Source organism: Indicator indicator, chromosome 7 (assembly GCF_027791375.1).
Source record: "Indicator indicator isolate 239-I01 chromosome 7, UM_Iind_1.1, whole genome shotgun sequence".
Taxonomy (NCBI): domain Eukaryota; kingdom Metazoa; phylum Chordata; class Aves; order Piciformes; family Indicatoridae; genus Indicator; species Indicator indicator.
The window spans coordinates 7,230,588-7,302,676 of NC_072016.1; the positions used below are offsets into that span (position 1 = coordinate 7,230,588).

General features: G+C 40.9%; 1 protein-coding gene across 1 annotated transcript; it reads left to right on the top strand.

The window, feature by feature from the left end:
* Positions 1-14,754: 14,754 nt before the first annotated feature.
* Positions 14,755-44,955, top strand: GPAM (glycerol-3-phosphate acyltransferase, mitochondrial). Its single transcript, XM_054382742.1, has 21 exons — positions 14,755-14,780; positions 16,260-16,390; positions 18,978-19,100; positions 21,314-21,387; positions 24,253-24,366; positions 25,620-25,769; positions 26,690-26,786; positions 27,735-27,871; positions 29,166-29,265; positions 29,960-30,172; positions 30,557-30,670; positions 32,861-32,946; positions 33,943-34,058; positions 34,762-34,832; positions 35,893-36,157; positions 36,572-36,714; positions 38,399-38,476; positions 41,011-41,151; positions 42,189-42,378; positions 42,476-42,534; positions 43,932-44,955. The coding sequence occupies exons 2-21, from the start codon at positions 16,289-16,291 to the stop codon at positions 44,046-44,048; spliced, it is 2,490 nt and encodes an 829-aa protein (XP_054238717.1). The 5' UTR covers positions 14,755-14,780; positions 16,260-16,288; the 3' UTR covers positions 44,049-44,955.
* Positions 44,956-72,089: the final 27,134 nt, after the last annotated feature.

The following is a 72,089-nucleotide window of genomic DNA, read 5'->3' on the forward strand; positions in this document are numbered from 1 at the left end:
GCAGATGAAGATGTCACTAACCTACTGATGCCTTTAGGTTTTCAAAGTTAGACTATCAGAATAACCTTTAAAGCAGCATTATACTTGAAATCGATTTGGAAGCAAAACATACCTCTGAGCAACCTGATCTAGTGTGAGAGGCTGGAACTGGATGATCCTTGAGATCCCTTCCAGCCCTGACAATTCTATGATTCTAATAGAAATTAACTCAATGTCATAACCACATGGGAAATGGGGGAAATAGTGTCTTACTAGGCACTCTGTGATTAAAATGATTGACCAAAATAAAAATGTATAAGGCTCATTATGAAATATATTATCTGGACAGGCATAGCTGACGAGCATTTGATATGCAAAAGAAGCTGCTATATCAGCTATATCAAACATCAGATCATTTCAGCCACTGGTTCATGTCCCATAAACCCTCCAAGATGAAGCTTCTTGGCTATAAATACTTGAGAAACACTTGGATACTTCGGGAATGGGGATAGATGTTGATTTATATAGAAGTGGTCGGTAAACACCTTCTACTGATCAAGAGCTCCTGAGGCTTGTGCAATGATCTGTTCTGTTTCAATCTCCTGACCTGGGATAACCCATGTAATCTGCCCACCCTATTTGAGTGTTGTAAGAATAGCATGTGCTCCTATATAATTCTGCCATCATAGTAATGGGAGCTGTGTAAATGCCTTAGCAAGGCAGATAAAATAGCAAAGGACAGAGGTCATCCCTGGCATGTCTCCTGGATACCTCTCCTCTATATATGAATCATATTTCATACAGGCAGGTTTTATTTATGTCCTTGTTCATGTTTGGCAGAACTGGCTGCATGTGGTAAGACACTGCTTATTTTGTCTTTATTTTTTTTTTGCATAAAAGGAAAATACATTTAGAAGTGTCCCTACTGTGCTCAGGATACTTGCAGGCAGAGGGAAGGGTGGGAAATAAATGGTTCTTGGGAGTCTTACAGGGGGAAAAGCGTGGATAATTTGGGGCAGAGCAGCTCAATTTCTTTCAAAATCAATTCCTGCTTTACAGTTATCTTTTTATGTGTTCCTTTATTGCTATTTTTTAACAGAGGAGGAGAAATCCACAATTAAAAATAAGTTTGTGGGATGATGTTCCCTATTTATCTGTTAGTTAAGCAATACAATTAGGATGTTGCAGATGACAGACAATTCTGGAATAAGCAGTACAAAGACACATTAAAAAAATTAAGAGATGAGCATATAAATAATTGAGAAGATAGTAAATAAATGCTTCATCACATTTCCCAGGTTCTTCTGTACTCATAGATCCTTAGATGGTAATGCAGAGGTTTGTACCACACATATAGAGATAAAAAGGCAGTTTGCAGGAAAGGAAAGAAAATAGTCTGTGTACTGGTTTCCAAACTATAGGTGGTACAAACCACTTTGGAAACCTATTTCATTAAGAAAAAGAATTTTAAAACATTCCTGACCAACATATATATATACAGAGTTTTCAAGCATGGCTGAACTGGGTATAATTTGTAGCAAAACATCACATTGAGGACAACACCTTAGTCAAGGAGAATATGCTTTGGTGGTTAATCCCATTGACACCTGTGTGCTCTGAAGGGCTTTGACAAATAGAATTTAGATTTCATTAGGGAATGAATACAAATATATTCTAGTAAATTGAATTGTTGGCATACAAGCAAACCTGCTTAATCATTTATTATTATTTTTAAACTCTGAGCTTAAATGGAGGAAAAGGCAAGTTATGAGTATATAAATTATTTTTTCTTTTTCTCACTCTGAGAAAACAAAATTAAGCTTTAACCTGCATCATTGTGTAAAGAATGTATTCTTTAAAGCTGTGATTTGATCTCATTCTTCATGAGGTTTGCTTGCATTCTGGAGCTTGTGTTTATGTTCTCATTCAACAACAGGAAGCAATGCTATTCTTCACAAGCAGTAGGGTATGACCCTTTAAGCACAATTCCACATACATGTCTTTTACTTTGCACAGCTCCTTCTTCTCCCTCAGTTTTTCCTCCCACCCTTCCACTGCCTCTATAATTGGACCAGCAAGATGGTTTTGATGCTGACTTATTTTTCAGTTGTTTCCCTCATCTTGCTCACTGCACACCACCCAGCTGAGGGATGTGTATTGCTACTAGCAAGTTTTAACCAAGAAACCCCAAAAGAATGATGTATTTTCCTTGTGTTGAGAGAGGAGGGAGAAACAATGAAAAAGGTAAGCCAAGAGGGGTCAGGTTTTTCAGGTGGTTCTTAAATTTGGTCTTTGGGCTTTGTTGGGTAGGCTTTTTAGTGACTGAATGAATTTTAAGTATTTCCAAGTGGTTATATTTAGAGAAGTGGAATCCTAAAAACAGGAGAGTAAACAGGGGAAATAAAATGCCTCCTCAGGTTACTGGGTTAGAAGTAAAGCTGGATGGGCAGATCCTTATCAGACCTTGAAAAAAGACATAAACCAAACTTCCCCTTCCTTCAGCATTCTTGTCCCACCTGAATGCAGCCCAGTTCTGTGTGCCCTAGTACTCCAGTGCTGCTATTTTATTGCTGTTTGAATATATATTATTCAAACACATTATTTCTTACACCACTTTTAAAATCTCGGTCAAGGAAGCAGGCAATGCCACAGAGTGGAAAAAAAAAATCTTCTAAATGCCTTCTTCCAGGCCTGATGGTGCTCAAAATTCTTCAGTGTTTTCTAAAAATGTAATGTAGTTAAACTGTGATAAACTACACATCTTTCCAAAAAGTATTTCTGATCACACAGTTATGAGAGTCTTTTATAATGGCTGAGGAAGAAAATTCTGCTTTAATAGCAGAAATCTGGAATCATCCCAATTTCTACAGAACCTGTCTCATAAAATAGTTTGTACAGAATCATAGAATTGTCAGGGTTGGAAGGGACCACAAGGATCATCTAGTGCCAACCCCACTGTCATGGGCAGGGACACCTCACACTAGATCAGGTTGCTCAGAGCCACATCCAGCCTGGCCTTAAACACCTCCAGGAATGAGGATTCCACCACCTCCTTGGGCAACCTGTGCCAGTGTCTCACCACCCTCATGGTGAAAAACTCTTCCTCACATCCAGCCTGAATCTACCCATTTCTATTTTTACTCCATTCCCCCTAGTCCTATCATTACCTGACACCCTAAAACGTCCCTCCCCAGCTTTCTTGTAGCACCCCCTTCAGATACTGGAAGGCCAGTAAGGTCTCCTTGGAGCCTTTTCTTCTCCAGACTGAACAACTCTCTCAGTCTCTCCTCATAGGAGAGGAGCTCCAGCCCTCTGATCAGCCTTGTGGCCCTTCTCTGGACACCTTCTAGCATGTCCAGATCCTTCTTGTAATAGGGGCTCCAGAACTGGATGCAGTACTCCAGGTGGGGTCTGGGAATGCTCCTTCTGTACAAAATGAAATTTATTTACCAAGAAATTACATCAATTAAAAGTTCTAAATGTAGTGCAAAGATACTTGGATAGCCTTTCTTGAATTTAGCAAATATATATCTACAGGCATGGCTGCATGGCTCCCTGTGGCCTCAATTAACACCCAAGATACAAGTGTTGCCTCAATGAACAGTTATAATTAAGGGACACTAATAAACTTTGTGCACAGAGGAATGAAGTATGTTCTTCACCTGTACTAAATTTGAGAAAGCTGCAAGGTCCTGGCACCATGAAGAGTCAGACATCAAACTCTAAGCATGTTAAGAGTGAGTGAGAAATGGGATGGCAGGAGGAGAGAGGCTCAAGCAGCCACAGTGCAAAGAAGTATCTGTTTGCTAATGACCTGTTTGTTTTAGACCAAAAGTTTATTATTGCAGTCAGTAAAGAGATGAGTTGAATTGCACACAGATTTTGTGGCAGTGTTGGTCAAAGTTTGTATTAACAGGTTTTGGAGGACAAAAAGTTTACAATAAAAAGCCACTTTATGGCAGACTCGGTATTAAGGCTGCCAGCAACTAAAATGCAGAGCATCACATGAAATGCATTCAGCATGAAACCCCCACTTTTTCTGCAGGTAGAATTTGCTTTCTGGCACTGCTTTGATGATTACTCAAGGTCCTGCCTGTGCCATGGGTTTTCATCAGTCGGTGGTGTTTGCATTAAGTTGTGTAACTGCTCCTTACCACCTGTTATGTAAGGAGAGTTTGCAGCTCCATGAGGTATCCTGCACAAATCACACCTGATAATGTAAGCATGGCTTCAAAGGTTGCTCTCAGTTGAATTACTTCTTACATTAATTAAAATCCTCCCTGCATAAATAAATCTGTTTGCTTAATACAGAAATGTACAGTCTAAGTTCAAAGAGGTTTCCGAAAGTAGGTAGTTGTTGTTCTGTAATGCAGTATATATGTTTTGTGATATTCCTACCATATAGCAGTGTGATGCAGCTTTCCTCTTCTGATTGGGACTTCTACCACTGGCTTGTACCATGCCATGCTTTTACCCCAAGTGTATCAGGCTACACAAGTTAAAACACAAGAACATGCAGATAGAGAAGACATCAGAAGAAGACACAGTCAACACTCACAAGGTTATTTATTTATTTATTTAATGCTGCATTTACTATGTCAGCCCTTTTTCTTGCATGTAATCTAATTTTAATTAGGCTAAATCAGGATCTGTAGTAAGGAAAGATGGTCTACAGATGTCCTGGATGTTGCACTAAATACAGACTGTATCCCAAAACAGAAGAAATTGAAGAGAATGGAGATGGAGAAAGGAATCTCAATTTAGAAAAAATTAAACAAGTATTTACATCTAAATCAGAAGGAGTACAGACAATTTGAAATGTTCACAGGATCACAGGATGTTAGGGGTTGGAAGGGACCTCCAGATATCATTGAGTCCAACTCCCCTGCCAGAGCAGGACCACAGAATCTAGCACAGGTCACACAGGAATGCATCCAGATGGGTCTTGAAAGTCTCCAGAGAAGGAGACTCCACAACCTCTCTGAGGAGCCTGTTCCAGTGCTCTGTGACCCTCACAGTGAAGAAGTTCCTCCTCATGTTGAGGTGGAACCTCCTGTGCTGTAGTTTATATCCATTACCCCTTGTCCTGTCACAGGGTGCAACTGAGCAGAGCCTGTCCCCTCCCTCTTGACCCCCAGCCCTCAGATATTTATAAACATTTATTAAATTCCCTCTCAGTCTTCTCTTCTCCAGACTAAGAAGCCCCAGGGCTCTCAGCCTCTCTTCATAGGGCATGTTGTTAGCTATAAGAATGCTTACTTCCTTTCCTTCTCTGACATTAATTATACACTTTTCTAAATGATTGATTTGAATTCCCAGAGCAAACCTCACAAGTTAGATTTAAGGTATTTCTTCACTAGAGAGCTCTATCATCACATATTTTCTGGTGTGGTCCTCTGAAAATGCACATCTTGCTTTGTATGGAGCCTTTTTCAACTCCAAGTATCAACTAACCACATAAATATGAAATGTGTAATATCTATGGTCAGGAAACATCTTCTACAGATTCACCAAAGCAACAGGTAGAGTAGCAGAGACAGTGGATCATGCTGCTGACCATGAAATCACAAAATGGCATTCAGACTCTCTGGCTGTGCATTGTTCTGCTTCTAAATTTTGCAGGTGCAGAGATACGGATGACTTTTTCTCCAAATCTGCCTGAGCCCATTTCTATGAGATTTAGCAAGGCCTAGATTAGAAAAATCAATCATGTTTCAAAATACATTGGCTCTCACTTTGAGGACTGATCAGGAACAGATAACATATCCATGCTTGTGCTTGAAGTATTGGTTAAAATATAGTAACTAAGACATTCTTAGCAACAAGTGTTCCTACTGTAAGCTAACAATGAAATTTTGCTCCATGTTTCATCATACTAGGATTGGTGGTGGTACCTCCTGCTCTACATGTACTAATGATCTACCAGAGGAGCTGAATGTGAACAAGGAATGGCTAAAATTGTCAGGATGATCCCATGATAAAGGTTAAACTTGAGGCTGATATTTGCCCCATAATCCTCTTGGAAGGCTATTCCAGAAATTAACTGCACAAGAGCCTTCTCTGGTTTCCAGTCTGGCCAGTGCTTCCCAAGTATTGTTTTTTACATGAATTTATTTTAATAAATTTATTCTTTAACTTAATTAGCACATTCTAAACTTGTGTCATATAAGAAATACTAAATACTAACTATGCACAAAAAACATATCTGAGAAATCTTACAGAGAAAGTTCTTCTATGAAAAAAAAATGGTGGGGAAACACCACTCAGCTTGAGTGGTGGAGCTCAGTTTGATCTTGGAAACAGTGCAGTAGCACAGATGAAAAATGGGAAGAATTTTTTTGTTTGGTTGGTTTTTTTTTGTTTTTTTTTGCAAGGAAGACCCTGAGGCAGATGCATGCCCAGTATATTCTGAACCACTAAAGCAGACTCCTGAATGCATATACAAAATGTGCTGGCCTGCTCATTAGTTGCTGCATTTTATAACATCAGAGTGGTGTAGTCAATCCATAACACTGAAAATTAAGAAGTTCAATCACAAAACACAGAAATGGGATCTACATTTTCTTCCAGTTCCTCACAAGAAAGAAGACACTGTTGTTTCAGGAGGCTCCTCACCTGGCCTTTCAACCTGAATTCTAAGCCAATTTTATTTTTCCTTAAACTGCTGTGTCACTTTTAGTAAACCATGCTTATAGGTGCTCCAATTTGCCTATTCCTTTTTTTTAAATGCTGGATGAAATTTTTATTTTCTAACTTTGTGTGTCTGCAAGGCAGGTGTTTTAAAGGCAAATTCTGATATAACCATCTCCTCTACCTCAGGTTAAGCTGATTAGGTCCTAATGAAAGGCATTGATCACTCCTCTTCCCCAAAAGACCTGGCTCAAAACACCTCTGTCCTCCAGCCCAGAGTACTTTGCAGGGAATATGTAGTCTAACCACTCACTGCAGGCAAAGGTTAAACAAGCAAAAACCCTCCATAAACCACTGCTGCTTTACCTCTCCTAAGGAAAGAAGGAAAGGGGAAAGTGCAGTAAGAATGCACATGACATATATGATCCTGCATTATTCTAAATCTGAAAGAGCTATTGACTGACTCAGTCCTAAGCCCACAAACAGCTTTATGAAACCAGTCTGTCATGCTATGCCCCATCTAATTTTCAAGAAGCAATGGTTGGTCATGTGTGAAATACCAAGCTAGCAACATGCACTCTTCCTGTGTAAAGGGGAAAGGCCTTCATTTTGACCTTGAGCCAGCAATGTGCCCTACTGGCCAAAAAAGCCAGCGGTATCCTGGGGTGTATTAGAAGAGGAGTGTATCTCCAGTAGATCAAGAGAGGTTCTTCTTCCCCTCTGTTCTGCCCTGATGAGCCCACATCTGGAATATTGTGTCCAGTTCTAGACTCCTCAGCTCAGTGACTTCAGAAAACTGCTTGAAAGAGTCTAACACAGAGCCACAAAGATGCTGAGGGCAGTGGAACATCTGCCTTATGAGGAACGGCAGAGGGAACTGGGTCTCTTTAGCTTGGAGAGGAGGAGACTGAGGAGTGACCTCATTAATGGTTATAAATATATGAAGGGTGATTGTCAGGAGTATGGAGCTAGGCTCTTCTCAGAGATGCCCAGTGATAGCAGTGGGGGCAAGCTGGAGCATAGAGGTTTCCATGTGAACATAAGGAAAATCCTTGTCACAGTGAGTGTGACAAAACACTGGAACAGGCTGCCCAGAGAGGTTGTGGACTCTCCTTCTCTGGAGACATTCAAAACCCACCTGGATGCATTCTTGTGTGACCTACTGTAGGTGATCCTGCCCCAGCAGAGGGGTTGGATCTGATGATCTTTTGAGGTCCCTTCCAATCCCTCATGTTCTGTGATTCTGTGATCCTTCTGAAGGCCTCTGCTATTCCAGGTGAATAATCAAGCAATTTAATAGTTTAGGGTATACACTTTAAAACATTTCTGCACTCACAAAGGCATAAGGTGCTTGGGAAAGTATTAGGTTATGCTCCAAATAGTTAAAAAATGCAACAAACTAAGTAAGATTTTATGTTATGAATTGAATATCTGATATTTAGTAACTGAAAGGTATGCTCTTGCCAGGTCTCTTGGTAGCATTTGGCTCAGATGATCACTGATAGTTTGTGAAATCTAGCACAGTGATACAGTCGTTGGCTGGGACTTAGGACTTAAATGAGAATATTTTTCTGCAGTTCCCAGATCCAGGAGACACATAAGTGGTAGTGGGTTAAAAAATGCTTTTGTTTGGGAAACGCACTGTGGGAAAATTGCTCGATGCCTTTTGAATGTCAGAATTGGAATGTAACAACTGGTGTAGGCAGATTAGTGCAAAGAGAAGGCCAAAGGCAAAAATCTGCCCTTTTTTTTGGTTTTGTTTTGTTTTCAGAATTCTCAGTTAATTTTGTCACGCTGAAACAAAAGTTACAGTTTACTGTTTGTTGATTGTGTTCATGGGACAAAATTTCAATTACATCAAGCTAATTATATAGATCTATGATAAACTAGAGCCTGGAGACGTTGTTTGTTTGTGGTTTTTTTTAGTGAGACTGATGGAAAAAAAAAATCAATCTAGACATCTATGAGAAGTTTTAGTTCCTGTTTGTTTTTTGCAAAACACCAGCAAATCCATTTAGTTTCCCTGGATAAGTTAGGGCAGGGTGTGTTGCCCCTTGGAAATAGTTCTCTGTTGATCTGCAGAACAGATAACCAACAGGATTTTCCAGGATACTGGAAAATATTGGGGTTGTAAAGCCTTCATTGGAATATATGGCAGTTCGCATAAGCATCGTTACATTACATCATTACGTTACTCTCCGAACCCTCTCGAGGTGTTTGCAAAAGATGTCCCCAAAATTCTGAGAAAATTCCCAATGCACAGGTCATAGGTCTTCCATACCAAAAGCACTAAGACCCTTCCAGTGGCAACTCCTTGACTAAAGCCCCATATACCTGTAATAGAGGGAAGGGGATAGGACATGGTGTGATTCAACACCTGGGTCATGTCACCTGTTGCAAAGACTCTTGTGCACCAGTGGCTGAAGGAGCTGTATGTGATCCTAACTTCCAACACCTACAGTGCTGTAAATTATAAGATATGATGAGCCCTTCTAAAACCAACAACTGCTCAGTAGAGCAAAGCTGTGCAGTGAAAACTGCCTCATCCTTTTGAGATATTGATGAAAGACTTGCCTAACATCTCATAATAATTAGGGGCTGTGTTACCCTAGAACAATTTCTGTCCCTCAAGGATGAGTCAGAGCGAATTTGGTGAGATTGTGATTTCTTATTTGTAATATGCCATTTTGTCAAAATGGTCCATACTTCTCTCAGCTCTCAGATTTCTTTATATCTATTTCTTGATTCTTTCTATGGAGGGACAGAAAACAGCTCTGCTCTCATGTTTCTACATGAGAAGAAACTCATCTTCTGTCTGTCTTCTGTGGTGTAGTTGACCACAAGTTCATTGAGTGTGACATAAAATAAAGCCATTAATCAATCCTGGAATATCTGCAAGCACAAAACTGGATTTATCCTTTACATAACCAGAGTTAGGGATTTTTAAGGATTTACAGATGGATAATATTTTTGAGGTATCCCATAGTACTGAGGGCTCATATACAGTAAACCAGTTGTTTCACTGGTGGTATTCTTTCAGATAAAATGTCAGTTTTGCAAATACTCTCACCAAACAAAAGCAGAGGACTGAAATAACCACCCTTACAAAATGCACCCCTTATTCAAGGGAAGCTTGCATTGTTATGGTAGATAATTGCTTAAGATCTGACTGAGTAAGGGAGAATCTTGTTCCAAATTCTGGCAGCCTCTCCAGGTTCCTAAATTAAAATGCTGGCAAATTCCTTTGGCCAGCTGAGATTTTCTGATTTGTAAGTAATACAAGTATGTGTGTAATTGCTTGATAAATGGTGCTAAGTTTGCAATTGTACAAGTTAGTTATAGTGGTTTTAAGCCAGTAGTGCCTTACTGTTAGAATAAAAGCCTTTTTTGTACTAATGTAACAAATTAAAGGGAAAGGTTAGAAGCAGCTCAGTCTGCAATGCCCTTATCTTTTCCAAATTACAGTAATAAATATGATATTTGAATGAGAAGAAATTACAGAAACACAATGCACAATGTGCTATATTACATAGGACAGAGTCACTGTACCTTCAGTGAATTTTCCATTTGTTCTCGAGATAAGAAATAGAAGATGAAATAGATTTGTCTTGAAAGGAGATAAAAGGTATAACCGAACCATTTATATGTGCAATCTTACCAGTCCATTTCATGGCCACTTGGCACTCTTAGATGCTCTTAATACATTGTACACTGAAGGCAATACTGCTGACATGGGGTTCTGCAACTGCCAAATTGCATATTCATTATTGCATATTCATTATTGTTCATAGTCATGTGAGGTCATGGTCGGTCACTGCAAACAGAGAACCTTTGTCTGGATCTTTACTCCCTCCTCATGCAGTTTTTGGTTTCCTAACTTTTGCAGCACTCATTGGGATGAAAGTTTCTTTTTAAAGAGGATGCTGTGTACTTTTTTGTAAACATGTCTCCATTACTAAAAGTGACATCATGGGAATCGCTGGAAGAGAGCTGGGAGCGCAGACCCGGGGTAGAGGCGATGTAAAAAGAAGTCCCCCTTGTCCTTTCTCCCTCCTCCTCCCCACAGCATTGTCTAGCAAACAGGTACTTTGTTGAACTCTGTTGGAAGCATCAGGAGGAATTTTAACAGAATAGGGACTAATGATTATTTTTAAACAAAAGAGTCCTCCCAGCTCTTTCTCATCTGCAAGCTGCTATGCATGGTGTGGTCAGTAGCTTATTCACAGAAAGCCAGGGTTCTGCTGAGTTGCCATCATATGCAAATTACCTCCCTGGACTCACTGGCACAGTAACCACCTCAGTTTAAGAAGTTTAAAAAGACGGATTGCAAAACTTAGGCATGCTCCTGCTCCTACTGAGATCAGTGGCAAGCCTCCCGTTGGCTTCAGTGGAAGAGGAATAGAGTCTCTTCTGGAAGTGAGACGCAGCAGTATTTGAGCTTTTTGGAGCACATGCAGATCTGAAAGTCTGTTCCTTTAGTGCATTCCAAAATTTTTCCTATTTGTTTGACTCCATGGCAACACAACACCACCATTAAGCTCTTAACACTGAAATGAGATTATATCACTAAGCCTCAGGATTTCTACAAGTGTATCCTGTGAAAAGGTCTTGCTGAGATGCAGTTGCCATTGGACTAATTCTGCATCCTTTTCAGACGAGTGACAAAATGACTGCTGGATTTATTTTGTAATAAACCAGGAATTTTCTAAGGTTAGAAAAAAGGAGAAAACTGCTTTACAATCATACCAGAAGCAACTTTTTTTTAAAATTACATAAAATCACTGTGTTTGAGTAAAATATTCGACCTATTTTCAAAACAGTCTAGAGAATAACCTAAGGAGTTTTATCACAAACAACACTAAAATTAAGACTCTAGAGACTGTGTAAAGTTATGATAAAGCCACTGAGGCTTTTATTCTGATTTCTTTATTAGTTCTATCACAGAAACACTTTGCAACATGAAAAATATACCAGTGTAACAGTATGCAATGAAAAAAAACATACCAAAAGATCTGTATTAGATTCTGACTATACTACAGTTCATCTTCTATAGAGGGAAGCATAGCAGGCAAGCTTGCTTTACACTCAGGGGCTGAGAGTTTGCTCTGAGTTACATTATAGCACACTGAAAATGAACTGCACCATTTGATTCCCTATTTTTTATGTGCGGAAGGGGAGAAAAAAATCAAAGCAATTCCATACCTAGAGAAGGTAGTTACGTGTAAGCAGTATCTGTGGACCTTTCTAGTACCTGGTAAGACTTCCCAACTAACAATACAAATGCATTGTATTGAAAACAGTGGACAACACTAAAAAGAATTTTAACTGCCTTACATTTCATGCATTTTCTTAGACTCCAGATGTAACCATTCATTGCCATCTTTGCTATATTCAGTTTTCATGTAATCCAGTTGTTGAATCATCTCCTCTGATGTGATTTCTGAGATAATTTCGCCTCTTGAGTCACAGCTCTGACTTCCCCCATTGCACACAGTCTTACATAGACTTGAATCAATGATCAGGATGTGGGTTGCAGCATTATATTGGGACTTTGATTGCTTCTGTGATCTGCCCTTTATACAAACAAATTTGCAAAAATACATAACGAAACACTGCCTTCACTTTTCTGAATGGAGTTGAGAGTTTCCCCTTCTGATGCCTCCGATCCATCTAGGACAAACTGTGCAATCCTGACTGTGGGATGTGGCCTTGTGGACTGCTGAGCCACAGGAGTGGGGGCAGAATTCTCCTTCTCTGGCATCCACAACTCCACCAAGTCAGTAAAATGCTCATTATTGCAAGTGAAGCTGAGATGAGGCTCTAATAACTGAGATCACACAAATCTGTGACTCTGTCAGTGAAACCCCTTATGTTTTTTCTTTCCATATAGATGGCCTCAGGGCTAGGCTCTGATGAGCAAAGCAGCTACAAATCCACTTAGCTGCTCTAGACCCAGATGAAAGCAGAAATCTGTCCTTTTTTTTACAGGCTGACCTTCAGCAAATCAATTCAAGAAAAAAGTTGATAAAAAGTGAAAAGATGTGTTCTAAAGCTGGACAGTTATGGGCTTGTATTGCAGAACTGGGCAGATTCCAGCTATGCTGATTTTTGAGACCAAAACTTGAAAGTGAGTGTTTGGCACTATTTCAACCAACTGTGCTTCACTAGAGCTGACACATAGAACTGCTCATGAAATTTGAAATGAACATAGATTAAGAGAAAACCAACAGAACATTTTAGTGTGTGAACATAAGAAGTACAACTGGAGACTCTCATTTTTCTATACAAAATGTGATGCCCTAGAAAATGTGCTTTGCTATACACAAATGCTGTATTGTATATTAGTAACACAAACTTTGAGTTGTGCATTTTGCTAGATTGACTTTTACTGTGTATTTTTTTTTTTTAAGAGTAGATGTCTTGTATTTCAAAGTCCACCTTGCAGCAAAATATCTGTCGACAAAAGAGGAAAATTCAGATTAAAAATATATTCTGACCCATAAACTGCAGCATTGTTTTTGTAAAATATCAACTCTGATACCCCAGTGGAAGTCCCCAGGATGGCACTCAGTGGTGGGAAGCAGGACAACTCACATATGCATTTATCAGTTTGGATTTAGCCTATCACATGTTAGATAACTTCTTTCACCTGTGAAGAGCACCTGTAATCCGTGCTTAACAATTCTCATCTGTAAGAAATTCAAAACGACATCTGGAAATGAGATCTCTAGAAGGAGAATACCTCCTCGGGCTACTACTGAAAATTGTAAGCAGAATTATTTGCATTAGCATAAAATGATATATTGTATTTTATCACTTTATTCCTGATTTACTCAAAGAAGAAATCTAAGTGCTAGCCTTTCCATAGGTCTGCAACTCAAGCTTCGTAAGAGTGTCTTTAAATAGCCCAAGACTGCCAAAGTCAAAAATCACTCTCAGCCCGCGTTTGTTTATATGCGGCAATCTCAATCAACATTTACTTTTGGACTCAGTAAAAGGCAAACTGTCACTGCGGCAAGGCCAGGCAGGCAGATCGATACCCGTCCCAAATTTTCCGCAGTTCTTCTTTCAGTAGTTACTCAGTCAGTGTAAACTCACATAAACAGGATTTTAAATAACTTTCCCGGTGTTTTTAGCAGCTTTGAGAGCAAAATAATCGTCAGTCACTTCTCTCGAGGGGAGGAGAAGGCGAGGGAAGCAGTTTGGTGCTGGATACGGCAGTTTAACGATGCCCCTACACCTGCGGTGGCTGCAGCCGGTGATACTGGCGCAGAGACTGTGCTGGCCTGCGGTTCAGAGCTGGGCCGGCCGGAGCCGCTCAGGGCAGCGCTGCGCCGGGCACCACGGCTGGTGCGCGGGGCTGTACCAGCGTCGCCGAGGCGCGGGAGAGCAGCGGTGGGGCGCCTGGTATGCAGCCGCCGGATCTCGGCGAGGGGCAGGGGGCCGCGGGGCTGAGCGGGAGGCCGCGGACCCGCGCCATGGCGACGGGCGCTCAGGAAGTCGCGTCAGGCCCGGCGCCGCCGCGCTGCTCGGCGGGCTGACGGGTAGCGGCGCAGCGGCCGCGGCGGGGCAGGCAGGGACCGGCACGGCAGCCGGGGCTGAAGCCGAGGCTGGAGCCGAGGCTGGAGCCGTGGCGGTGCTCGTCGGTGCTGCCCCTGGCGGCGGGGCGGGGCAGGGCAGCGGCTGCCGCGTGGCGGGAGGGGGCTGGCCACCGGCAGCGGAGCCGGGGCGCGTGTGCTGCGCGCCGCGGCGGCGGAGTGACCGGCGTTGTGTCTCCGCGCTTGGGTACGTGTTTCACGGTGCCCAGGGTGCGGATGAAAGCGGCGCCGCTGCCTCCCTGGGGCCGAGGGCAAGTGGGCGCGGGAAGCCCCCGCGTTTGGGGGGTGAAAGGGTTCCGAGGGAGACGGGCCCTGCGGGGACCGGTGCCAGCGGCTGCTTTGCGGTCGCCCCCGCCCCTCGCGGCTGCCTGGGCGCACGGAGGGGGACGGCCCATCCCGGAGGGGCTTTGCACCCGATACCGGCGCTCAGCCGTTTTATTTATAGCAGATCCTGTGAGCGTGAGGGATCCCCGAGCTGTGCCGAGCCCGTGAGGATGCCGGCGTGCTGCAGCCGGTAACAGCGTAAGCGCCGCGGCGGAGAGCGGACGCTCGGCAGGGCAGGTTTTGTCAGAGGTACGTACGGAGTTGCTGGTGCTCAAGCAGGTTTTTCGTTACCTTTATTTTTTTTTTCCAAAAGCTAATCTTTGATATGTGCTGGTGCAGCCAAGGTCACCTTGAGCACAAGGAAGACGCTTTTGTCTTCAACCGTTCATGAGCCTTTTCGTTCTATTTGTTGGGTGGTTTAATTTGCCTGAGCACTAGTAATAATAATAAAGTGATAATAATAAAGGCAAATTAAGCATAAGAGCCAGCGAAGAAGAAAGGATAACTTATCTCCTTGGGCTGCATGAAGATAAGTATGTGCATGGAGGTTGGAGTAGGTGAGCTCTAAGGTCCCTTGCGACCTAAGCCGTTCTATGACATGATTCTATGGATATTCCAGCTCCAACTCCAGTTTGTACTGAGAGCTCTGTACGTGGGGAGCTATTGCAGGACAGAGAGGCTTGTGTCTGATTGTGCAGGACAGTAAGAAAGACAAAACGTTGAACTAAAGTTTTAGGCCTTGCTCTTGCGAATGTTAGCATACAGGGTGGGAAGAGTTGTTGTTCCTGATAGCTTGGCTGGGGTACAAGTTTCTGTGTGGTGACAGATGGAAGAGGCGATATTGCCACTTTACAGTTTCTCCAGACGAATGTGCCGGGATCCCTGTCTCAGTGACTCTCCATAACAAAGCAGTTAATTTGTAGTCATTTGCAGATATCCTATATAAGGCTAAGTTGCTTTGATATTTTTGGCTTCTTTTATATTTTCTTCTTTTTTTTTTTTTTTTTTTTTTGGCCAACTGAGGATTATTAACTGGGCTTATTATATGCATGGGCTATAAAACTAATCTTTTAAAATAATAGTGTAAGTTTATAATTCTTTACTACTCTTTAATCCCAGAAGTCTGTAGTGTCACTTAGTCAGCAGAATGTTCATATTTAGGAGTGTGCTTGTTATGTGGAACACTCCTTTATCCAAGGAGTTTGCAAACTGGTTTGACTACAGCTAGATCAGACATATAAAATAATACTGTGAGATGGGATTGGGACAGGCCATTAATGAAATTGTTTGGAGATAAGAGGTGTCCTTGAGAAGCAAATTATGAAAGAGTGAGGTCATGAAGTGCAAGAAAGTAGTAAACTTTTGAAAGTGGCTGAAATGTGTATCCTTGTGGCTGAATGATTTAAACCATGCAGTGAAGAAAAGTGGAAAGGCATAGAGGGAATACACTGACCTGCAGTGGGAAGAGCAGGGAGAGAAAAACATGCATGTAGCTGATTGGCATGTTGTTTTTTATGGACATCAAATGTGCTAGGGTTTTGATCATATTAAAATCATGCTGATTTCTGAATGCAGTGAAACTTCCTCAGAACCTAACTTTTACTGAAGGATACAAAAATGATGGTTTGCTCATTTTTTTGCTAAATATCTATCCCTGAAATTTTGTGTGTTTATATATGTTTCTGTGTGTGTGTGTGTATATATATGTGTGTGTGTTATTTTTTACAGCTTCTGATCTTCACTTCAAGTCCTGTGTCATGGATGAGACGGCTTTGTCCCTTGGAACAATAGATGTTTCCTATTTGTCCACCTCAGCAGAGTGTAGTATCAGTAGATGCAAGCATTCCAGTGAAGAATGGGTAAGTAAAAATTGTGACTGTTACTGGTCGTATTTGTCTTATTTTTTCCTTCAGATAGAAGGTAGAGTTTTTTTATTATGAGGAATGAAAATAAGGCATCATCTCTCTCATGAATGATACAGATTCATTTTAATAACTTGAACTATAAGAAGGAGCCAGCACTTCAGTGCTGGTCTGAAAACTAACATTGCTATACAAGAAAAATCCTATGCAACCCTATTGATAGTCTTGCAGTCTTCTGGTGTGATGTTACTAATCACTTTTTATAGCAGTAAATGTGCAGAATCCCCTTCTACCATAGACTGAGGTCTAAGAGAAAGGTCATTGGTGTTCTGAAGGAAGTAGTTGGAAATGCACAAGGAAAGAAGTGTGAAGCTAAAGATGCTTGGTGTGATGGTTTGAAACTGTCTTTTTAATTTTTCCTTGCAAAGTTCAGAACAGAGAAAGTGAAAGAATGTAAATAAGTCACTATTGGGTGTAAGAAAGCAAAATACTGATTGTTCTAAACACTTCCATTGGATAGATAGAAATGTTTAAGAACTATTACCCAAAACAAAGTGGGCGCTCTGCACATTCTGCGTTCGGCAGTGGGGGCAGTTGCTGGGCTGTCTGGCTGCTGTTTCTTCTTCTCTTCTGGCTGAAGATAACACGTACTGACCTTAGCAGCTAAGTTAACAACTTTCTGCTCTAACTAAACTCTGCTTCTCTGTCCAGGGGGGTCTGGGGGGAAGCTCCTGAGAGAGAGAGAGGCCCCTTTGGGAGGGTCCCCTTGGGGGGAAGCAAAGGGAGATCGGTTGTGCTTTTTCTGTTGATTGTATATATTTGTGAATGTTGTGAATTTTGTATATTTGTACATATTCATTGCATTTCATTGTAGATTTTAGACTCTGCTTGTAAATACAGTTTTTATTTGCTTCCAGACTGGGCTAGCCTGGTTATTGTCGGTGGGGGGGGAATTTCAGCTCACACTGACACACTTGGCCATGTTGCTGTTGTAGCTGGAGCTTTTCATGCAATATAGGAGGCAGAGAAAAATTGGTGGATATAAGTATGAGCCTATTAAAAGGCTATGTCTTCTGTTGAGTGAGTCCTGGGATTTGGAGGAGATAAAAGGGGCAGTAAGCAGAGAGGGCTGGGTGGAGCAAAGAGCCACACGGGGACTGAACTAGTACTGGTTGGTTTAGAAGCATAGGTCAGGAAGAATTAGACATAGCTCTGGAGAGGAGGAGTTTGAACTTGATACAGAAGAAGAATTGGAGACATGGTCAGAATTGGAGACATGGTCAGAGTTGAGGGAAAGAACAGATGTCCTGGCAGCTGGGTTTTCTATCTAGCTAGATCCAAGTTACTTCAGACGTCAAGCCATGGTAACCAAGAGATCTGTGAGAGAGTAGCATAGAGGCAGGCAAAACAGAAAACATAGGAAGGAGGTTTTGTGAGGACGTGGTGATGAGTTCAGTCAGGGCAGAAGGAAGACAGTTTTGTTAGTGGTTAATTTTGGAGTTAGCATTATGGAAAGTGATAGGTGACTGGGGCAGGCTTAGCAGCCTGATGCTTGTTTATTTCAGGTGGAAGACTTAATCTTGGAATAATTGCCAATTCATACAGCTTGCCAAATATGCTATATGCACATTTTAGTTTTTAGGTATCTTCAGCATGGCTTTTGACTTTCAGGTTGTTTCTGGCTGGGCTGGCTCTCTAGCTGAGTATGTGATTCTCTGTATTGGTGTTTTCCAACTCTTATGCTGATTTGAGCAGTTGGTTCTACCATGCTTCTCCTCTGCTTCAATGTGCTGCTTTAAACAACTTTTTGATTTGGTTTATTTCTGTAATTTCCATTTTTAATAAAAATTTGACTATATATATATAGTTCAGAAAATGACAATGCAGTGCTCATTCAGTAGACTTTAATGGGAAAAATTGGTGTCTTAGTAATAGTTGTTGTTAAGTCTGTTTTCATTGTGTCCTAACATAGAGAACATGTTCTGTGAATGCAGTTACCTTGGAGTTTTTGTTTCTATAATTTCCAGAAGGACAGCATAACATTGGAGAATGCACAGTGCTCCCTTTTTCATGTCACTTTGCATAAAGCTGCTGAAAAAGAGACTACAAAGTAAAGTGCTAATATTTTGCCTACATTCAGGCTTCTTGCAAGTTTGCAGTTAAAGGTTAAAAGACATTCCTCATGTTACAAGCACCCTGACATTATTAAGAGTGTAAATTACTGTGAATTTCTTCCACTTTTCTGCCCTATCAAGTTTCCTGGCTGCTTCTTATTAGAGCTATTATATATTTCAAAATTTTGCATGTCAGCAAATGCCGCAGCACGTCAGATATAAAAGTGCAACTCTGTGATTTTGGTTTTATGTTTTTAAAATCACATCATCCGGAGACAGTATCGTTTGTTTTAGAAAAATCTTGGGGAAAATGATGTTAGTTTCACATAATTGCAGGGGTTGGGCAGTATTTTTTGTGTGTGTCTGACAACTTTTTTGTTTGTGTCTGAAAACTTTTACTCAAACGTTTTCACGTAGCCAGTCAAATGTATTATTTCTGGATATTTAGACAGTGATCTTTTGCTCTGCAGGGAGAGTGTAACTCTAGGCCCACTCTCTTCCGATCCGCCACCTTAAAATGGAAGGAGACTTTGCTGAGCAGAAAAAGGCCATTTGTGGGACGATGTTGCTACGTATGCACTCCCCAGAGCCGGGTAAGGAGATTACAGACTGGATTATGTTTGACAATAACACATAGTTGCAGTGTAATGGAGTTCCAGTAGTTTTCTTACTTTCAGAATTAAGGTCATAGTGTTGTTATTTCATAAAGGAACACAATTTTTCACCTTTGTTTGCAGTTATGGAATTAATGGATGCCGTGGAGCTGTTCTGATGCTTTGTCTCCCACAACTCTCCAGCTCTTCAGAGTTAGGAAATTTTCCACACAGTTAGGAAGTTGTGTGGAAAAATTACCTGCTCTGCTAGATGAAGAAAGGGAATTGGATGCACATTAAAGTGCTAAAGCTTACTTTTAGGATGCCTAATTCTCTATCCATAGAATAAGTACAGTTTTGAAAGTAAGCAGTATGCTTCCCTTCAAACTTGAAGAGATCAATCATTTGCTTGAGCAGAGAAGTTATTTTCCTACAGATGGCTGATTCCTGACTTCTCTTGCCAGCCTGGAAACCAGGAGTGTCAGTTACAGTGGTGAGGATATTTGCCTGCTGGGAACAGTGTCAAGATGGTGGTTCTAGAGAGGTTGCACAAGCTGATTTAAAATGTGAACTTTATTGAACTGCAGTGGGACTTTCCGTAAGCTGAAGATGCTAAATGCTGGTAAATGGCATAATAGAGTTTGCAACCAGTTCATCATGTAATTTGACTGTATGTACACCCCAGGATTCAAACTGCACTTAGTTGCACCTGCACTAAGTTCCATGATTGGCTGGACTAGAGTGAAAATCTGCTCATTTCTTTGACCAAGCTAAGTTCCACTCTGTTCCTATGCCAGAATAGAAATGCAGGACAGAGATCCAAGCATAATGTGAAGGCTGTCTATGATATGTGCAAGACTACTTCTAGCAGACATGTGGTTTGACTTGTAAAAACCTGTCTAGGAATCCTCAACTTAGGGCTTTACAGATTTTCGTTAATCTGTTAGAAGTTAGGCTCTCTGCTCAAATTAGGAATTATGCTTTAAAAATAAAAATCTTGTTCTGTATTTTGTCCACTTAATAAGAAACTAATTAAATATCCAGAGATCCCATTCAAGAAAGGGGTGTGATGTGATTAAGACCTTTATTGCTTTCTCCCACAAGGAGAAAGTGCCATCCGTAGAGCAGACAATAACAAAGCAAATCCTGTCATTACACTCTAGATATTTCACTTTTTTTGAACTGCCTGTTTGGACAGTTCTGTTAAGGGGAAAGGGTGGATGAGTGAGACATTTCCTCAAGTTGGCCAAACTTAAGTTTTGGACAAAGTACCAGCTTGCCAAAGTTGAGAGTGGGAAGACTTACATCTCCCTCCTGTACTTCCCCTGCTGTCTTGGGAGCTGATCAAGTTCACTAACCAAGCAGAAAACTACCTGCTTTATTTATTCATTTAGTGTGGCTGTCTTAGTTTTCTGCCTTGCCTGAATGAGGTTGGCTTATTAGAGGATGTGATGAATGCTGGAGGTGGTACAAGTCAAGAGGTGAAGGACTGGCCTGGTGTCAGTTTTGTAATTAAGTGTTATTTGGGCAGAATGAAATTAGCCTCTTGGTTTTGAAATATGAAAGAATAAAGTTTAGGTTTTCCTGCCAAGAAATAGTTATCTAAAGGTGAGCTGCTCCAAAATGCATCCCAGAAGAGTTAGTGCACTGGCATGTAGACTCTGTACTAGGAAGGTTGAAAGCAGGATTAAGTTTGTTGTTCAGGCAGAGCAGGAATGTGGAGATTTGCCACCTAACCCTGGATGGATACCCTTGACCCTTGGGCTGCTGTTATGTGATGCTTGATCTGCTGGCAAACTGATTGTCACTGACTGAGCACCACAAGGCTTGTAATTATACTAATGATGAATGTAGCTTAGTAAAGTTCTGTCTCAAAGATGAGTTCTGTATTATGACAAATCCTGGTTTATGTGACATCAGAATATAATAAAATAGTCTGACTTGAAGAATACAACCATTCCTGTGTGCAGCAAAGCCTAGAGAATACTTTGAAAGTATTGGAGTTAGGAATAGGGACTTTCTGAATTCCGTTTTCATGTCAGAGCAGTTTGTGTGTACTTTGTGAGTGAGTTCAGCACTTCCAAGCTTTGGCACTTGTTCATAATAGAGGTGAAAAACATTGCATTGTCTTACATGTTCTGGTGAATGTAAAGACACAGTTATTCTTATATGTCAAAGTAGTCCACCAATCCTTTTTTTCCTTGGTTTTACAGGATAACTTCTTCAATTCTAGTATTCCTTCCTTGGGTCTACGTAATGTCATATATATCAATGAAACTCATACAAGGTAAGGTAGCAAGTCTTTCTTTTGCCTTTAAATTAAAATTCTATGTGTTCTGGTCTTAAAACAGGGGAAAATTCCAGGACTGAATGAGTATATACTACTGTCCTAAAATGCAGGAATTGGTGCTGACTGCAGGAAAGTAATGTGCTTGTTAAATCTGGCCAAGTGTCTTTGGGAGCTGGACAAAGTCCTTTGGGGTTATAGCCAAGGAGTTTAAGGGTCCAACCTGTTTCACAGAAAACAGAGCATGTTTAAATCCTTTCTCCTTTAGTGCAAATGACAGCATCTGTAGCATAAAGCTGTGAAGAGCTGTTTTATTCCCATGCTCAAGAATGACTTCAGGCTGCATTTTAATTTACTGAGAAGATCTGGCTCACAATTTAGATGTTGACTATTACCACTAATGACAATTAAATCTGAATATGTCTTATGAGACTGACTTTTCTCTGCCTTGGTGGCAAAGTGCAGCTCGGTAATGATGGTGAATATGACCTAAAAATGATGATGTGTCTTTGCACTATTGGAAATGTATCTTGTGTTCTAGGATAAAGATACTGGAAATATATATAAAAATCTTTATTCTGTTCTTTGAAAAGTTAATAGTGCTTGCTAAGGTTTTCCCAGTAATCATTAGCATAAGCAGGTCTTGCAGTGTTTGCCACAGTCACAGCAAACAAAGAGAGGCCAACAGCCTGAAAGAAATGAGCCAAAGTGTCTGAGTGGAAGAAAGGCAGCATTGTGCTGTGCTTGAGAAGGAGGAAGCTAATGTTAGAGGATGTTCATTCTCTAATTTGAATTAATTATGTTACTTAAGAGGTGAGCTTGTAGTTTAGAAAACAGAAAAATAAGAGTAGTGTTTGATTTTTAACTTTTAAAAAAAATAGTTCCAAAAGTCTCATGCTTGAATAGTTTTGAATGGTCAGAGTTACTTAAATTAGAAATATAAGGGCAACAAAATGTGGGTTAATGAGTTATTCTGAAATAAAAAAGCTTTAGCTCAGAATATCATTATAGTCTGAAAATGTACGATCTTAATGAAGTTCTAAAGTCCTATGGGGTTGCATAGCCACAGTTTCTTGACCTTAGAAAGAAGAGGGATTCTCTTTAGCTGCCAGCATATTGAGACAGCCTTTTCCTGAGGTGCAAATATGTCTTCTTGACTGGCTCTATTCTGTATGGTTTTTGTCTTCTATCGTTGCTACATGATTAGAAAACTGATATGATGCAGTATAATGAGAAAAATCTAAGCTGTAAAATGAGTGTAGAAGCCTTTATACCCTGACAGATCCCTGCAATAGCTGTATGCTGCTGTGATGATATATTCATGGTTACCAAAATTGTTGTCAGAAAGAAGCATGTCCTTCGCTCTGCTTTTTAGAATAATAAGGCTCTCAAACTCTGAGGAGAAGGGGAGAATGGAAGAGCAATTAAGCCAGTCACAACTCTACTTCCCTGACAGCATGAATAGCAAAATTCTGCTCTTTGAAATGATCTGAGTGTTTGTGTAACAGTTATGTGTCAGACTGTGCTGATGGCTTTTGCGTGTGCGCTCGTCTCGGTTTTATTGTGAGTGACCTGAGTGCTCAGGTGGTTTGGCCTTTTGCGGTGTAAAGGTTCCTTCACATCTTTCCTAGCTGGTTTTAACACATGTATAAATTTAGTGAAATATGGTAGGGAAGTTTAACAGCCAAGATCAGTAACTTGTGTGACGACAAATGGAGTGAGACCTTGGCGTCACTCCAGCATGGAAACCAGCGTGAGCGTTGCCACCTACGGTTTGGTTTGGGACACTCTCCAGAGCATTAGTGATGCATTGCACCAGCAGTCCTCTTGCATAATACTGTGTGCTCTGGTTTCAGGAATGGCCAGAATTTAATCTGTCCTTCCAGCTCTTAATTTTGCCCCTTCATGTCAGCTCTGCTGTTCACAAGCCTCAGCTCTGTTTGGTTTGTGGAGTGATTTGCATGAGTGGTGACTTGTCCAGTCCCGGCCTGATGAGGGAGGGTGGCAAGGAGGGAAAATAGTAATGAATATTCATTGCTGAGGGCTGGGATTTAGCCTTTCCCATGTCACATCCATCTTCTGTGATATTAGGAAACAGTTCAACATAACATTTTCTCAGGTGACTGCTTCTTGTATGATCCAGAGATTAGAGGAGGGTTAATTTAAAGGGAAGAGACTGGCTGCGTAAGCTACTTAAATACTCAAATGTGTGGAGAGAATTACTATTTAGTGGTTCTACTCCTGTTAAAACTTTGCAGGGAGAGGGTATGTAGAAGGCACGTCGGGCTTGGTGTTTAAAAACACTAGAAAAGAAGCAAAGGTTTTGAATAAAGTGTTTTTTGTGTTGGTGGCTAAGGCAAACGTATTTGCAGAAGTGTCTGAGAGAGTTTATCCTGCGTGTACAAAGTGAAGAGCTTTCCCAAGAGGACTTGGTGTTTTTTGAAGATGTTGACAAACCTCTTAGCTGGCCATTTATGTTCCTTCATGGAAAGTCACTGACTCAGAAATCTGCCCCTTATTTTACCCTCGCTGAGCTAGGGAGTTCAGCAGACAGACAAAATGTATGTGCTGGTTTCTAGCTACTTTCCTGTGATATTGTGAATGTTTTCAGGCCAGCATCATCCTGAATTGAAGTAATGCAGACTTCAGTTATCTCAGATAATTTGTGCTGTGCATTGGTTGTTTAATCTGTAGCATTAGCATATTGGCAATTTACAGGAAGATGTAGAAGGTTTTGGGCATCCCTTCATAAAACTACTACTTACTTTACTTCTCAATTGTATTTTTATGTGTTTTTAATGTTAGTTTTTTATGGCAGTGAAATATTTTGGAAGTCACACTCAAACACCCTTCATGTTTTTGTAGGTACAGGGGGTGGCTTGCAAGACGCTTTTGTTATGTCCTTTTTGTGCAAGAAAGGGATGTTCATAAGGGTATGTTTGCCAAGAATCTGACAGAAAATGTGCTGAATAACAGCAGGTAAGATCATGCAAAATAAAGGATTTTTATTTTTTTAACGACTGATACATCATGATGTGATACAAGAATTTGGAAATGGCAGGTTTTGAAAATTAGGCTATTTAAAATATTAAAGTATCTTTCAGCACAGCCTTTCAGGACTGTAATTTGCAATTTCTGTTTGAATAGGAAAAGAGGGGAGTTGAAGAATTATAAATCTCCAAAGGAATGATGCATAGTGGGTGGACAGCAGATAGTACAGAGAAAAACAAATTGTTATATGGGAACTCTTCAAACATTTGTTTATCTAATTTTCCAAATCATTATCCATAAAGTCATATTGCAGTCACCAGAAATTGTCAGTGTTTCAGAAATAATAGGAAAGCAGCATTTCAGAGTAGCTTGAGTACTAAGAGTGTGAGGCAACTGGAAAAAGGCTCCAGAATGCACTACCTGCCCTTTACTTTGTGGAGCTTGTTTTCTGATTCATATGCCACGTTTTTAACGATGTGTTGATCCCCTGATTAGCTATTTAGGTATCAGTTTTCCCTGGACAAAGAGAAATTCAGCTGGATGTCCACTCCTTGAGACTACTTTGACTTTTCAGAGGGCACATGCTGCCTACATTAACATTGCTAATTCTCTTGAATGTTTAATGTTCAAGTCCCATCTGAAGATGATAGGATTGCTGTTGAAAAGTAAAGCAGACTGTGTTGTGCCACAGTTACAGGGTGTTAAACTACTTAATCTCTTTTAGAGATATTTTAAATGGGGAAACCAGCCCTTCTAAAATGTAGTCATATTTTGTAAAACTGGGAATTCTAAGGGGAAGGTATCTTAGAAGTGCAAAATGGCAGCTGCATAATTCTGTCTAAGGAGGCAAGTGAAATTGCCATGGCAGGAAAAAGAAAATATTAACAAAGAGGGGATTTCAGCTGTAATTTCAGGAGATTTCTTTCTGCATTTTTAATCTTATTAACTATTTATGAAAGCTGGCAGTCACTTGATGTCAGTACTTGTGAACTGTATACACACTGTTTTGTATGGTCAACTTTGAGTGCATTCATCCATTGTCTACCTCTTTAATCAGACCTTAGAACATTACTGAGTTAAATTTAAAGCATTTGGAGTACACTGCTTTGGTGTGCATCTACTTTTATGCTTCCAAGTTAACTCCTGTAGTAGCACATAGATACTGTTTCCAGTAGTTGTAGTCTATGTCTTGCACTCTTCTGTTGTGGGACTGTCTCCTAAGTTTCACTTTTCAATGTTAGAGTCCAGAAGGCCATTGTAGATGAAGCTTCTGAACCAAATGCTCCAGGTAGTTTTGCTCAAACAGATCCTAAAGCTGTCAACAAAGTGAAGAAAAAAGTTAGGAAAATTCTTCAGGAAATGGTAGCAAATGTGTCACCAGCTTTAATCAGGTAAGCAAAACAGCTCATGAGTAATGTCAATGGGTAGAAGGAGAGCCAAGCTCTCTCCGAGTTATACCAGCAGGGCTTGTAACACATTATTCATAAGTAATGAATATTTATTCATAAAAAATAATACATTATTCATTAAAAGCCTTTCTCTAGTGTTAATGAATGAAATGGTAGTTATTCTTCATTTTCAGATGCAGCAGAAGCCCTCTGCCTTTTCAAGGGATAAAATCATACAATAAGATTAAATACATTATTTTCTATTTGTCTTCTGAAAATAGATTCAGTGCTAATGCTTTGAGCAATATTAGCATCCTTTGTTGTTTTAGGCTGATAGGAGCAAGAGCAGATGGCTGCAGCATCTTAGACTATGACAAACCTGTTTTCTAGTATGCCATCGAATACCATAACCTGTAGTTATAAATATCTATTAATATATATAAATATATAAATATCAGAGGGATGTGATGTCCACTTTTACTACTAAGGATGAATTTGTCTCTGTCATGTTGCTAGTTCCCTTCACCCTGCATTATTTGTAACTATATTAAATTGTCCCACAAGACCAGATACATGCTGTCACTTAACTAATTTAGTTATTATAGTTGAACACAGAGCCTCCATCAGCTTGCCCCATATGGAAAGTGGTCTCTGCCCTTTGCATAGCCTTCACTGAGGCTGATGCTCAGTTTTGTGTCATAACTGCAGGAGGTTGCTATGTGTCATAACTGCAGGAGGGTGAAATGTGGTTGCTACCCATGGCTTAGCTGATAGGAAAAAACATGTTAAGTAATTGGATTTTGCTGTAATTTTATTTTAATATAAAGTAATTAGATTTTGTGGCTTTGCCTTTAGTCATATAGAAGCAATGTAAAATGAAAGCAGAAGATGAATTAAGCTTTTTGAGTTTGTTTGTTCTTCAGGTTGACTGGCTGGGTATTACTAAAGCTGTTCAACAGCTTTTTCTGGAATATTCAGATCCATAGAGGTCAAATAGAAATGGTGAAAGCAGCAACAGAGGTAAGGGAAGGTGGGAAAGAATTTAGTAAGGTAGATTTCTGATGGAGTTTCTATTAATATTTTCAAAGCTTTCTCTTTTTAGGAGAGTTCTAAATCTGTGTGATAATCAGATTGTAGACAGAACTGTCTTCTATCTGTGAAATAGTGCTTTTAAATAAATATAGTGCTCTTTGAGTTGTATAACCTAAAACTCTATGTGAACTCTGGTTTTACCTTTGTTTCAGGGTCAAAGTTTAACTGTCAGGCTGAATGATTGTCTTGGATAAGCTGCATCCAGCATTATTTCTTTTATTGTGCTGTTGCAGCCAGTACTAAATCATAGCTCTGTTTAGGATTCTTCACCCTCACCTTAATTTGGAAGAAATATCTGCTTAAGAAGTAAACTTTTCCTATTACTTCCTAGCAATCTGTTTCCAATCTTTTGATATTTATTCACATTTATCAAAAAAACTCCTAAATTCTACCATTTTCTTTGCACTCAAAGGAACTGATTCTTTTTGCAAGGTTTGCCTTAGAAAGAAGAAGGTTCCTAATACTTTCTGCTATCTTTTGATTCCAGTGTTCAGGAACCTCACTAGTCATGTATTCTTGCTGATACCTAATAGAGCGAAAGAGCAGGACTAGCAGTACTTTGGTGACACTGATGATTTAACCACGTCCCTTTAATTGATTGTTGTCTCAGTACTGTGAGTCTGGAGAAGCTGGGTGTATTAATCATTGGTAATATAAGGCATACAACTGAAAAATGAAAATTAAGGCATACAATTGACTTATATGTTGTCATCACGTTTGAATGAAAACCAGAAGTAAACCAACTGGATGATGGTAACTAGAAAATACCATCAGTTCTGATAATATGATGCTAGCAATCTTAATGGTGGATTTTAGAAAAGAAGTAATATTCTAGATCTTTTATCAACTGCATTCTCTCTTTTTTTTCCCTGTCAGATGAATTTGCCTCTTATCTTCTTACCTGTTCACAAATCCCACATAGATTACCTGCTCCTTACATTCATTCTTTTCTGCCATAACATCAAAGCACCCTACATTGCTGCAGGGAACAATCTCAACATCCCCATCTTCAGGTAATAACCTCTTATTTCAAAAAAATGAGGGGCTGGGGGGAGGGATCTTCAGGCAAGCTATTGTGCAGTATATCATTTGTACAAGTGCAAGATAATCTGAGTATTATTGCACCATCTTGTACAACTTCTTTAGTTCCTATTACATGCTCAGAGAGAGCAAAACAAAATCCTTCTGAGAAACTCTGTCGTAGCCTAAGTAGGGTTAAGGAAGGATATTCCTCTCTTCTTTGAGGAGCCTCAGAGTGAAGAGGTGACTTAAGGGAAGCTAAGTATGTGAAAAGTGTGTAAATGAACAGCTCTTTGGCGTGAAGTTTAATGAGCTGGCCAATGGGCAGAAACCATACAGCCTGAATAATACTTTGTGGGAAAGTATTCCAGTTTGGTCTCTGTTTAAATTATATTTGTGCTGGTGAAGAACCTAAGGTTCTTTCAGGTAGCATTTTGCCAGTGAGGCAGGATTTGGGGACATATTGCAGGAAAGAGAGGAAAGAAGGAAGACGCCTTGACTTAGAAGGTGTTTTGCACCAGTAGGTGCTGGTCTCTGATGATCCCACTAAGAGGCATTCAGACTCTATAAAGCATTGGTTAAATGCTATTTATTAGGCCTAGCAGTATAAAGAGGGAGATACTGGCATAGACAATGTCTCTTTAGATGCTGGGAATCCCAAGTTGTGCAGCCTCCATCAGGTCTGTAATTCACGCATGGTGTGCTGTGCATAACCCTTTCTGCCTGCAGAAAGAGTTATCCCATTTTGATCATTTGAGCTAATACAGGATTTTCTTACAAAAAACCAACTCTATTCATCGTTTCTTCTCTCAAGCAGAAAGGGTATTCCCATGAGAACTTCTTGCTACACTTAGATAAAGGCAAGGCCATGCAAGTGGCATAGTTGCTGGTGCCGAGTGAGAGCTGCCTGCAGGCTTCTCTGTTAAAATGAGTTGGCTGAGCTGATTCTGCAGGGGTATGTGTAGCACAACATGGGCACAAAGGCTATGCTATGTGTGCAGCACAGACTTGGGCCAGCTCAGCTCAGTGTACAATAGTTTCCTGGTCAGGGTGGTTTACTACAGAGAGTAAGTAGTCTGTCAAGAGAGTGAAATGGAGTAAGATGGTGTAGAGAAGTCTCTTTCTTAAGTTAGACTAATACTTGTATGGTTCTATCATGTGCAGGTAGTGTAATAGGTTTTAGTCTTAGAGAATTCAAGTGATTTTAGTTCCTGTGCTGTGCTAGGAGCTGTGGAGTATTTCTCTGCAAAGTAAAATCACTGAGGAGAATTCTTCTTTATTATGTAGCACATTGATCCGCAAGCTGGGAGGATTTTTCATTCGTCGGAGGTTGGATCAGAGTCCTGATGGTCGTAAGGACTTCCTCTACAGAGCTCTGCTCCACGTGGTACGTATTTCTTGTCTCTGTAGTATTTCAGTCAGGTGGTAAGTAGGAAAGTGAGTTCTATTGGTCTGGGGGTGCTGCTTTGAATTCATCTGAGCTTTCATGCTGCAAAACAAGATACACGTTTTTGTATAAAGTCTTGAATGTATAGAAGAAAAGAAAATTGAATGCCCTTTGAGGGTGAACAGATTGTTAACTTTGCATAATCCTTACTAAAGAAGGTAGAAGTAATACTCTGTAAATCAATGTTAAACTTAAGCCTTGTTTCTCTTGATTTCTTTTCTACTGGGGCATACCTACACTGATTCTGTTAACTGAATAGAAGTCTTCTGCTTATAATGGACTGATGTAATCCTTTGTGCCATTCAGTATAATAGCTGTGTTTGCATCTTGGAAGATGGGATGTACTGGGGAAGCAGAAGGAGGGTTGTATGCAAATTGGCTAGATTCACTGTTGTTAAACATGCTGTTCTTCAACAAATCAGCAGCATTAATACTGCTTCTATATTCATGCACGTTACGTTGCAGTCTGGTCTGGGTGAATGTCAAGCATTAATTAGTGCATTTGTTTTTTTTCACAATTGTTCATGCTAAATCGTGATCTCCCAGTTTTTTAAAAAGGAATATGTTTCAAGTGTGACTTTACCAGTATAATTACTCATTTTTCCCCCTTTTTTCCCAATCTTGTTGTATTCAGCACATCGAAGAATTGCTGAAACAGCAGCAGTTTTTAGAAATATTCTTGGAAGGCACACGGTCTCGAAGTGGAAAGACATCTGGAGCTAAAGCAGGTCTTTTATCTGTGGTGGTGGATGCTCTCTTCTCAAATGCTACTCCTGACGTCCTAATTATACCTGTGGGAATCTCCTATGATCGCATAATTGAAGGTCACTATAACAGTGAGCAGCTGGTGAGAATGATTTTACAACTTGTTTTGCCTAGGGGGTTTTCTGATGATGTGCAGGAAAATGTGTTACAGGGCTAAATGCTGTGCTAGTTGTCCTCTGTCCCTTGCACTTGGTGTTAGTGTTGGAAGAGGACAAAGCTATGAATCACAAAACCTCTCTGACAGGTATGGGTGACATGCTTCTAAATGCAAATTCATGACATAACAAATCATATGTTCAAGTGGGTATCTATGGAAAACAGTAATTCTCTGCATTTACTGAAAGCTAAAAGGTGCCTCTAAATCCTTGGCCTTGTTTTGTCTGCTGTGGCAGGCATTTTAAGTTTAAGCATAACTTTTTCATTGCAAATCGGAAGAAAAAGCTAAGCAACCACCTATGTTTTGCAGGGTAAGCCTAAGAAGAATGAAAGTCTTTGGAGTATAGCTAGAGGAGTCTTCAGAATGCTGCGGAAGAATTATGGGTGTGTCAGAGTAGATTTTGCACAACCATTTTCCTTAAAAGTAAGTTTGATATTTTGAAGATCCTTTCAAAAGTTTGACACTTTTGATGTTTCAGCAGTGGGTGGTGACATGGATTTTGCTCTTTGTGGATTATTACTACCATTATCTATTGAAGCCCATCCCGGTGGGACAAAAGTATCCCTGTTGTCTTAGGACACATTTATTAAGCTGAAATAGTCTCAGAGGTGATGCAAAGGGTTGTTAGATTTGGAATAGTTCAAGTATTCTCATTGGGCTTCTTTGTTTTGGATTGTTTCAACAAGCAATCTTTAGAATGGTCCTTGTACCAGTCTCAAGCTGTGCCAGGGGAGGCTTAGGCTGGATGTTAGGAGGAATTTCTCCACGGAAAGAAAGATTGCCCACTGGAATGGGCTGTCCAGGGAGGTGGTGGAGTCACTGTCCCTGGAAGTGTTTAAAATAAGACTGGATGAGGCACTCAGTGCCATGGTCTAGTTGATTAGATGGTGTTGGGTGCTAGGTTGGACTTGATGATCTTGAGGGTCTTTTCAAACCTGGTTAATTCTGTGATTCTGTAATAACAATTATGCTATAGAAATACTTGGAGTTGAAGGAAACTGAATGCTGTTCTCCAGTTTGTAATTAAAAGACTTACACTATGGTTGAGGAAGGGCATTTATCTCACTGGAGTTTTAGAGTTACTAAGTAATTAGTAGCTATAAAAGTATCATGGATAACATGTCATAAAATGCTGCATAGTCTTTGGAAGTCAATAGTTTGTTACTCATTTACAACTATTGCCTACACTAATTCATCAAATACTGTTGTGTAGTACTGGTGCAGTAGTACCTGCCTTCACTTAGATTTTTCTCTGATCTCTTTGCAGAACCTACTACTATGCTTAGCTTAGTGCATTTCACTAAGCCATGCTCTGCTACAGTGTATCTTATTTTCAAGTGTGACTTTAATAAGATTAACTACTGTAACAACAACCTCCTAGAACATTATTCAAATTAATTAGGTGTTCTTCTTTCTGCCCTACTTCTCTCAGTAAAGCAGGAGGTTGGAGAGCTTTGGAGGGTTCAATTACCACAGTATGAAATTATTGTGACTGTCTGCACTGCATTATAATTAGCATAGTAGGGAAAAATATTAACTCAGTTGCAAAGGAGAAGGCTTGGGCTATTCTTGGTAAGGAGTTAACAATTGCTCTTGGATCAGTGTAAGGAAAGAAGGTTATCTGCTCTCTTAATCTAGTGAAATGCTAATCGCAATATACCTTCCTAGGAACCTCTGTCAGGACTCATTTGTATTTATATTCATTGTTGTACTCCAGAGGGGGCAATAAATGACATAAATTGTTTAAATATGCTTTAACCAAGATTCACAGATGTGTAAGTATTTTAAAATTGATGTTGTATCTTTAAATTGCTGTAGTTATGTCCCTGCAGATTTTTCTAAAGGAGATGAGCTTTGTGGGTTAATTTTGGGCATCTGCAATTCTGTGAGCACAGGCTTAGAAGCAGAAGAGAGTGAGCTGGCTGTGAAAGTCTTTTAAGCAGCTTTCCTTGGAGGGAACTGTTTTCCTGACCAGCAGGTTAAGTGGCTCTTTAGTTTCCCACAGGAGTCTTTATAGAAACTTGGAGAACACAGTGTCCTGAAAACTAACCTGTAAGAGAGATCTCTGGCTTTTGAAAAATACAGAATTCAAGAATTCCAAGCATGAGGTACCCTGCCTGCTTCCCAGGTGCTTTAGTTTGTGGCACTGTGAGGGGTCTTGCAACTGGAAGTTCTACCTTGGTGTTTGTTTACCAGTGAAGTTTCCTATCCTTGCAGCAGCAATCAATAATTAGTCACCACGTTGGTTCTGAATAAGTATTAGACTTCGCTGTCTTTCATGTTAATGAGGGCACTTCTCATTAATTTAATCATGGAGTAGCTGGTCTCCAAGGAGTTGTTCCCAGCAGAGTGCTGAGGGGTTATGTATTGTTTTTGTTGCAGTGTTTTTCATGGAGTACAGATTCCTTGCTGTGGAAAGTCTACCTTTTCAGAAAACAAAATCACAAGTAAATAAACTGTTGAAAGTTTTGAATTTCTGTGACCTTATTACTGCTCTGTTAGTGTGAGCTATTTTTAGTCATGGTTACAGTTCTAAATAATTGCTATTTTCATGTGATAACATCACCAATTGAATATAAGTACAAAAAAAAATAACAAATCTTCTCTTAACAGGAATATGTAAACAGCCAAAGCCAAAAACCCGTACCTGCTCCACGTTCTTTGGAACAAGCTTTGTTACCAGCTATACTTCCATCAAGGTAGAGATTTTTTTTTTTTGATGCTATGGAGGATGGGTTTGGGTTTGTTTTTGTGTTACTTTGTGACATTCTAAGCAGGGCTTGAACTCCCCAAGAATAATCTAATTGTGTAAAGAAAACTTTAAGACTTTGACAGGTGTAACTGAGCAATTTGTGATGAGAGTTTGTATTCTTTCTGGGCAGTTCTGTTTTTTTTTTTTTCCCTTTTTCTGTTTTGTTTGTGGTTTTTTTTCTGGTTTTTTTATTTTTCCTTAAATTTAATGACCTTTGTTGGTTTAACTTTAAAGTTTATGGAAAAACTTAGGGGAAAAAAATTTACACACCTAATGAAAAGTCAAGGATTTGGTTTTAAAGCTTAGAAATATTTCAGGTGGGTTTTGGTATAGTTGCAAAGCCTATAGGGCTTGGCAGGGAGTGCCTCTTGCTAAAGGAGGTGATGGTTGCTTAGAACTGCAAAACTGCACTCGAGGGCTGGATCTGCATTTGTTACACAGATAATCATTTTAGCTGAGATCTTTGCTGGACTTGTTCAAACCTGTGTGGTCCTAGTAGAGACAAAGTCATTTATCTTTAGCAAGTTGTAGGTCCATACAAAAGATCATTTCTAGTTTGTAAAGAAGCTGGGCAGGTAACTGCCTTTTAGGCAGATTTGGTTAATCTACTGTTGTCCATATTCATTGAAGAGAAAAGAGCATTGGGGTGCAAATGATGTAAAGTTGAAGTCATAAATAACTACAGGGCAGGGCTGCAATGTTTCTTTAGTAGTCTTGTGATTGTCCTTTAGTGTGAAGAAATAATCTGGAAATCTGATAGATATTAAAATTTTTATGGAGTTCGTTACACATCACATTTTTTTCTGCCCTTACCAGACTGCATCATGTTTTTTTGCATTATAGTTCAGTCAGTGTATAAAACAAACAAACAAATCAGTCTAGGTTATTTTCCATTTTGATCAAAATCTGACTGTTGTAATGTGAATTTTTATTCTGTATTCAGACCTAACGATACTGTGGATGAAGGTACAGAGGCCTCACTGCCCAACTCCAGGGATATCACCAGTGAGCCCTTCAGAAGAGAGCTGATAGCCAACTTGGCTGAGCATATTTTGTTTAGTAAGTGTTACAGTATCCCTGTCAACTACCTGTTTTGTTTGCTGACTGCATGAACTAACTTGCTCTTTGGTGATGTCATACGTCCCAAATCTCTCCGCTGAGGTGATCATTTCATGACTTCAAATACTCTCTTGACAAATACTGATTTCTTTGCCTCTCTTCCCTCCCCTTTTAAGTTTAATAAACTCTTTCTGATTAAGGATAAGCTTTGTATTCTTTGTTAACTTTTGTATTCCTTGTACTAATGTACTGAACATGCTTTGAAGTGTTTGACTGTTGTGCTGATGCACTGATTTCTTGCCACTTCATATAAGAATTTATTGCAGTGTCTTAATGGCATTTGTTATTTAAAAATCATCCTCACATGAACTCACCTAGCTGCATGGACCAGTGTTGCCAGGTTTTATAGCTTATACAGTGCATGCTTCAGTCAGTAGATGTGTGGTTTGTGGTATAAGAGATGCATACCAGATGGTGCTTAGCTTAGTAAACATTTAAACTTTACTCACCCTTCTCAGTTCAAGTTACTCTAATTAGATTAATGTTGTTCATATAGAGACACAATACACTTTGCATTTTGTTCAGAATGTGCAGTTCTGTGCCAATATCACCATTTATTTTTGTAAATATTGAGTACTCTTTCACTTGTAATGGTGTTCTGAACTTCTCAGGTGCTTAATGAGTTCATCTTGTTTACCTCTAGCTGCTAACAAGTCCTGTGCTGTAATGTCTACCCACATTGTTGCCTGTTTGCTGCTGTACAGACACAGGCAGGTAAGGCTCCCATGCTGCCCTAGACTTGGTTCATTAAAAAACCAGTATGCATTTTCCAGTTGCGTGATACTAATAAAGGAAGAAAGATGTATTTAAATTAAAGTGGACTTCAGTTAGTGTGAGTGCTAATAGTTAGTAGTGGATGCTTGAATGATGAGCCATTATTGGTGGGATGATAATAAATATCCATGTGGAAATAGTTGGGGTTTTTTTCCTAATTAAAAATGTAGTTCTGCTTTTTTAAAAGAATGTGTGGTTGTGATTCATTCAAACAAATTCTCCATTGAGTGTGCTAGAAACTCTCCTGTTAATTTTCAGCTTCAGTTTTGCTGTTCCTCAGTACTAGAATCTGTTATCATCATGGCAGAACGTTGCTAATGCTTAGCTGAAGTCTTGTGCAGGGAGCTTTGAAGCTTTTCTCTTACAAGTGTCTTTTTGCATTTTTTTCTGAAATTCCTTGTCTCTCTAATCAGAAAATTTTATTGCACACAAATCGAGAGAAAATTGAAAAATATTGATCAGATATACAGCTTTGCTTGTCAGGGAAACTATCACCATTCCTGTCAGTTCCTTCTTTCCAGTTTCCTAAAATGGTAGAATCAAAGAAGCATTTTTATGGTATAACCTGAAACCATGTTGACAAAAGAACAAGAAAAGGAAGTGCTTGAGAAAAATATTTCCTTATGTCTCCAACTAGTTGAACAGTTCTGTTTATGATAATATTCTCAGATAATTGATCATTAATTTCATAGCATAGGTAAGGGAAGTATTTCTTAACATGTTCTTGAAGAACAACTCAGGTCTCTGCAGTTTGTGAAATAAACCAAGAAGCAAACAAAACACTTGCAATTCTCAAAGAGCTTCATGGCTTGAAAATATAGTTGTATGTAATTCAAAACCTGTGGACTGTTACAGCAAAATCTCAGTGAAAAGGACTTTTTCTGACATGACTCTTGTGGACTGGGTTACTGACAATGAGTGTATTGGTTATGTGTTTGCTACATACACAGTTACGTGGTGCAGAAAACTTTTCACACTGTGATTCTGGTTTTACTTCTAGGGAACTGATCTTTCCAGATTGGTAGAAGATTTCTTCTCCATGAAGGAGGAGGTTTTAGCCCGTGACTTTGACTTGGGGTTTTCAGGGAATTCAGATGATGTAGTCATGCATGCCATCCACTTGTTGGGGAACTGTGTGAACATCACACACACTAGCCGGAACAACGAGTTCTTCATCACTCCCAGCACAACAATACCTGCTGTCTTTGAACTCAGCTTCTACAGCAATGGAGTGTTCCATGTGTTCATTAAAGAGGCCATTATTGGTATGTTTTGGGATCTGTAATGTGTGAAATCAAACTGTCTGCGCAAAAAGCCTTCAATATTTTGTATACTGTCCTCCAATATGTTTCTTCCCTCCCTGCTTCAGCCTATGTTTACCCTAACAAAAAATAATTTAAAAGTAAGTGCTTTGGTCACTGCCATAGGCAAGGCAATATCAGAGTTTTGAGCCAACATGGCAAAACTGTGCTTTCATCAGCAATATTTTAATGAGATTTTGCGTTCATTTCTATCATTTATTGGTCAGAAACAAAATAGGGATGAATTCTGTCTTTGTTCTTCAATTGAATATTTGACTGCTTTTTAGCCTAGAAATAGACAAAACAAGATTTCCATGTTTCCTTTGCTATAAAGCTCTTTGGAAATATAAATTCTGTCTATGTTTGTTTCTGCTCTAGCCTGCAGTCTTCACGCAGTTCAGAGCAGGAGGTATAGAAGTGGTACCAATGGTATTTCTCCCAGTCTGATAAGTCAAGAACAGCTGGTCCGAAAAGCTGCCAGCTTGTGTTACTTGCTTTCTAACGAATTTACTGTGTCTTTGGTAAGTAAGTTCAGATTTTTGTTCTGCTTGTAACAGTGTGTATCACTTCAAAATTAATTGATGCTTTCTTAAGTGTCACAGTTCTGATATGTTCGCTGTAAGTACAGTCTGAGGGTGATGGGTATCAAGAGATTGAGGATAATCAAAACAGATCATAGAATCAGTCAGGGTTGGAAGGGACCACAAGGATCATCCAGTTCCAACCCCCCTGCCATGGGCAGGGACACCTCACACTAGAGATCATCCAAGAGATGTGTGGCTCAAGATCTCATGTGAATTAACTTGCCAAACTCCTGTTGCTACCTCATTTCCTTGGCAAGGTGAGCCAAAATAGTTGCTCTGATTTCAGGGATGCACACTGAATGGGTGCATGATGCATTTCTGCTGGTTTTAGGGCTTTCCTGATAAAGAAAAGCTGCTTTCTCTGTCAGCTTCCCAAACTTGAAGCTGAGCTGCTCACTGCCTTCCAAGAGATTTTGTGTCACTTATGTCAATAAACCAGCATGACTATCTGCATCCTGCCCAAACTATTTCAATATTTTTTTTTTACTTAAACAAATGCAAGTCTCTGAAAGTACTCAACTTGCATAGGTGATTGAACTTACACTGGGAACTCAGGCTCCAGATTCTAAAGGTATTCTTAATTTGTGTAGGAGTGCAGTAGTTACAGTGTGCCACACCTAGTACTTAGTGGCAATTTTAAACATGGCATGGCTTTGGGTTTTGTTTTGTTACAAAACACTGAAGAGAGATGATTTTATCTCAGTTTTCAGACACTGCGTGCTTAACACTCTGTATACTTGCAATTCTATGTGCTAGATATTTTTTTTCTTCGTGTTTAGAAGTCACAAGGAATTCTACAGATTCTCGAACCAGTTCTTAAATTTGTAGACGTTTCTGCCTTGTGCATTTGTATAAGTATAAGCCAAACCAAGTATTTTTGTCTGGGCACTAATGTAAGCTCATATGGTAGAGTTCTTCAATAATCTTAACCATCTGCTTTCAGTGTTAATACTTAATTTTTAATTTTTTTTAATTAGAAAATATTTCTTACATGGTTATGAACAATGTCAAAGAGGTTGGCTTTTTTTAATTCAGCTTCAAAACACATAAGAAAATTTCTTAAAAGTGTGCTTTCTGTTAAATTACAAACAAATCACTGTCACAAATCTCAATGACTTTAGTTTTATAACTAATTATTTTATTTCAGAATTGTTAATCCAAGATTTAAATTAAAAACAAATCACTGTCGTGACTCTCAATGACTTTAGTTTTATAATTAATTATTTTATTTCAGAATTGTTAACGCAAGATTTATTTAGAGGTGGTTATAAAGGGAGAGTATTTAATGTGTTTTACTATCAGTGAAGTAATGCATTCCCTCAAAATGCTTGAACCAACTTTAAATATTCTATTTCACTGTGATTTTTCTGATGTCTGCCAGGGTAAACATGAGTGGTGCTTTAGGATTATGGTAGTAAAAGTTTAGTAACTTGCTTAAAAGGAATAATCACACAGAATCGATAAGGTTGGAAAAGACCTCGAGGATCATCAAAGTCCAACCTATCACCCAAGACCTGATGACCACGAATATTGCTGTATCTAAAGCATTCATATTCAAGAGGGAACTGATGTTGCTGTAAAGATGTGATTTTTTTTTTTCTATTTCTTTTATGTTGTGCAGCCTTGCCAGCTGATCTATCAAGTGTGCCATGAATCTGTGGAAAGGCTGATACAGTATGGCATTCTACTGGTGGCTGAGGTAAGGCAATGGAGAAACTGAATGAGATTTGTTTCCTGTGCTTGGCTTCAGTAGTACGTAGTTTATCCTTAGCTGGGAGTCTTGTTCTAAATATATACTGTTACTGAAAGTTTGTAACAACTAGTCCAGGACTGATACTACTTTATTCCTACCTTTGTAAGCATCAGACATTTGTGTATAGTCTTCCAGTGGTGCTGTGAATGACTGTATGTAATGTCATTGTATCATTACACCTACTAAGGAAGATATATTTTTCCTGCCTTGTAAAATGGGAATGTATTTTATTATTGGAGCCCTTTTAAATCATAGCGTAGCTGCATGAATGTTTACTTTGTACTCTAGAGGAGTCAGTAGTCCAGCTCTTTTGTCAGGCTTCGATTCCTTCTCATTGATCATTGATTGTAAACCTCCTCTGCCAGCACAACTCGCGGTTTCAGGGATGTTACTGGAGTTGCTGTGTGCTGCAGCCTGCCAGAGGCATACTGTGTAAAGAAAACCTGGAGACCAGGGGGTGGCTGACTCAACACACTTTTGTTTCCCAAGTTTGTTTTTTTTTTTTTTTTTTTGTGCACAGTAAACAAATCTTGGTGCCCAGGAGGAAGCAAGAAAATTTGAGGAGCACACAGAAAAGGAGTTACATATTTGGCTGCTTTCTTCTTGCAGCCATCCAGTTTCAAAGGAGGCTAAAGCTGCTTCTGGTCTATTTCATAGAATGGTCCAGGCCAGAAGGGACCCTCAAAGGTCATCCAGTCTGACTTCCCTGCAGTCAGCAGGGACATCCCCAAGTAGATCAGCCTGCCCAGGGCCTTGTTGAGCCTCACCTTGAATATCTCCAGGGGAGGAGCCTCAACCACCTCCCTGTTCCAGTGTTCTACCACTGTCATAGTGAAGAACTTCTTCTTGATATCCAATCTAAACCTGCCCTTTTCTAATTTAAAGCCATTGCCCCTCATCCTGTCACTGCACTGGTAAACAGTCTCTCTCCATCCTTCCTGTAGGCCCTCTTCAAGTATTGGAAAGCTGCTATTAGGTCTCTCTGGAACCTTCTCTTCTCCAGGCTGAACACCCCTAGCTCCCTCAGCCTGTCCTCATAACAGAGGTGCTTCAACCCCCTGATCATTTTTGTGGCCCTCCTCTGGACCCTCTCCATCAGGTCCATGTCCTTCCTATATTTGTTAATGACCACTGTCCTGCTCTAATTTTACTGCTTGCATTTTCAATTTACATAACCATAGGTACTGTTTACTTGATACACCTGGATATTAAACCCTCTCCTTCTCTGCAGTTACTACTGCTTGCTGTTTATAAAGAAATGCCATGTCATTAGATTATAATCATTATTAGATCAACCTAAAAATAAAGGCCAATTGAAGGATTAGGCAGGGACCTGAATGGTCTATGCCTGGGAACATGAGTAAAATAATTGTGGAGAGCAGTAGATATGCACCTCTGCCTACTCAAGTATGAAGCCTCTCTTGAGGGCCCTTTTCTCAGGTTTTGTTGCTAAGCTGGTACTTTCCTGTTTATAGCTGGCATATAGGTTGCTATTAGGCAGCATATAAGTACTTGTCTGTGTTGTCTGGTGTGCACCAACAATGCAACATTTGAAGGGTTAAAAATGGAGCTAAATACCCTCAGTAAATTTCTTAAATAACCTGTGTGCCCTCTTATGACTTTTAAAATGTTAAGAATTTGCATAATCAGTGCAAACACTGGAAGCAATTTTTATTTCATGATTTCAGACAATTTGGAAGTGTAGCACAGTGTCACAGTATATTAGAGGTTGGAAGGGACCTCAAGAGATCATCAGGTCCAACCCCCCTGCCAGAGCAGGATCACTTAGGGTAGTCCGCACAGGAATGCATCCAGGTGGGTTTGGAAAGCCTCCAGAGAAGGAGACTCCACAACCCCCCTGGGCAGCCTGTTCCAGGGCTCTGTCACCCTCACTGGAAAGAAGTTTCTCTTCCAGTTGAGGTGAAACCTTCTCTGTTCAAGCTTGTACCTATTGTTTCTTGTCTTGTTAGTGTGCACCACTGACAAGAGCCTGGCCTCCTCCACTTGACACCCACCCCTCAGCTATTGATAGACATTGATCAGATTCCCTCTCAGTCTTCTCTTCTCTTCTCAAGACTAAACAGCCCCAGGGATCTGTGTCTCTCTTCACAGGGGAGATGCTCAAGTCCCCTAATTATCCTTGTGGCTCTCCCTTGGATTCTCTCCAGCAGTGTTTTTCCAACTTGTTCTCTAAGAAGGGTAGCTACCTTCTGCCCCTTCTATTTTTTTCAGTTTACTACTTCCGTAGAACATTGATAAATCTCTCATTAATTGACTCATTCTTTTAAAATAAAATTATTTTCCTCTGATTCTCTTACCTTCCTCAAAAACTAAGAAATATTCTTTACACATGGTGATCTCTGTGTTCAACAAATATTGGTTAGTGAACGGATTAAGTCAGATGAGATTATAAAATAAACCTACTGGTTGCCTGGATTTGGATTTTTTGCATATTTACCACTTTGCCTTTCAAATTTAAGCAGGATGATCAGGAGGATGTTAGCCCAGGTCTTACAGAACAGCAATGGGATAAAAAGCTCCCTGAGCCCTTATCCTGGAGAAGTGACGAGGAAGATGAAGACAGTGATTTTGGAGAAGAGCAGAGAGATTGCTACCTGAAGGTAATATCATCCTAAGGCTAGTAGTGTTGAAGCCTGTTGCACAGAGGAACAAAGTACTTTGCTAGCTTGAAAGGGGTAATGATGGGGTTGTTTGTTTTTTTTTTTGCTGGTTCATGGTGTTAGTGTGGTGTATTTTGCTACAGTCAGTAAAACACCTTTCTTTCATAGATTCATAGAATGGTTTAGGTTGGAAGGGTCCTTAAAGATCACCTAGTTCCGACATCCCCTGCCATGGGCAGGGACACCTTCCACTGGACCACATTGCTCAAGACCTCCTCCAACCTAGCCTTAAACACCTTTGGGGAGGGTACATCCACAGCCTCCTCGGGCAACCTGTTCCAGTGTCTCACCACTTTCACTGTAAAGAATTTCTTCCTAATCTCCAGCCTGAATCTCCCTTCTTCCAGCTCAAAGCCATAGCCCCTCATCATGTCACCTGAAGCCCTTGTAAAAAGTCCCTTCCCAGCAGAGAGCCGAGGACACATCAAATAATCTCACAGGAAAGTGGAAGCACAATGGTTAGTGCCATGAAAACTGTGAAAGGCTCAAATATCTTAGTGTCTAAATGTTTTATTCTTGGCTGAGAGTGTACACTCTAAAAGGGGCACATCTGGCTGGTATTTATTTTCAGCCTAACTTTCACCTCACAGACTGATCATGTTGATTTTAGATGTTACCAGTTTTCTTTCAGGGCTGTCACACACAGAACTTTAGAGCATCTTGTAAGCGCTTGGAAACTTGTGTCCAGCTGTGTAAATGTTTGGCAGCCATTCTGTTGGCTGCAGAACAGTGTAATGCTTTTCAGTTTATTTTAGGAAAACAGTTATTAAATCATGGAGGAGAGAAAAAGTAGCATCCCTCTGTGATGTGCAGTGTCTATTTTGTCCCTCCTAGTAAACTACTTTTTGACTATGTTTTCATACATGTCGTGTTGTGCCCCCACACTCCTTTTTTGTTCTGAGAGTTATTTTGTCACATGCTGTCATTTCTTGTTTCCACTGATCTCTATTGCTTAAGTTCTTGTTTCTGTTTTTCAGGTGAGCCAGTCTCAAGAGCATCAGCAGTATATCACTTTCCTGCAGAGGTTGTTGGGACCTTTATTAGAGGCATACAGCTCTGCTGTCATCTTCGTGCACAATTTTAGTGGTCCTGTTTCAGAGTCTGAATACCTTCAAAAGTTACACAGGCACTTAATAAGCAGGACAGAGAAGAATGTTGCTGTTTATGGTATGTTAAACTGGTTTTGGAACTATTCCTCCTCGCACAAGGTAGCCCAAAGCCAATGGCAAATTGTTTATCACTGTTCTGTGTTGTTTTCTTGCAGCTGAGAGTGCTACCTACAGTCATGTGAAAAATGCAGTGAAAGTCTTTAAGGACATTGGGGTAAGTGTTTGGTGATCAAAGCTGGAGATTAAGTTTCATTTTAATAATGAGCACAGTTTTGACAATTCAGGGAACCTCTCCAGTGTCAGTTAAAAATCTGTGAATGTAGCTGCAAAAGTTTTGTGAGTTTTGAGCATTTTGCTTTCCTTAAGGGTCAGGGCTGTGGGAGAAGAGCACACATTGCAGAACAGGACACTTCTTGCCCCTGAGAAAACCTGTCTAGCTGAACACAAGGTTACTAGACATTGTTATTTACAGCAAATGAAATTCCTCTGCTCTGCTCCATGTCCTGATTGGATACTAGTGACCATGCTGGAAGGCTGAGAGCATCCTCCATGCTTAGTAACAACTCAAATTGAATTTTGAAGGCCTGCTTAAGTCTTCAGAAAGTATTAGTTATTGAATTCGGGCTTAGCAATGATTGATGCTCCAGGAGAACCACTCTAAGAGACCTCCAGTTCCCACTGTGAGGTTGTGATATTTCTTTAAAATAAAGAATCACTTTTGCACTTTACCACAAGAGTTTTGAAATTTAAATCACCTATCCAGATTTTGCAAAGTAAGAGTTTTTCTTTCATGAGAGGGATGTGGCTTCCTGAATGCCAGATGGGATTTAGCATTATAATTTTGAAAACATCAGCGTTTAGGCAAAGTATTGCTTGATAAGGATTTTGAAGTATTAAATAACCTAAAAATAGTTAGCCTGTAGGAAAGCTTTTGTAGCAAAGACATCTTCTTATGGACTGTAAGAACTGTAAAGAAAGCATATATCAAATCCATAGTGTTAATTCTAGTTGATTTTGCCATTGAAAAAGTGGAACTAGGTGGCATCTACTGAGCATCTATTCAGGGCAAAGCATCTGAATTCTTGTTTTCAAAGTGCTTACACTTGCAGTTCAGATGCCTTTAGAGTGTGGGGTTTATCCCTCACTATTAGGAGTAGAATGTTTATCATACACTATGCTTATTTCTCAGCTTCTCCTGTACCACTTGAAGGGCTTCAGCACTGAATGAATTCTAGTATCTACAGGCATTGCCATCTAAGCCTTCAAGAAAGGATGTTAGGAACAAGTTCTTTACCATGAGGGTAATGGAACACTGAAACAGGTTGCCCAGGGAGGTGGTTGGAGCCCTATCCCTGAAGATACCCAAAGTGAGGCTTGACAGGACTCTGGGTAACCTGATGTAGTTGAGGATGCCCCTGCTGACTGCAGGTTTGGAATAGATGACCTTCAGAGGTCCCTTCCAACCCAGACCGTTCTATGATTCTGTGATTCTATGAAAAGAAAAAAAGGTAAACGAGGGCAAATGTAATATAGGAGATAAAGTCTCAATCACAAAGGAAAGGAGATTCCTTTAGCATGTTGACACTTGGGTATGTTTGTGTTGTGCTTCAGGTTTTCAGTCAGACAAAGCAAAGACAAGACACCATTCTGGAACTGAGCGCTATGTTTCTACCTCACCGCAACAGGCAGAGACTACTGGAATTCGTCATGAGCTTCATGGTGATATAAACCACATACAGCACCTTTGTCCAAGGACATGAAGACAGGTTTTGAGACTGTGTCAAAGCCTGGGGACGTTTGCTAATCCTTCAAAGTGTAAGGTGCCACTGTCTGTGTAAGGCCTTCTCTGACTTGAACTACTGGAAGACAAGTGCCTTCTTATGTATGCATTTATGGGTTTCTTAAGTCCCAATCCTGTTGTAATGCAGTGATACTCAGATGACATTTTGGATACAAGTAATCAAACACCTTGCAAAAAATAAGATAAACTCTTAGAATTAGGTTGAAAATTAAGAATGAAGTTTTATCAGTGTTACATTTTAAATATAATATAAAGACTGGAACAGATGCACAAATCCATATATCAGTGATCTGTAGCTAACCCTGAGATCTTGAATTTAGTGGCAACACAGTTTATGGCATAAAAAAGTAACTTTGATTCCAATTCAGTTTTATTGTTTTAAATAAATGATTAAAAAGTTTTGCTTATACATGATAGATACTTCATGGATGAAGCCATAGTTTTTCATAATTGTTAACACAAATGCCAAAATTCTAATGAGAATAACACTTGCAGACATCTGAGAATGATGATCATGTAGCAGATGATTGTGAAAAAGGTCAGCAGGCACACCTTGCACTATTGTAGCTGTGTAGTGCAGTGGTAAATTGCACTGATCTCTGCTGTCATGAAGAATGTGAGAGGAGCCTTCTTGTGTTTATTATGGTATCTGCCATTCAGCCAGATGAAAGTCAGGAGACAGGTGCCTGAATGTGAATATCTTGTAAAATCTTAGATTATTATTTAATTGAAAAAAGCTGTTAAGTTTGGTTCTTTGTTATGTGGTTTGGTGTTTTTCTGTTATTGTTTGGATGGTTTTGTTTAATAATAGAATGTCAGATTAATTTTTTTTAAATGGAGTAAAAATTTGATTTTATGAAAAGAAAAAAAAATTAATTTTGGCCCTAAAAATTTCAGCAATAATTTCTGCAATTCCTTGGAAACAAGTGTTCATATTACATTGTCTTGTTGAGCAGATCTAAATTGGCATGAAGTGCTGACCTCTAGGAGGACAGAAACTTCATGAACAGTGTACTTTTAACTCTAATCTAACTGACTTAACAAAAAAGAAAAGTAATTTATAGACAAAACTGAATGACTAATAAATTCTGTCCTGTGAAACGGGACTGTGGTCTTGCAATCTGACTCTTTTGCATGGAGTACTTGCACCGCAGATTTCATCTTCCCTTCATGTGAGCGGAGATTAGATTGCAACCTGTGGCCCTGTGTTTTGGTACAGCTGATCTAGCTGAAGCAATAACTCGGTGGTATGTGAAGCTGGTTTGCTGGTGTTTCATCTTGTTTTGATTGCCCTCTCTATGAGGGAAATCAAGCATTTCAACACTACTCTCCAATCTTGCATCCTGGCCTGGCGAGCAGAAAGTTCCCCCAACCTTCATCATGCAGTCCCTGTTGCTTAAGATAAATCTGGGAAAGCGTACTTGAACCTCAGCACTTGCACTGTTAATGCCAGCACAAAACTGATTCATCAGATCTGAGTTTGTGGCCAAGGAGCTTGCATTTGTACTGCACGTTTGTCAACAGGAATATTTCTGTACCTTTTTTTTTTTATTAAATGCTATGAATATTGGGAAGCTGCAGTTTATAGTTGATTAATATTATACTGTTAGCACTGTGAGACGCATGTGTCCTGTCACTAAACCAGGTGCTCTACAACACTTAAAAGGATTTCTGAACCAAAGCTACATTAATATGGATAGAAACTGACCCTAGAGTCACTTTTCTTTTTACATCCTGCTGCTGCCTCGGCAGGATAGTGACTACATCACACATAATTTTTGTGAAGTCTACTAGCTACCTAGAAAAACAGTTTCATCTCATCCTACTAACATGCACTGTTTGTTAACCTAATGAATGTTTCATACAATGGTTGTTGCTGATGGCTTCCATTTAATGTCCAAAAAAAAAAAAAAAAAAAGATGAGGTGCTCCTAAATAATGAGCTCTTACAGTTTACTGCATTTCAGTAAATCTGAAGTGTACTAACAGCAAAGATTGTACATAAATAGGTTCTTTAAAATGAAGCAATATGAAGCAAAAAAGACCCCAAGCAAACAAAAAACTTGAGTCATTTTATTCAGAATGTTCTGCCAACTGATGTATTAGTTACCACACAACCCAGGAGTACTGTGGTCACTGGGAGTGTTCTGACTAGGAGTTACAATTAAGAATATTTCTGTCTTACATTCAAAAAAAAAAAAAAGAAAATAAATCTGGTTAATGTAATTCAGTGCGTGGGTAGGGTATTAATGCATGTGAAGACACACTAATGATTACATGTAGTATGCAGAGGGAGGAGGCACCTCTGAAACTGGTTTGATTCAGCCCTGGGAGTCGGATGGCCCTGGAAGCTTTTGCATTCTGCAGCAAGCGGTGTCCATGTCTCTATATGCAAGTGTGTATGTTCTAAACACATGGTAACCATGCTGGGCCCTGAAAATAAAGCACAGAATAAAACTTTTATCAGGCTGTAACAGTCAAAAACTGAACCCAACACTTTTGCACTGTGTTTATACCTCCAGTGTCTTCTGGTTTTATTAACCTCTCGTGTTTCCTGTGCTGACAGAATGCCAGGTTAATTTCTGTAAACAAGGAAGGACTGGCCTTGAATTACCACAAGTGTATTTTAAGACTTTTCTCTTACAAAGACTGACATGAGTCTTACGAGCATTTTACTCAGGTGTGAAAGACTTTTTAGGCCAGAATCTTTCATGATATGAGAAGCTTAATCTTCCCATGTGCGTCCTGTAGGTCTTACGTTTTCAGAGTGATTAAAATGTAGAATTTCACTTCCTCTGCCCCCACGGTTACCCAAGTCCCCAAGGATTGTAAACCTGTTAATACACTTACTTTCTACTTCCACTGACATCAGAAACATACCTGCCTTCTCTTTGACAGGATAGGGCTTCATTCACCTGTCTTTGCTTAGGAAGCATATCACACACTTGTGTTCAGCTGACTGCCTGCTCCACGGAGAAGTGTCAGAATCACCGTGTAGAAGGTGATCGAGCTGGGAGGTGATGTAAGATACTGTAGCTGTTGTTTCTCTGCTGATAAGGCTGATAACTGCTTCCTTGAGAATGTTACCACATTTTACCTGTTACGTGTAATGCTGTGTCTGTTGTAGAAGCACAGAGGTGTACTGGAGTCATTTTAATAAATTAAACTGTTTGCTAATATGACATTTAACAAGTGGGGGTTTTTTTGTTGTTGCTTTGTGTTTTGTTGGGGTTTTAAAAATAATCTGCAAAAATAATTAATTTCATAACTTTGTCCCACTCCAGGCAGTTTCTGCAATTAAACCAGGAAAATCTTTCATTGTAGATGTATCTCTATCAGTGTATGGACTGGACAGAACTATTTAAAAATCAGACAGGTGACATCCTGACTCCTTTGTTGTGTTGTGAAATGGAGGTGCCACTCTTCTTCTCTGTTTCCCCATCCCTGCAAGGCTCTTGTAGGTGGTTTCATCTTTAAATGTTCCTCTCACTTTACAGGGAGCAGGGGGATGGTGGGTGTCTGAGATGGCTCTGATGCTGTAGACTGTCCATTCTGGTGGTGATTTCAAGTTGACCTGCAGTATGATAAGCACCTGTCAGTAATTCTGACAGCAGCTGGTAAATCTAAATCAGTTGGTGTGGGGCTTTAATATGATAGAACGTGCATAGATGATCATTGCTTAAAGTGAGAAGGAGGGATGCAGTTTCGCTCTTCAGGGGGAGAAAAAAAGGTTGTAATCAACTGATTGTTTAAGAGGCCTCTAGCAATGTTCACATGCAAGCAAGACTCGATCAATTGACAACTCTAGGCTGAGTCAGGAAACTGAAATTCAATTATTGTCAATAGCTTGAATAAAACCCAATTCTTATTGGTAATGACCTTACATGGTATTCTTTCCTAAAGGTCTTCCTATTTCTCAGGCTTTTAAAATCCCAAATGTCAGATAAAGCATTTAATCTCTGGGTTTCGTTTAATTCAGTTTTCTTGTAATAAAAGCTTGTCAGGCTTATTTAGAAGGATCGCTTGATTTGAGGGCTCTGTTTTGTTCTGTCTTTCGGTACACTTAAGTTTTTGGTAGCCCTCTATTTCCAAGGTTAGACCCACACAGATCTCAACTACTACTTGAAATGTTTTCTTTACAGTCTTCTATAGATGTTCATTCTTGTTGCATTTGCTGGTTGAGAGCTGTTGTCCTTATTAATTTTTCTGTAAGTGGTCCACCTGTTAATGCAATTGAACAAAAAGTCATCACAATCAGGAACTTCCTGGCTCTTGAAAAGAGGTTTGTATGAAATGTTCATTGCTGTGTGTTATGTTGGAGTTCAGACTTGGGAGACCATAAACCCCAAAGAGACTTTCAGATTTCATCTGCCATAAAGCATTGACAGTTAGAGAAATAAAAGGTATTTAATGAAGTATTGTGTAACTCTTAGTGATACAAATAGATCTATGTTATGCAATGCCAGATTTCAATAAAAGATGCATGGCTTTATAGCCATGAGTTACCTGCATGAAAAGAGTTTTCTCCAGCACAGTAGTCATGCTATAAAACTGATAGTTTTTGCAGTCACTTGATCTCAGATGTTTTACAGAGCAGCAATCTCTGACAGATGAGGAAACCTAGATCTGGAGCTCAGTGACACCTATGAGCCCACTCTTTTGCTCTTAATTTACATGTTACTTCTGATGCTGTCTTGCATTTTCATTTTGAAGCAATACTAGTTTGAGGAAGGCTGCATTTGTAACGGTACTTAGTGGATCTTTTTTCTCTCTCTTAAATTACAGTTCACAGTCAGAAAGGAAGAATTATGGAGTAGATGAATTCTTGTTAGTAGTGGAGACGATTCCACTAGCATCTGTTTGGAGTCTCATCTGTTCAATATCTGCTTTAGTGACTTGGGGAATGGAGGAGACAGTTTGCTCTTTCCATTTGTAGGTAACAGAATCTGGGAGAGCCAGGTGGTACAGTGGAGGTTGTTATGATCTCAATGGTAATGATATATTTTTGAAAGCTCTGAAAGCAAAAAGAAGAATGAAACTCAACTGGGAAGGTGTAAGGTGTTACAATAGAGAGGAAAAGCTAAACACACAGGGGAGGAAATAAACTGACTGTGTAGCAATTCTTTGAAGAAACCTTTGATGGGTAAATCAAGATTTCCTAAGGCAGATCAGAGCAGAACAGGAGTTACAAGTGGCATTCTGTTATGAAAAGGTCAAACATCTTGCTAAGACATCAGATTCCTGCATGCCACAGACAAACACAGGGCAGAACTTGCCAGTCCATTCAGATCAGTAAGGTCTCAGCTGGGATATGGTGTTCTGTTTGAGGAGCATTATTTGAAGGATGACAAGGGGCAAAATGGAAGGGTAGTGGGGAAAAAGGCTTGCTCTTTCCCTCCTTGTGAAAGAAGAGAAGAATCTAGATTATTCCTTGGATATGGGAATACCCAAGTTGCGTAAAAGAGTGGATCTAGGCTGTGAAAAGAATCCGTAAAATACCTGAATAGTTTCAGATACTGATACTGCAATATCTGAAAAGAGACTGTGAGTTCTTTTTAGTGTAAGCAAAGAGAAGCACAGATAGATGGCCTGGGAGCCTGATGTTTCCCTTATTCTGAATATTGGGTCCCTCTCCTTGCCAGTTGTGCCATGCTGTGTGGTGGTGAGCAGAATGGACGGGAGGTGAAACTCAGCCTTCCAGGTCTGACATCTTTCCTAGATGAAATAGAAATGGGGAGAAGCAGCTTGATCAGGCTGCTTTGACTGGGGGTCTGGCTGGCTCTTCATCCCTGAATCCCAAGATCAGGAGCAGCTCTAGTACAGATTTGATGGCTTTGTTAAGGATATTCTGTAAAAATGTTTGCTTAGTGTCTCTGCTGGCTAGAAAATTCCATGGAGTGCCAGCAATGCCAGAAAGGAATGGAGAAGAAACTGAGTAACATCACTGTGCCTCTGCACTGTGTCCTGAGTGTTGTGTGAGCATTTTCACAGAGGAATGTGTAAGGGTCTCCTACCTCTGGCAGCAGTAAAATTTCTGCTGACTGGAAAATGGGTGAGGAATCCCTCTTCTGGCATTTTCACCTTCCAGGCTTCCTGGCAGATTACAATTACAAATTAACCCTGCAATCTGTTAATTGTTAACAGATTACAGGTTAACTCTGACCCTGCTTTGGAAATGCTGAAACCCAAGTGACATTTCCTGAGTTTTGGGTTTACTGCTGCTTTGACTGTTTTGTTATCTCAGGAGTTCAGGCACTAGTGATTGTATCTACCCAAAGAAAACAACATTTATAAATGCCACAGAGTTGTCAGTGGCACATAATGCATTTTCTTTGGAAGAATTCCAAGATGCCCCAAAAGCAACCTCTTTAAGTGAGTTCTGTACTGTGTGGTTACTGCTGTGTAATTGGTACCCAAGATGGCTTGTTAACAGCTAGCTGGAGCATGTCTGTAAAAGCAGTGTCTCACCTTTGATTTGTTCTCCTTCAGATCAGAGTCAGGAAGAGGGTGATGGATTGGTTTGGTTTCCCAGTTAAGCATTTTGCATATTTGTGGAAAATTTGACTGTATGTGTTAATACCTGTGCTCTCTAAATTTAGCTGAAGCCCAATTTTAGCAGTGGTGCTAGGCACCTTTGTGAATCAGCCTTCCTCTTGTCTCTGCAGGGTGGCCAATTAAACTGCTACCTGCAGGAAAGCTGGAAAAAGCCTTTTTCGGTGTTGATATTTCCCCTTCATTAAACTTAATTATCATAATTCAGCAGCTTTGCCTACAAATCTGTCCCTTTGTCTCACTGTCTGGCTGGCCATTTATAGCCTCCAGGCTCCCCAGTTTCTTCTTGTGTGCTACAGGTTTAGACACTCATCATCCTCATGACCATTCCTGTTCCCAGGTCCTTCTCATTGTCCTTAACAGCAGCTCTTTGGTTGGATGACTCAGCTTTCTCTTTTAAAAAGAGCTTTCTCTTTTAAAAAGAGCCCACAAAATACAAAAATAAGCTCCTTTTCAAATCCAGACATAGTAATTTACTGAATATTTTTATTGGTTTTCTATCAGAAAATCCTGTTGCTTTAAAAAATTACTGTGCTTCCTGATTTTGGCAAGGTGTCTGTGGAAGAATTAGTTCTGAAGAAAGGCTTTGCACTGAAGGCAGTGCCTTTGTTTGGGGTTTTGAAAGTTTATTTTGGGGTTTTCAAAGGGAGGGTAGAACAAGTTTGTGTGTTTTTTTTTTTTTTCTCCCCAAAATTTTTCCATAAAAAACTTTTAATAGAACAACTGGATTTGAAATGTTTGTGATGTTTCATTCAGCTGTCATTGAAATATAATTAATTTCTCTTTTTTCTTTTCTTTTGGAGCCTAGCTTGATGAATCCAACAGTACTTGTTATTGTGAATAAATGTTATTTGATATTTTTTTAAATGATGAGCCTGGCTCAAAGAGATGAACTTTAAAGCTGTGCTGCAGAAGGATATGTTCTAATGCAAAGAAATGAAGCCATACCCCAGGGGACATTCCTTGAAATAATTTTTTTTTTTTTTAATTACCCAGAGAGATCATTACATGTAATAAAGTGAATGTTCCCTGCCTCTAGGAGGTGAGGAAATTTAGACATTTTTGTAATACATAGATATAATGTGAATTAATTACAGTGGGAGGCTTTATAGCTCCTCTGTTCTTCCCTCAAAAGTGCAGATTCTGTCACTTTTACCCCAAAATGTTTCTTTTAGTCCAAGAGTCTGGGAAAACTATTTTGGATATGAAGAGAATTCTATCCCTTTACCAGCTGTAATTGTTAACCCAAGTTGTAGTTTAAGGAAGTCTGAATCAAAGAAGCACAGGAATATTAGAAGCTGGTATTTCTGGCTGTACTCCAGAGAGTTAGGAGAGCCAAGTGGGACAGGAGGCTGTGTGTCTGTTTTGTCTTTCAATTAGCCTATATAAAGTTATCTCTTTACCCATGCAGGAGGCAGTAAAACCGAAAAATTTTGGACCCAGTGACACATCATGTCATTTTTCTGAACAAAGTAAATGAAGTACAAATTGGTTGTTAATAATTGAATGCAAAATGCTAGATAAGAAGTTGAAGCGAGTTGTCTATCATTTTCAACCATTAAAGGATTAGTCTGAACATGACAGTGCAAGGCTCCCTTATCTCTTACTAAAACCTCAATTCATTTATTAAAGAATCAGATCTAAATGATGCAGCAGGCTTGAGCTATTGCTGTTGCAATAGCCTTACCCTGCTGCAGACTTGGCATAAGCTGGAAGGTGAGTTCAGTGAAGGAAAATTTGGTGTGCAGGTCCTGCTGGAGATAGCCAAGTCCTGTCACTGGGGATTGATATTGCAGGTCATGTAAAGAGGTGAGGAGCTGAGAGAGCAGGGAGAAGGGGAAGGGCTGTTGCGTTGGAGGATTGGAGGAACATCACTCGTACATGAAGATATGGAACTTGCCTCCTGGCTCTGAAATTGCCTCCAAATGTGACCCTAGGAAGACTACTGTGCACTTGCAGCCCAGAAAGCCAACCAGATCCTGGGCTGCATCAAGAGAAGTGTGGCTAGCAGGTCAAGGGAGGTGATTCTCCCCCTCTACTCAGCTCTGGTGAGACCCCACCTGGTGTACTGTGTCCAGTTCTGGAGCCTCTATTACAAGAGGGATATGGACATGCTGGAAGGTGTCCAGAGAAGGGCCACCAGGATGAGCAGAGGGCTGGAGCACCTCTCCTATGGGGACAGACTGAGAGAGTTGGGTCTGTTCAGTCTGGAGAAGAGAAGGCTCCGAGGTGACCTTCTTGTGGCCTTCCAGTATCTGAAGGAGGCTACAAGAAAGCTGGGGAGGGACTTTTTAGGCTATCAGGTAGTGACAGGACTAGGGGGAATGGAATGAAGCTGGAAGTGGGGAGATTCAGGCTGGATGTGAGGAAGAAGTTCTTCCCCATGAGAGTGGTGAGAGCCTGGAATGGGTTGTCCAGGGAGGTGGTTGAGGCCTCATCCCTGGTGGTGTTTAAGGCCAGGCTGGATGAGGCTGTGGCCAGCCTGATGTAGTGTGAGGTGTCCCTGCCCATGGCAGGGGGTTGGAACTGGATGATCCTTGTGGTCCCTTCCAACCCTGACTGATTCTATGATTCTATGAGTCTACTTAATTCTTTCTGTTAGAAAGTCCCTCAGTGCCCAGGAGGTGACAGTGTGGTGGCCTGCGGGACCCAGGTCCTGGGAGCAGGGACGGACGACGAACTGCTGCCTCTGTAGTTCCACAGGTATGGATGTACACAGTGCCATGTCCTACTGTGCTGGCAAGCCCAAGGTGTCTGCCCTGGACACCTCTGCCCCATCCCTGCCCCTCAGCAGGACAAGAGGCACCTGCTCAGCCACTGCATGGCAGGGCTGGAGCGTGTGGTATGCACAAAGGGCTGCCAGTCTGGGCAGGTTCTGGCCTCACAGAAGCATTACAGCAGGTGGGAGTGAATAAGAGGAGCCACAGTGAGACTCCTGATCCAATTAGCTCAAGTTGGTTTTCTTTAACAGAAAAAAAAAATCAATTTTCCCTGTTATTACTATGTGGCTGTAGCTATTTCCACTGTCCACACAAGCTCTGGCCGAGTGATTTCTGTCTCCTAACTCGTTCTCATACAGGGGAGGAACCCTGAGTCTGTCTGCTTCATGCTATATAAACCACATAAGGGTGTTCTGTTTAAACTGCTTAAAAAAAAAACCACTAAAAACACTCTTTCCCCACTGTTTGCTTTTGCATGCAGACTGTGCTTGGTGAACTAAGAACTGCCTCTCAGATCTATCAGGGCTGCAATAAAGACAAACAGACTTCTCAAAGGTGATGTGTAGTTGCCACTTTTGTCCATATGCAGAAAAATTCCTGATTGCCAGAAAACAGAGTATTAAGGATTTTGATCCTGGCAATTTAAACTTTTTTCTTTAGAGGGATTTTGTCATTTTGCTAATAGACAAACCTGGGTGAGCCCAGCTCCATCTTCAGTGTATCCAGCAGATGGTGATGGAGTTTCATCTACAGCTGTGATTCTTGTCGAGGGCCTGGACAGCACCATTCCTGTACCTGAGCCCCCAGGCTGTCCATTAGAAACAAAACATCATTTCCTTGGCAGCCAGATGCAATATTTGCTTAACATGGAAAGCACTTGCTTTGGAGCTGATTTTATCTGTTGCTGTGATTGATTTTTATAGTTACAGGAGGCAGGCTGTTTGGCACCTGACACAAACACCACCACCTTGAAAGACCATCTATAATGCCTGTAGGCATGGAGTGGTGTTTACACTGCTTCAAGAGAAAATTTGCATTAGGAAAGAATCTCTTCACCTCACCTTCCTCCTGCAACCTTTGTTTTGGACAGGCATTTTGAAGAAATGAAGCCATCACTCCCAAATCCAGACCTGAGAAGGCATCAAGTTTCAAAGTGTTCTGGATACAAGACCTTCCTAGCCCATGCAAACCAACATCCTCCTACACCTGTTGGAGGCAGAGAACTGAACCTTCTGCAAGGTAAGTGGAAGGGAGAGGCTGTGTCATATGGAATGTTTCAGAAAGCCCAGCAGGGCTGACAGCTCAGCTTGTCCCCCTTTAGATGTAAACCTTCCTCTGGTGCAGGAGGGTAACTCCAAGACTTTGTCTGAATGTGAGTACAAGGTGTCCTCATAGCACAACTACATCTCCTACATACTCTGCAAAGCATTACAAGCATTAATTCAAATTTAAAATGTTCTGCAGTCTTTTCCTTGTGAAGATAACCTTCTTGAACTCGTGTCCCAGGAAGAAGAGTGATTCAAATAGCAGCAAACAGCCTAATTCATCAGCACAGTGTTTTTAACACAAAACCCTCCTGATGCACCCACCAGCACAAAGCAGATTTGAACTTGCCCTAACTAAAAACTGAGGGGTCCCCTGACTTTAAGAAATCCCTCAGGGGAGAGGAGACAGCACAATTCACTCTACTGCCCAGCACACAAGTTCAGTGTCTGGACAGGGAGAAGGCCTGTGCCTTGCTGAGCACCTGTATCCTGGTGTCCAAATGGCTTTGTGAAGCCCAGAAGATGTGGTTCACACTCATGTCTTGATAGCAGTATTGATGCTGGCAAATTCTTACCTTGCCCCTTCCCTCTCCCTCCTTAGCTCCTCCCCAGTGTCCATATCCCCTGTTCCTAGGCACAGGAGTTGGGAGCACAGGTGAATCAAATTCTGCAGCTTCCTTCTCCTTCCTTCTCTTTTCTTCTGGATTACATTTCAGGTGGATCAAAGTCCCAGTCTGGTTCCTTGTGAAACACCACTGGTCACTGTTAGCATGGTGGAGTGAGACAAGCTGGTGACAACAAATGACCTAGAAAGGTTGAAAGGAGGGCAGAAATATCTTACACAAGTATTTTAAAGAGGCTTTTACTCTTAAGTCTTTAAGTTTCTGTGGCAATTCAAGTAATTTCTATCTTGCCCAAGAAGCAAAGTGTGGATAATGAAGCAACCAAGACAGGATCCTTATGACCTTTCATTTCTCCCAGATGATGTGCAGGGCAGAGCTCACACATGGGCCTAGATCTGAGAAAATAGCAATTGCCTTAGAGATGGTTTAAAAGGGAGAAGGAACATGATTCTCTCTGCCAACCCAGAAACTGTAAATTTAAGGCATGCTCTGAGCTGGAAGAGACTTCATTTTACCACCTGGGCCTGTCCTCTGCAGCCCCTGCCTGCTGACAGGTTTAGAAGCAAAACTGGTTTTATTATTCTGCCACTAAAGTGTTTGGAATCAGAATCTGATTCCTTTTGTCAAAAGGACAAGGAATCAATTCCTCTGTCTTGAATTGCTTGTGAGAGAAGTGGTCACTTTGGCACAAATAAAACTCAAAACTCGTTTCTTCCACATCTGAAATACTAGCTCAACAACCCAGGAGGAGATCCATGGATGCTGTAACACAGCCACTGGAGGGCAGCTGTAAAACTCAGAACTGCCCTTGTATCAACTATTCTGTCCCCAAGTGATCCACTTCGGGCTTGTCTTCTTGCAGTGACCATTTCCCTTTTGCTTTCCTACATTCCTTTTCCTCTCATTCCATGATTCTCATATCCAGCAGCTTTTCAAGCATACAGGGGGGCAGCTTCCTCTATGCACCTGCCAGCAAGCAGCCCATGCTAGAGGTAACACCAGCTTGGGCAAACAACCATTCTTACCTTGTTCCCAAGCATTTGCCTCCTGGGTCTGTGCACTAAGTCTCCCTGCTGTTTTGGCTAGAGCTTCTCTGTCATCCCACAGGGCATGGAGCACAGTGGGCAAATTAGATACTGATGATGAAAAAACCTTTTATGGCTCTAAAGCTTCTTCTTCAGGGGGCTGAATCTGTCCCAAAAGTAAAAGAGGGGACACAGATGTCATGCGTGCTGTGGTGAAGACCAGCTGCAGCACATTGCAGCCTGGCAGGAGATGTCAAACAGTGGCAGAGCCAGCAGCAGCAGAGAGGGCTGGCTTTTGAGACCCCTTACCACCAGCATGGTGATGTGGCAGGCAGGGGTCTCACCTGTCAGACAGCCTACAATTGTAGGTACAGCAAGAAAGGAGTTCTGGAGAGGTATATAGAAGAGGATGGACTTCACAGCGTGTGAGAACAAACCCAGCAAAACAAAACAGTGCAGACTTCTCTGCCAGCTACCAGAGCTGGAGTAGCTCACCACTGGAGCAGAAATACCTGGAGCTGGCACCAGAGGAGGAAAGGAAAGGCAAGCTGTTCCCATGAGTGTCAGTGCTCTGATCTGAGCGTGGTACTGAGGCATGGCAGCCCAGGAGCTCAGACCCAGCAGTCCCTGGAGATACACACTGCAGGGACTCAGTCATTTGAATGAAGCAACTGTAAGCATTGTATGTTAAGAAATTAAACAACTTCCAACTTTCCACCTTAGGAGCAGCTGCTTTGCTGCCCCTCAGCTCCCCACAAGGGGTATGAGCAACCTTTGAAGGTGGCTGCAGGGAGTAAGTGTCTGGGCCCAACAGGGCAGGAGTGGGAGGGGTTGAGGGGGAGATTGCCTCAGGTGACTCACTGAATTACATCATCTGCCATTAAATCGTTCTGCATTAGACAAATCTGTGCTCTGGATGTTTTCCCTTTTCCAGCATGGTTGAGTGGAGATACAAACATCCACAAACACTCACTTTCTCTATAATTTTCCTCTGCATGGTAGATGAAAAAAAGTAAACACACGTTTCCCTATGGGCTATGATGTTTCTCTAACTGGCACTTTTGTTTGCCAGCTGTAACACATCCCTTCCAGTCCAGTGCCTTTGCTGTTGTCACTGTGATCCCTGTTGCATCTCTTTGGTACTGCCCTGCAGCAGGGCAGGACAGTTTCCACTCCATTCCAGCCTCAGCTGAGCAGCTTTTTATCTTCACTGGCACCAACAGCTGTTTGCGAAAGTGAGGGATAGGTAAAAACCACACATCCTTGAGAGTCTCAGTCCAGTCTTGTCTGCTTGGGGCTGTGCTTGGCAATTTAAAGAAATTAGGTTCTTTAGAACAGCTGAGATGTCTGTCTTCTTTTCCAGAGCATTTGAACCAACTTGCACCTGAGTCAGAGTAACTGGGGTTAATAAGAAGCCATAATATCATCTCGTTGTGCAGTTTGACTTGTTCAGTGCTTCAAGACACAGCAGTCATGTGGCTGAACAGCCTACACCAGCTGATTGACCCCTTGGCAGTTTCAGGTCATCTACTCCTTGTACTATTGTGTGCCCCATGAGATATGTAAGGTGTGGTGGGTTGAAAATTCCCCCCAATTCGCCAGATCAGCTCAGCTGGAAGCAAATGAAAGCTGTATTTACAAGCAAAACTACAATCTACAAAGGAATGCAATGAATATGTACAAAATGGAAAGTATTTACGATATTTACAGTTATTTACAATTGATAAACAGCACAAGAACCCCCCTGGCTAAAAACCAGGGGAGCTGCTATTAGCTTCCCACTCCCTGACCACCCTCCACCCCCCTCTGCCCCCCATTACCTCCCTGGGCACCAAGGGACAAGAGAAAAGAGCAGAGAGTTATTTTGTTAGGATACTCAGCCAAAACAAAAGAACACAGCCAAGGTCAAGCAGAAGCAAGTTAGTGTCTCCCAGAGTGAGGAAGCCACAAGAAAGAAAGAAAGTTTATGTATCTAAATTTTATGGAAGATATCTGTCCAATGGGATTTGTGTAGAACTCATCATTCTTTTCCTTTTTACACCAAATTTACATTTACCACTTTCTGTTCAAGATCTGGGAAAAATTTTAAAGGTACAGCCTAAAACTACCACATAAGGGAAGAGGGGGGGAAGATATACAGCAAGGGGTTGGTTAGAGGAGACAGAACCTAAAGACACAGGAAATGTTTTGTTGGTTTTGCTGTTCATGGGATGCCATCCTGTACAAGTATAATTAGATTACCCTGTCTTTTCAAATTCCCTCTCTTACTGGCTCCTGGGCATTGACTGTTTCCATGCAACCCATAAGGGACAGAACTGCTGCAGGAAAATGAAGGGAGAAAATGAGTCTTTAACTTGGCCTGCAGCATCAGGGAGTTTGAAAAATTGTGAGTGGTTTTTGTAGAGCTTTTATATCATCCTCAATGCTTTATAAATATTAATTAAGTCTCATGTGTCTCCTCTGAATTACGTAAAGACAGAATTGCCTCATCCATCAGAAAAGAGGTTCTAGAAGCTGCTTGACAATTTGAGGCAGTGTTAAACGACACCAGCTCAGTGAGTAAGAAAATAACACCCACTTGAAAATTCTCCAGAGAAGAAAACGTTAAGCAACTGGACTGTATCCTTCCACCCTTGTAAAAAAGTATTGTTAGATGATGAAGGCCTGTGTGAGGACCTACCTCCCCATACTCTGCTTCTGTCTCTCCTTTTGCTTTGTGGGAAAATATTGTCTCCAGAGGTAACCTTTATCTAAAATTACAATTTTAGTAAGGAAGAAACCAAAAGGGAAAACTCTCCATACGTCCTCCCACTCTTTTCCAGTCCCAAGACATCACTGGTGGCTGACAGATATTGACATGAAACTGCTGGAAGTGAGGGCTGGACCAAAAGAATGGAGGTGCCAGGCGAGTGCAGGGGTCAAATGAGCTCTGTGGAGCAGTGTGCAGCTGGGAGCAGGATGGTGAAGCCAGGCATGACATGGAAGCCTTAAAGCAGCAGAATAGAGTGATTGAAAGGGCCCTCAATGGGGTAGCAGTATGCAGGGGTTGCTGCTTGTTTAGGAAGGAATGTTAGGATCACCAAAACAGATGAACTAAGAGCAAACTGCCTGCCAATTTCATATCAGGTGTTAGATAAATTGCATCATACCCAGCTGAAGAATTTGCATTTGGACTCCAGATCAAACTCAAAGTAGAGACTAGCACTTAACAAATGCAGAGGGGCATCAGTTATTTACTCAAATTTCCTCATCTCCTGAAATTATTCTCATTTTCTCATTCAAATGCTTGAGAAAGGTACTGGATTAATTGTTTCTCTGGCTGGATTTCTCCAGATGTGTCATCTGAAGCCACTCTGGGTCAAGGGGACTGCAGACCAGATTATACTTACAGTGTAAAAAACCCCTGTTTGTGTTGGAAAATTCAGGTACCAGATATTTCAAAGCAATCTTGGGACATTTTAAAATTTCAGTGAGCACAGAGGATGTGCTAGAGATGGTATTTATTTCTGAGTGCTATTAACTGACCTTTTGTATAGAGACTAGTTATGGAGATTACCTGCACAGCCTGGTGGGCATCAAACTGCTCATGCACTAACAGTGTTTGCCCAGTCCATAAAGGCCAGCTGCACCATGAACCTCATTAACTGGAGCCTAGCTGCTTCTTGCCCTCTACTGAACACTTAAGAGGCCACACCTGGAATAATGTGCCAAATCTTTCTCCTCCCTCAATCCCCAAACCAATGGCTTGTGCTATATTCTGCTTTCAAGAGGCATCAGACATAAGTTGCATCAAGAGAAATTCCTATCAGATATGAGAAATAAAATCCACAGTGAGGGCAGTGAAACATTGCAGCAAGGGCTCAGAGAGGCTGCTGAATCTCTGTCCTTGGAGGCTGAAAACACCAGAGTGGAAAAGGTGCTGAGCAACCTGTCCTAAGATGGCCCTCCTTGAAGGCCAGGTATAGTGGTGTTGGACCTTCTGGCTTCCAGAGGTTTCTCCCAATTATTCCATTATTTTATTCCTGATGAGAACTGGAGCAGAACTGTAGAATTTATATTTTCTAGTTCTTTAGGCCATACTTAGACAAAGGACATGAACAGCCTTTGAGACCCTAAGGTTTTAGTTGCTGTAAGAATTGTGAACATTATAAGGTCAGGATTATTCTACTTTTTTTTTTAATATATAATTAAAAGTGGAACTGATTTTCTTATTTTCCTTCATTTCTTCATCACAAAGGAATTCACCCTTGCTGAGCTTTAACCTACTATGAATTTTCTGGCTTTGTTTCCTGTAGAACTTCTTTTGAAGCCCCCTTGTAAAGAATTGCATGGACTTTGAATGGAAATTCAAAGCACAGATCTGTTAATCCTGAGAGTTTCAATATTACTGCTTAATATACATCAGCAAATATGCAAACTTATAGCAATCACTTACAGCATGGCTGCAATGAGTCTGTTATTACCTTATGCAAGGCATGCTACCTGAAAAGTGATGGAAGAAGGAGGAGAAAGTGAATTTATTTTTGTTCAAATGGTCCCAGCTCAATGAATTCTTTGCATTCTTGGCACGATAACCTGATCAGTGACTGGCTCTGTGAAATGAGAGGATTGACACTGGTGTAATGTATTTCATTTTACAGCAGTTATTTTCCTATACACAATATTTGGACAGGAAAACTAACAATACTTGATTAAGCAAGTGAAAATGAAGTTCTTTATTAGGTAGGCTTCCCTGTATTTGTCCTCTGTAGAATCCATATATCCTTGGGAAGGTTTTCTGTAGCCTTTTTGCATGTGTAGAGCAACACTACTACATAATCAGCATCAAATAAACACCAATCTCTCCTCTTTCTTACATTGCGAAGAAACAAACTGCATACATGGCCAAACACAGTGCTGGGAGCAGCTCAGTCGGGTTACCAGTTTGTCTTCATCCAGAGGTGTGTTTGAAGAGCAGAACTAGATTGCAGTGACATCGAGGAGCATGGGGAAGAGGAGACTTAGAGGGGACCTTATCACTCTCTACAACTACCTAAAAGGAAGTTGTAGTCAGGTGGGGGTCAGGCTCTTCTCCCAGGCAACTTGTGACAGGACAAGAGGGCATTGTGTGAAGCTGTGCCAGGGGAGGTTTAGGTTGGATATTAGGAAGCACTTCCTCACAGAAAGGCTGATTAGGCACTGGGATGGACTGCCCAGGGAGGTGGTGGAGTCACCATCACTGGAGGTCTTGAAGAAAAGCTTGGATGTGGCACTTGATGGCATGGTTTAGCTGATGTGGCTGTGTTAGGTCCTAGGCTGGACTTGATGATCTCAGAGGTCTTTACCAGCCTCAATAAGTCTATGATTCTGAGGAGGAATTCAGCAATGATTTCATAATTTGTTTTCTTTTCAATTAATGGTTTTGCTTCCAGGCAAAGTAACATAAAACTTGCATGTACTCACAGTACTCAGCAAATTCTTTGTCTTCATTTCTTCCCCCTTTTGGTTTTTAACACTACCAGCTTTTCTTTTAGTTAACAATGTGTCAGCATTGTCATAGAAAACCTCTGGTTCTGTTTTATATGTGAATTGTAAAAAAAATTGTTTCAGGTGTCAAATCTGGTTTCTAGGGTATTGCTCAGGAAATCCTTTAAAACATTTTATAAGTCCATAAAAATATGTTAGGCCCTGCTTCAGGATTTAGTCTGTAGAATCTCCAGCACAAAACTATACTAAATATGTATTTAATTCACTTTTATCAGTGAATTCATTATAAAGCATATTATGAATTTGCTATCAGAGCTTCTTTATAGTTTTATTTCTGCTTATCACAAATTAAAAAGAAAGCTTACTGGTTCTGCTGCCTTAGAAACTGATTCTTGACTCAAATAATCAACATACTCTTAGGACTGTCAGTAAGGCTATTGCATACTTGTATACTTGCACAACTCTCCCATTTCCCATACTTCAGCCTCTCCAGTCCACTTGTTTTCAATATTTCTGGAAGGATTTTGAATGACATGAGCTAGCTGGCAGAGATATTTAAACAGTGTTACTGTAGCTACAAAATCTCCCTGGGGAGGATTTTAATTCTGCATCTCCAAAGTGGTTGAGGGAATCTGGTTTCCAGAAGGGCAAGAGCCCAGGATTTTTCACTTGCTCATAAGAGCTGAAAATTCATGAATTATGTCTGATATTGTAGAGTTCATAAGCACAACTTTCTGCATGAATCTTTAGTTTCTGTGAGGGATAGACATGCAAGACTGGTGCTGCTAGGAGGAAACCCACTCAGTGTTATCCTGCCTCTGACAGCTATCAGGACCATGTATTAAGATGTATCATAGAATTCTATGATACATCTTAACACAGGGCCATGGACATCCAAGTAACCCCACATTTAAATAACTCGCTCAAAAGGGAATTTCATTCCCAGATCTCCAAGTTCTTTGCTGAGAACCTAGGCTGAAATGGAGGATGGGTTTTATGGTGAGAACTTCTGTATCCCTCAGTGCTGTGGCATCAAAGAATGCTATGAGTTTCAAAGGCTCATGAGCACCTGTGTGAATTGCTCCTGCCCAGGCAAACTGACATGCATTTCCTACAACCAGCCTCCAATAGGTTCCCAATTCACACTGACTAGATTATCTCTTTCCTTTCATGAGGATATATGCAGGAGAGGTCTATTTCCCTTTCCATATGCCACCTGATAATTTACCTATTTTTCTATTTTATCTCCTGCTCTTCTCTTTTACCTACTATTCCTGCTCTGAAGTGCCCAATAGTGTATGTGAAAGATTTACCATGGAACAGGCTTTTCTGTGACCAACATAGTTGCAAAATTCATTGTTTCTGATAGTGAAATTTATTTTGAAGTTTATTGTTTCTGATAGTGAAATTTATTATGAAGTTTATTGTTTCTGATAGTCAAATCTTCTCACACTCTGCCTCTGAGCTGGGCAGAATCACATACTGGCCCAGACTGCTACAGGAGTGTTTTGAAGCAAATGCCAGGACTACCCTTCCACAATAGAGAAGAATTTCAGTAATGGTAGGAAGCCAGGCTCAGTCAAAGGAAGTATAACAGATATCAGTTTTCACTCAGTGGTAATATTTGGACAAACATGGATGTGCTCTGCATGGGACAGCTTTGTGTATGCAGTAATAAACAGTCACTTCTAACCCCCCTTCAGCAGGCTGTGCTGTGACCCCATGAACCTGGGTGATGTGACACTTTTGCATTATTACCTGCTGCCTTAGATGGAATTAGGATTTCTTTCAAAACCAAAGTTTGAATTCAGAAATAGGTTGTTCTCTCATCATTGTCTCAGTGTGGCCAGCAGGTCAAGGGAGGTGATTCTCCCCCTCTACTCAGCTCTGGTGAGACCCCACCTGGAGTAATTCTGGAGCCTCTGTTACAAGAGGGCTATGGACATGCTGGAAGGTGTCCAGAGAAGGGCCACCAGGATGAGCAGAGGGCTGGAGCACTTCTCCTATGAGGACAGACTGAGAGAGTTGGGGCTGTTCAGTCTGGAGAAGAGAAGGCTTCAAGGTGACCTTCTTGTGGCCTTCCAGTATCTGAAGGGGGCTACAAGAAAGCTGGGGAGGGACTTTTTAGGCTATCAGGTAGTGATAGGACTAAGGGGAATGGAACAAAGCTGGAAGTGGGGAGATTCAGGCTGGATGTGAGGAAGAAGTTCTTCCCCATGAGAGTGGTGAGAGCCTGGAACGGGTTGTGCAGGGAGGTGGTTGAGGCTCCATCCCTGGAGGTGTTTAAGGCCAGGCTGGATGAGGCTCTGGCCAGCCTGATGTAGTGTGAGGTGTCCCTGCCCATGGCAGGGGGTTGGAACTGGATGATCCTTGTGGTCCCTTCCAACCCTGACTGATTCTGTGATTCTATGATTTTAGTCCCCTCTAGCCTCCTCTCAGAAGCAGCTGATGAGTGTGCCATCAGTCTAACAGGCTGCAGAAGTCTCTACACTCCTTTCCAAGAGCAGGCCATGGGTGAGAGTGGCTGCGTCAGAACTCTGCCTGGTGTCAGGCCACAGTGCTGTGAATGCATCTCTCCTACTGATCACAATACTGTCCTAAATGCCTGGAAAATTTGTTTTTTTTCTCTCCACTTCTTCAGGAGTCAGGCAGTTGGGTTGCCTTCCTGGCATGGTCACTGAGCTGACATGTTCAATGACTTTCATTGTCCATGCAGAGAACTCTACAAATCCATCAGGACACTGGTGGTACCTCAAGCCCATTTTTTTTCTGTGAAAGTGCTTGTGTGGCAGTAAGACAGCATTTTCTTGTTACTATTTGATTTGTTAAAAAATCTTATTTAGATGTTTGATGAAGAAATGAGCCACATATTTTCTTTCAATATGATAGAATCATAGAATCCATGTTTTGTTTTATTTGGAAAAGACCTCAAATATCATTGAGTCCACTGTCTACCTAAGACCACCGTGCTATTCAAATAGGTCCCAAAGTGCCATCTCCACACATCTCTTGAACACCTCCAGGGGAAAGTGACACCACCACCTTCCTGGGCAGCCTATTCCAGTGCCTGACCACTCTTTCAGTAAAGAAACATTTTCCTAATATCCAAACTAAACCTCACCTGGCAGAGCTCATGTAGAGAACTGTCTGAAAGCACCAAGTGAAACAGCCCTGAGTGGAAAGCCATAGGAGCAGATTTCTTGTTGCCCAGATAAGGAAGAGAGGAGGAGGTGAAGTTACTTCCACTGGGACTTTGCAATACCTGTCTGCTAATGTTAATGAATGCTTCAAACCACATCTCAAGTTTAGTCTTCTGTAGAATATTAAACCCCACCTAATTAAATAATGTGAAAACTGTGTCCTTGAGTGAGGCTGTCATGATTGCTGGCACCAATAGAGTGCTTTATCCCTGGATACAGAGATGAGATTACCTCAGAGAGGAACCACAGGGTTGGAGGGGAAGCTTGGCACTGCTGAAGCCCATTGCTTGTGCAGAGCTGTAATGCATGAGCCTCACAATGAGTCTCTGTAGTGTGCATGAGCCCCACAATGAGTCTCTAGAGCGACAGACTTTACAGACTTTAGAAAGGCCTGCATTATCTTGGAGATGTCTTCCAACATGGTTGATTCTGTGACTTCAACATGTCCAGAGAAGGGCAACAAAGCTGATGAGGAGTCAGGAGCACAAGCCCTATGAGGAGAGGCTGAGGGAGTTGGGGGTTATTTAACCTGGAGAAGAGGAGGCTCAGGGGAAACCTTATTGCTCTCTACAACTACCTGAAGGGAGGTTGTAGCCAGGTGGGGTTGGTCTCTTCTCCCAGTCAACCAGTGACAGAACAAGAGGACACAGTCTCAAGCTGTGGTTTGGGCTGGATCTTAGGAAGAAATTCTTCTCAGAAAGAGAGATTGGCCATTGGGATGGGCTGCCCAGGGAGATGGTGGAGTCACCATCCCTGGAAGTGTTTAAAAAGAGACTGGATGAGGCACTTAGTGCCATGGTTTAGTTGATTAGATGGTGTTGGGTGATAGGTTGGACTTGATGATCTTGAAGGTCTTTTCCAACCTGGCTAATTCTGTGATTCTGTAGAAGTCATCTCTCTGCATCTGAAATGGGACTGTCAAATGTACCATGGTCTTAGTGAATTCCTGTAACATCTCTTCAAAACTGTCCTGGCAGCTCGACAGCAAATGATGCTGACACAGCTAATCCCCATATTTAGAATAAGCTGAAATAAAAGCTGGGATTTGAACACCTAGGCTCCTTGGAAAATCAGGATAAACATCTGAAGGTTGTGGTAGTGCTTTGTGTCTGCCAGTAATAAAATATGTGTGTGAGATTGTGCTGTCATTTGCTTCCTTCCTAGTAGCACTGTACCTGCTGGAAGCAAGCCGAGAGTATGGCCAGAAGTGATATATTGCTGCATAGGAGAGTCAGTAAAACTTAGTCACAGAGTTCTGCTTGATATAGGCAAGTAATTTAAAACTTTTATCCCTTAACTTCTGCAGATCATCCTTCTTCATCCCACTTTACAGCTGTCACCTGCAATGGACAACCCAGAAGTGATACAAAAATCACTTCTACAAACGGGACACAGAACTAACAAGAAAGCACAAAGGGAAGTCATGTACTCATTGCTTGCAGCAATAGCTGTGTAGCAGTGCTTTCCCCCATGACAGTTCTTACCAAAAGCTTTCCTTGAAAACAAATCTTAGGCATGAAAATGAGAGTAAAATGCTTGATGGTCCCTAAGGTTTTGGAGCATTCTGAAGTTCCTTCTAAAATTAATGGATTTTGGGGCTGTAAATCCCTTATGTGGTGCTGAACATCTCCATTGACTAATACTTAAACTGCTGAAGTTCATTTCAAATCCCTCAGAGTGAGCACTGGCAGCACCGCCTGGGAGTTCAGAATGCCAGCAGCTACCAAGAAGGAATGTGCTCCTTCATCTATCTATCTATCTATCTATCTATCTATCTATCTATCTATCTATCTATCATCTATCTATGAAATGTTTCATTTTAATATCTGCAAAGCCACAATGGAACAAATCTTCAATGGCAATTGCAAGTCTTAATTTTCATGTGTTCATATGTTACTGAAGTCTTTGATTAATTAATTAGGCATTTATCTTTCAGTGGCACTTTTCCCATCCATCAGCTGCTCTGGGTTACACAAGTCTGCTGTGTGACTTTACTTGAGGACCAAAGCTTCTGCTTTAAACTTTGGCAGTGTTTAGAGGCTTCCTTGACTACCCTAGATGATTCTGATTTTGGCAGAGGGGTTGGACTCAGTGATTTCTGGTCCCTTCCAACCTCTAACATTCTGTGATTCTTTTGTCCTAAGACCACCTTACCTGCCCTGCACTCAGTCTCTACAGTTAGCAAAAAATCTAGTTCCTAGTAGCAACTGTGGTCCTGCAAGCTCTGGTTCCAGGTGGGATCATTAGTGGCCATTACTATAATAAGAAATATCGGGGCAATTATTAAGGCCACATTTCATGCAAACTTTGGAATGAGAATTCATACTGGGAATATTTTGGTGTCAACTGGCCACTTGCTTTTAGCTTTTTTGAAATCTGCCTAAGGGCCCACAATGTCGGTTAAAATTAAATACTCCAGCTTGTTCTATGTAAAGTAGCAGTTCATTGTGATGCCTGCTTTGAAGATCACAGGATCACAGGATGTTAAGGGTTGGAAGGAACCTCCAAACATCATCGAGTCCAAACCTCCTGCCAGAGCAGGACCATAGAATCTAGCACAGGTCACACGAGAATGCATCCAAATGGGTCTTGAAAGTCTCCAGAGAAGGAGTGTCCAGAGAAGGAGACTCCACAACCTCTCTGGGGAGCCTGTTCCAGTGCTCTGTGACCCTCACAGTGAAGAAGTTCCTCCTCATGTTGAGGTGGAACCTCCTGTGCTGTAGTTTCTATCCATTACCCCCTGTCCTATCGCAGGGTGCAACTGGGCAGAGCCTGTCCCCTTCCTCTTGACCTCCCAGCCCTCAGATATTTATAAACATTTACTAAATCCTTTCTCAGTCTTCTCTTCTCCAACAGAAGATGTAACCAAAGAGATTTTTGTCTTGTCTGAGTCTCACCGCTGGGGGCTGTTGCAATATGAAATGTGATGTGCAGGACTACTTGTTGTAGCATGATGGAAACAGCAGAATAAGCCTGGGTACAACCTGGCAAAAATCAGGAACTTTCCTCTCCAACCTGAAATGTATTTGTTCTATTAGCTGGTCTGATAGTCAGCTCTGAACTGATTCTTGAAAAATGTTTGTAAAATGACTGTAAAATATTGTATTCCTGCAGATTTCATATTGATCTTCTGTCACTTGAGATGTTCCAAATAGAATTGTTTCTTTTTTTGTTACTTCTAGAACAACCAGATTTTCTACTTCCAGAAAACTCAGGAGCAGAAAAATGCAAGAGCTATCAATGGCAGGTAGTGAATTGTTTGATCCCTGCAAATCTGTCTCCTCATACCAGAGAGAATATTCTTTGCTGCAGCTCTCTTTTGGGAAGTCTTGTACTCATAATCCCACAATGCTAGACACGAGTTTTCTCCACCAAAACATGCCAGCCCAATAGCTGATCACTTTGCATTCTGCAGAAGAATAGGAGATATAGAACTGTATAATGATATTTGCTATTTCTTTTGTATTTTATATGCTTGGTTTGAAAAATCTTCTATAAGATTATCACATCTTTCCAATATGTTTTTAAACATTTTTATTTCCATGTGTTGGGCAATGATAAATTAAGTCAGTGAGGAGGTCATCTCTAACCACATGGGGAGAAATAACACCAGGCACCAGTACAGGTTAGGGGCTGCCCTGCTGGAAAGCAGCTCCACAGAGAAAGACCTTGGAGTGCTGGTGGACAGCAAGTTCTGCATGGAACAACAATGTGCTCTTGTGGCCAAGAGAGCCAATGGGATCCTGGGATGCATCAAGAAAGTTATGTCCAGCAGGGCTAGGGAAGTTCTTCTACCTCTCTACTCTGCCCTGGGGAGACCACACCTGGAATACTGTGTCCAGTTTGGGGCTCCCCAGTTCAAGAGAGACAGAGACCTGCTGGAGAGAATCCAATGGAGAGCCACAAGGATGATTAGGGGACTTGAGCATCTCCCCTATGAAGAGAGACTGAGAGCCCTGGGGCTGTTTAGTCTGGAGAAGAGAAGACTGAGAGGGGATCTGATCAATGTCTATCAATATCTGACGGGTGGGGGTCAAGTGGAGGGGGCCAGGCTCTTTTTGGTGGTTCACAGTGATAAGACAAGGAACAATGGGTTCAAACTAGACCATAGAAGATTTCAGCTCAACATGAGGAGAAACTTCTTTACAGTGAGTGTGACAGAGCACTGGAACAGGCTGCCCAGGGGGGTTGTGGAGTCTCCTTCTCTGGAGACTTTCCAAACCCACCTGGATGCATTCCTGTGCAGACTACCCTAAGTGATCCTGCTCTGGCAGGGGGGTTGGACCTGATGATCTCTTGAGGTTCCCTCCAACCTCTGATATACTGGGATAATTCAGAGGCATGAGAGAGCCCTAAGGATGCCTGGGATGCCAGAGGCAGAGATGGAAGGCAGCTACTGTAGCTTCTAACCCTTAACCCATATAGGTCTGCCAGCTCTGATACTGGCCAGAAACCACAGCATACATTACCCTGGTGAAAAAGCCTACATCTGGCAAATGCAGATTTGATGTTTTGCATGTCAGTTCACTAGAGACTTGCATTCTCAAGCATAGATTGCATCACACAAATCAAAGGGAATTTCTCCTGGCTTGGTAAACCTTAAGGAAATAAGTTCTTGGTTTAAAAATATTATGTAGAACAGAGGTAAAGAAAAATCTGCAGAGTTTGGATTGACATTCCAGTTCTGCACAAAAAAAGAAAAAAAAAGCTTTAGAAGTGTCAGTGATCTAAATTGTGCCTTAGTTTCCTGTAAAATGGGACACAGTACTTTGGGACATGCATTTCACTCCAGCTAGGGGTCAGAAGTAGCCTTGTAAATGATACAAAGGACATAAAATGTAATAGCATAAAGATATTTTTTTTTATGAGCTCAATACTCTAATGTCTTATAATTTAAACTACATAAACTAATCTGCATTGATTCAAACAGCTCAAAATATGTTAAAAAAGATAATCAATCCAAAAGTACTTACAGGCAATAACTCAGTCAGCTGGTGAACTGAGTGTTAATGATAAGCAAGGAATACTCCCTGCCTTTGTGAGCTATTAGCTGGGTCAGTTATCTAAAGTAGTACTGATGAGGGTTGGCTACCAATAGATCTAAAAAAAAAAAAAAAAAAAATAGGGAAAAAATTATTACCATCAAGTCTACTTGTAGTTCAAGAGGATCTCAGGAAGCTGCAGTGATCATAAAATTGAAGGTAATTTGGTGCTAGCTTTTATATTGACATTAACGTTTGCAAATGTCACCTTTCAAATGAAGAGATGGGTCACCCTGTCAGGCCCTCCAGGGTAGTAATGGCCCTTTGTGTCCTTATCCAGCCTCCCCTGGGGCCTCCCCCACCCCCTCCTCTGGCCCATGAGACCCATTTCAGTCAGCCAGTGGCTGTCAGTACCTATCTGTACATGTGCCTGACTATCACCCTGTCTTTTTCATGTACCTGACCTGTAGGTAGCCTGCCTCCTGAGCTGACCCCTTAGGAATATCCTATCTTTGTCTGCAGTCCTGTTCTTCTGAAAGGGTCACTGCTGCCCTGTCCTAGATGTGGGAGAAGTCCATTAAAATGAACCTCCAGTGCTGGATGGTTTCCTGCTTCTGACTGTTTGTCTCTTTTGGGGCTAAAACACTGTGAAGCAGATGCTCCTAAGTACCATGGAAGAAAGGGACACAGGCAACACTCAGAGCTCACTATGGGTTTGTCATGGACAGGTAGTAAGATCATCTGGGATGCAAAACAGTGGTTCAGAGGCAGACCAATCTTAGACAGAAGGCAGAAAGAGATAGGCTCAAAGTTTCTGAGCACTGGGGAAATAAATCAATTGCTGAATAATTCTTGCCAGCTTGCAACAGAGAGGTGATAGAAAAGACCCAGGAAGCTGGGTTCTGTGAAACACAGCTGTAGCTGCCCAGGAGTTGGGTGGGAGGCACCTTCTACCCACCTGACCACCTCTTGCTCCCCTCAGGGGAGATCTCAGTACCTTACAGCCAGGAACTGCTGAGAGCAGGTAACTCACATTCTTTCTTCACAAAACTCTCTGGTGTGTAATTGACAAAAATGACCACTCCAATTTTATGTGGTTAAATTTAAAGTTTTATTTGGTAAGTGAGCAAAAACAGCGCTGGGCAGCCGGGGGAATCTCCTGTTCCTCCACGGCTCGCATCTGACAGTATCGTATAGACTCCTTTTATAGGGTAGGAGTTCAGCATCATCTCAGTCTCTTTGCATTGTTTCAGTTCCTTATCTCTTGTTCTGCATACTCGGAGCCAGTTTATCATTCTGCATATGCGTAGATATCCAGCAAGGAGTCGTGGATCCGGCTTAGGAATGTTAGAATACAGGACTTTGACAGATACACAAAGCTGCCTATGATACACAAGGCTGTCTGTTGTAGTTTAGTTACAAGTCTTGGCAAATAAGCAAAGCAACCTACATTCCACTATTAAGCTATTATAAAAGATAATTATTAATCTAACATCATTTAAACTTAACATCATATGATTAACAGATAATTCCATTTCTATTTATTACAAAGACTTCGGATTAGATACGTATTTTATGGGTAAGAAATATGTAGAAAACAATTATTGTTGTGATAGAGTAGGTGGTTCATTACATTTTAAAGTCAAGGAATTTGAAACTCTCCACTAGCTACGGCACAGCAGATTTGTCCAGGCCAGTGAAACTCTTCTCCTTGCCATGAGGAGGGAAGCAATGTATATGATAGACATTATGTAACAGCTACATATTTAGTATCCACTCCTTAAATCTTGTTTTTCATATTTCAGTGGCTTTTTAGACATCCCAGCTCAGCTGCTTTCATTATTGCTGTGATTTGAACTTGAGCTTTTTGTCTGTCTGATACAGGAACTAGTTGAAGTGCCGAACAACCCAAATTCAGAGACCTGATGTCTGAACCCCACAGTTAAACACTCATTGCCCCAGATTTCCTGCTCCTTTAACACTGGCTGCAGGATTTAGCAGATAGGATGAGGAACTCTTTGTCAGAGCACTAACAGAATTTACAAAGCCAGTCTGCCCAATCTGGAGGCTCCCTAGCTGTATTCACAGCCCATATCAACCTCCCAGGGCCTTCAGTTTCTCCTGATGTGAGTCAGG

What these genes read in the sequence shown, in the direction of transcription:
- GPAM (XM_054382742.1), top strand. Translation starts at nt 16,289, where the DNA reads ATGGATGAGACGGCTTTGTCCCTTGGAACAATAGATGTTTCCTATTTG. An exon ending in ACAGAGCTCTGCTCCACGTG is followed by an intron (nt 29,266 to 29,959) that starts GTACGTATTTCT and finishes TGTTGTATTCAG; the next exon opens with CACATCGAAGAATTGCTGAA. An exon ending in GAAGAATGTTGCTGTTTATG is followed by an intron (nt 42,379 to 42,475) that starts GTATGTTAAACT and finishes GTTTTCTTGCAG; the next exon opens with CTGAGAGTGCTACCTACAGT.